Source organism: Rhododendron vialii, chromosome 5a (assembly GCF_030253575.1).
Source record: "Rhododendron vialii isolate Sample 1 chromosome 5a, ASM3025357v1".
Taxonomy (NCBI): Eukaryota; Viridiplantae; Streptophyta; class Magnoliopsida; order Ericales; family Ericaceae; genus Rhododendron; species Rhododendron vialii.
In genome coordinates, this window is record NC_080561.1 from 21,068,251 (window position 1) to 21,140,339 (window position 72,089).

Sequence of the window (72,089 nt, forward strand, 5' to 3'; positions counted from 1 at the left end):
AATATGGTAGCTTGCAAGGCTAGTTTAGTCCTTGGATTGAACTATGGGAGATTTGTTGGAAGGATAGGAGACAAGGGGTACAAGATTTGTTTTGAACAAATCCTAGAAGTACAAATGGGAGTTATATTTGGTTAGGAAAAAGATTCTCCATGGACTTGAAAGATGAAGAAAGATCATGGAAGATCAAGGTAGGTACAAGTCTACTTCCTTCTTCCTTCCTCCTCTCTCTCTCTCTCTCTCTCTCTCTCTCTCTCTCTCTCTCTCGGGTCCTCTCTCTCTCTCTCTCTCGGCATTCTCTCTCCCTCTCTCTCTCTCTCTCTCTCAAGTACACACACACACACACACACACACACACACATATATATATATATATATATATATATATATATATATTAGAAAGAATAAGAAAGTACAAGATTCACAAAATCTAAAATCCCAATAAAGAAATACAATTAGGCACATGCCCCTTTAAATAAATAAACTAGGGTACTTTGTAATCTAGGAAGATCAACTCCCCAATAAATTAATCCAATTGGGTACAAAACCCCAATATAAAATAATATAGGAGTACTTAGGAAAAGATTTGGGCTTTTACCCAATGGATAATAAATCCCCTAACTTTTATTGTCCAATGGACAATAGCTACAAGGAAAACTTTTATATTAAAATAATCGAGGAGTACTTTTTAAAGTATGTGACAAAAGCCCTATATTAAATATGGGTGTGGTACCAAGTACCCCAATTAAATAAAAATGCTAGTATTCTCCCCATTAAAATAATAATAAAGTACAAGTCAAATCAACTTTATTGGAAAGTTTCCTTGTCACATCGGTACTTTATTTGGTCAAAAGTCTCTATTATCCAATGGTCACTAACTTTCCTAACGGTTATTACCCAATGGATAATAGTTTCCCTTGCGGTTAATAACCATTGGTTAAAAGAGTACAAGTACCTTTAAAATAAAATTTTGAAAAGACTACATGTACTTTTTATAAAAAGTTTATTATCCAATGGACAAAAATTACCCTTGTGGTTATTATCCAATGGATAATGGAGGGGTGGGAGAATCCCCAATAAAAAAAATGCATATAAGTACTAGCACAAGTATTTATAAACCCATTAAAATATTATATCCTTGTACTTACCAAAATATAATAAAGGAAAGACTATTGTCCAATGGGTAAAAATTACCCTAACCATTATGGACCAATGGATAAAGCAAAAGGTTCAAAAGGTCCGAAGGGTTCAAAAGGTTCATCGAGTAACTAGGTAAGTCGGTTGGAAACTAACTAAATTGGTCACGTAGGGTTTCTAGTCGAGACCAAAATCTAACTACAACGAAATTTACAAGAAAACATATAGCCACCCAAAAGAAAATAAGTAAATTAAATAAAATTCAAATTTTTAACGAAATTTTTATAGACCAAAATTCAGGGTCGTTACAGTTTTGGTGTGGTTTGGTACCGTAACGAAGTACTCGTACGGTATTGCACCGTTTTGGTGTGGTTTGGTACCGTAACGAAGTACTCGTACGGTATTGCACCGTTTTGGTGTGGTTTGGTACCGTAACGAAGTACTCGTACGGTATTGCACCATTTTGGTGTGGTTTGGTGCCGTATGGATGTACTCGTACGGTATTGAACCGTTTTGGTGTGGTTTGGTACCGTATGGATGTACTCGTACAGTATTGCACCGTTTTGGTGTGGTTTGGTACCGTAACGAAGTACTCGTATGGTATTGCACCGTTTTGGTGTGGTTTGGTACCGTATGGATGTCCTCGTACGGTATTGCACCGTTTTGGTGTGGTTTGGTATCGTATGCACGTACTCGTACGGTATTGCACCATTTTAGTGTGGTTTGGTGCCGTATGGATGTTCTCGTACGGTATTGCACCGTTTTGGTGTGGTTTGGTCCCGTATGGATGTACTCGTACGGTATTGTACCGTTTTGGGGTGGTTTGGTACCGTAACGAAGTACTCGTACGGTATTGCACCGTTTTGGTGTGGTTTGGTACCGTAACGAAGTACTCGTACGGTATTGCACCATTTTGGTGTGGTTTGCTGCCGTATGGATGTACTCGTACGGTATTGAACCGTTTTGGTGTGGTTTGGTACCGTATGGATGTACTCGTATGGTATTGCACCGTTTTGGTGTGGTTTGGTACCGTAACGAAGTACTCGTACGGTATTGCACCGTTTTGGTGTGGTTTGGTACCGTATGGATGTACTCGTACGGTATTGTACCGTTTTGGTGTGGTTTGGTACCGTAACGAAGTACTCGTACGGTATTGCACTGTTTTGGTGTGGTTTGGTACCGTATGGATGTACTCGTACGGTATTGTACCGTTTTGGTGTGGTTTGGTACCGTAACGAAGTACTCGTACGGTATTGCACCGTTTTGGGGTGGTTTGGTACCGTATGGATGTACTCGTACGGTATTGCACCGTTTTCGTGTGGTTTGGTACCGTAACGAAGTGCTCGTACGGTATTGTACCATTTTGGTGTGGTTTGGTACCGTAACGAAGTACTCGTACGGTATTGCACCGTTTTGGTGTGGTTTGGTACCGTATGGATGTACTCGTACGGTATTGCACCGTTTTGGTGTGGTTTGGTACCGTAACGAAGTACTCGTACGGTATTGCACCATTTTGGTGTGGTTTGGTGCCGTATGGATGTACTCGCACGGTATTGAACCGTTTTGGTGTGGTTTGGTACCGTATGGATGTACTCGTACAGTATTGCACCGTTTTGGTGTGGTTTGGTACCGTAACGAAGTACTCGTACGGTATTGCACCATTTTGGTGTGGTTTGGTACCGTAACGAAGTACTCGTACGGTATTGCACCGTTTTGGTGTGGTTTAGTACCGTTTGGATGTACTAGTACGGTATTGTACCGTTTTGGTGTTGTTTGGTACCGTAACGAAGTACTCGTACGGTATTGCACCGTTTTGGGGTGGTTTGGTACCGTATGGATGTACTCGTACGGTATTGCACCGTTTTCGTGTGGTTTGGTACCGTAACGAAGTGCTCGTATGGTATTGTACCGTAACGAAGTGCTCGTACGGTATTGTACCGTTTTGGTGTGGTTTGGTACCGTAACGAAGTGCTCGTACGGTATTGCACCGTTTTGGTGTGGTTTGGTACCGTATGGATGTACTCGTACGGTATTGCACCGTTTTGGTGTGGTTTGGTACCGTAACGAAGTACTCGTACGGTATTGCACCGTTTTGGTGTGGTTTGGTGCCGTATGGATGTACTCGTACGGTATTGAACCGTTTTGGTGTGGTTTGGTCCCGTATGGATGTACTCGTACGGTATTGCACCGTTTTGGTGTGGTTTGGTACCGTAACGAAGTACTCGTACGGTATTGCACCGTTTTGGTGTGGTTTGGTACCGTATGGATGTACTAGTACGGTATTGTACCGTTTTGGTGTGGTTTGGTACCGTAACGAAGTACTCGAACGGTATTGCACCGTTTTTGTGTGGTTTGGTACCGTACGGATGTCCTCGTACGGTATTGTACTGTTTTGGTGTGGTTTGGTACCGTATGGATGTCCTCGTACGGTATTGCACCGTTTTGGTGGGGTTTGGTATCGTATGCACGTACTCGTACGGTATTGCACCGTTTTGGTGTGGTTTGGTGCCGTATGGATGTACTCGTACGGTATTGTACCGTTTTGGTGTGGCTTTGTACCGTAACGAAGTACTCGTACGGTATTGCACCGTTTTGGTGTGGTTTGGTACCGTATGGATGTCCTCGTACGGTATTGCACCGTTTTGGTGTGGTTTGGTACCGTATGGATGTCCTCGTACGGTATTGCACCGTTTTGGTGTGGTTTGGTATCGTATGCACGTACTCGTACGGTATTGCACCGTTTTAGTGTCGTTTGGTGCCGTATGGATGTTCTCGTACGGTATTGCACCGTTTTTGTGTGGTTTGGTACCGTATGGATGTACTCGTACGGTATTGTGCCGTTTTGGGGTGGTTTGGTACCGTAACGAAGTACTCGTACGGTATTGCACCGTTTTGGTGTGGTTTGGTACCGTAACGATGTACTCGTACGGTATTGCACCGTTTTGGTGTGGTTTGGTGCCGTATGGATGTACTCGTACGGTATTGGACCGTTTTGGTGTGGTTTGGTACCGTATGGATGTACTCATACGGTATTGCACCGTTTTGGTGTGGTTTGGTACCGTAACGAAGTACTCGTACGGTATTGCTCCGTTTTGGTGTGGTTTGGTACCGTATGGATGTACTCGTACGGTATTGCACCGTTTTCGTGTGGTTTGGTACCGTAACGAAGTGCTCGTACGGTATTGTACCGTTTTGGTGTGGTTTGGTACCGTAACGAAGTACTCGTACGGTATTGCACCGTTTTGGGGTGGTTTGGTACCGTATGGATGTACTCGTACGGTATTGCACCGTTTTCGTGTGGTTTGGTACCGTAACGAAGTGCTCGTACGGTATTGTACCATTTTGGTGTGGTTTGGTACCGTAACGAAGTACTCGTACGGTATTGCACTGTTTTGGTGTGGTTTGGTACCGTATGGATGTACTCGTACGGTATTGCACCGTTTTGGTGTGGTTTGGTACCGTAACGAAGTACTCGTACGGTATTGCACCATTTTGGTGTGGTTTGGTGCCGTATGGATGTACTCGTACGGTATTGAACCGTTTTGGTGTGGTTTGGTACCGTATGGATGTACTCGTACAGTATTGCACCGTTTTGGTGTGGTTTGGTACCGTAACGAAGTACTCGTACGGTATTGCACCGTTTTGGTGTGGTTTGGTACCGTAACGAAGTACTCGTACGGTATTGCACCGTTTTGGTGTGGTTTAGTACCGTTTGGATGTACTCGTACGGTATTGTACCGTTTTGGTGTGGTTTGGTACCGTAACGAAGTACTCGTACGGTATTGCACCGTTTTGGGGTGGTTTGGTACCGTATGGATGTACTCGTACGGTATTGCACCGTTTTCGTGTGGTTTGGTACCGTAACGAAGTGCTCGTACGGTATTGTACCGTTTTGGTGTGGTTTGGTACCGTAACGAAGTGCTCGTACGGTATTGCACCGTTTTGGTATGGTTTGGTACCGTATGGATGTACTCGTACGGTATTGCACCGTTTTGGTGTGGTTTGGTACCGTAACGAAGTACTCGTACGGTATTGCACCGTTTTGGTGTGGTTTGGTGCCGTATGGATGTACTCGTACGGTATTGAACCATTTTGGTGTGGTTTGGTCCCGTATGGATGTACTCGTACGGTATTGCACCGTTTTGGTGTGGTTTGGTACCGTAACGAAGTACTCGTACGGTATTGCACCGTTTTGGTGTGGTTTGGTACCGTATGGATGTACTAGTACGGTATTGTACCGTTTTTGTGTGGTTTGGTACCGTAACGAAGTAGTCGTACGGTATTGCACCGTTTTGGGGTGGTTTGGTACCGTATGGATGTACTCGTACGGTATTGCACCGTTTTCGTGTGGTTTGGTACCGTAACGAAGTGCTCGTACGGTATTGTACCGTTTTGGTGTGGTTTGGTACCGTAACGAAGTACTCGTACGGTATTGCACCGTTTTGGTGTGGTTTGGTACCGTATGGATGTACTCGTACGGTATTGCACCGTTTTGGTGTGGTTTGGTACCGTAACGAAGTACTCGTACTGTATTGCACCATTTTGGTGTGGTTTGGTGCCGTATGGATGTACTCGTACGGTATTGAACCGTTTTGGTGTGGTTTGGTACCGTATGGATGTACTCGTACAGTATTGCACCGTTTTGGTGTGGTTTGGTACCGTAACGAAGTACTCGTATGGTATTGCACCGTTTTGGTGTGGTTTGGTACCGTATGGATGTCCTCGTACGGTATTGCACCGTTTTGGTGTGGTTTGGTATCGTATGCACGTACTCGTACGGTATTGCACCATTTTAGTGTGGTTTGGTGCCGTATGGATGTTCTCGTACGGTATTGCACCGTTTTGGTGTGGTTTGGTCCCGTATGGATGTACTCGTACGGTATTGTATCGTTTTGGGGTGGTTTGGTACCGTAACGAAGTACTCGTACGGTATTGCACCGTTTTGGTGTGGTTTGGTACCGTAACGAAGTACTCGTACGGTATTGCACCATTTTGGTGTGGTTTGCTGCCGTATGGATGTACTCGTACGGTATTGAACCGTTTTGGTGTGGTTTGGTACCGTATGGATGTACTCGTACGGTATTGCACCGTTTTGGTGTGGTTTGGTACCGTAACGAAGTACTCGTACGGTATTGCACCGTTTTGGTGTGGTTTGGTACCGTATGGATGTACTCGTACGGTATTGTACCGTTTTGGTGTGGTTTGGTACCGTAACGAAGTACTCGTACGGTATTGCACTGTTTTGGTGTGGTTTGGTACCGTATGGATGTACTCGTACGGTATTGTACCGTTTTCGTGTGGTTTGGTACCGTAACGAAGTACTCGTACGGTATTGCACCGTTTTGGGGTGGTTTGGTACCGTATGGATGTACTCGTACGTTATTGCACCGTTTTCGTGTGGTTTGGTACCGTAACGAAGTACTCGTACGGTATTGCACCATTTTGGTGTGGTTTGGTGCCGTATGGATGTACTCGTACGGTATTGAACCGTTTTGGTGTGGTTTGGTACCGTATGGATGTACTCGTACGGTATTGCACCGTTTTGGTGTGGTTTGGTACCGTAACGAAGTAGTCGTACGGTATTGCACCGTTTTGGGGTGGTTTGGTACCGTATGGATGTACTCGTACGGTATTGCACCGTTTTCGTGTGGTTTGGTACCGTAACGAAGTGCTCGTACGGTATTGTACCGTTTTGGTGTGGTTTGGTACCGTAACGAAGTACTCGTACTGTATTGCACCGTTTTGGTGTGGTTTGGTACCGTATGGATGTACTCGTACGGTATTGCACCGTTTTGGTGTGGTTTGGTACCGTAACGAAGTACTCGTACGGTATTGCACCATTTTGGTGTGGTTTGGTGCCGTATGGATGTACTCGTACGGTATTGAACCGTTTTGGTGTGGTTTGGTACCGTATGGATGTACTCGTACAGTATTGCACCGTTTTGGTGTGGTTTGGTACTGTAACGAAGTACTCGTATGGTATTGCACCGTTTTGGTGTGGTTTGGTACCGTATGGATGTCCTCGTACGGTATTGCACCGTTTTGGTGTGGTTTGGTATCGTATGCACGTACTCGTACGGTATTGCACCATTTTAGTGTGGTTTGGTGCCGTATGGATGTTCTCGTACGGTATTGCACCGTTTTGGTGTGGTTTGGTCCCGTATGGATGTACTCGTACGGTATTGTACCGTTTTGGGGTGGTTTGGTACCGTAACGAAGTACTCGTACGGTATTGCACCGTTTTGGTGTGGTTTGGTACCGTAACGAAGTACTCGTACGGTATTGCACCATTTTGGTGTGGTTTGCTGCCGTATGGATGTACTCGTACGGTATTGAACCGTTTTGGTGTGGTTTGGTACCGTATGGATGTACTCGTACGGTATTGCACCGTTTTGGTGTGGTTTGGTACCGTAACGAAGTACTCGTACGGTATTGCACCGTTTTGGTGTGGTTTGGTACCGTATGGATGTACTCGTTTGGTATTGTACCGTTTTGTTGTGGTTTGGTACCGTAACGAAGTACTCGTACGGTATTGCACTGTTTTGGTGTGGTTTGGTACCGTATGGATGTACTCGTACGGTATTGTACCGTTTTGGTGTGGTTTGGTACCGTAACGAAGTACTCGTACGGTATTGCACCGTTTTGGGGTGGTTTGGTACCGTATGGATGTACTCGTACGGTATTGCACCGTTTTCGTGTGGTTTGGTACCGTAACGAAGTGCTCGTACGGTATTGTACCATTTTGGTGTGGTTTGGTACCGTAACGAAGTACTCGTACGGTATTGCACCGTTTTGGTGTGGTTTGGTACCGTATGGATGTACTCGTACGGTATTGCACCGTTTTGGTGTGGTTTGGTACCGTAACGAAGTACTCGTACGGTATTGCACCATTTTGGTGTGGTTTGGTGCCGTATGGATGTACTCGTACGGTATTGAACCGTTTTGGTGTGGTTTGGTACCGTATGGATGTACTCGTACAGTATTGCACCGTTTTGGTGTGGTTTGGTACCGTAACGAAGTACTCGTACGGTATTGCACCGTTTTGGTGTGGTTTGGTACCGTAACGAAGTACTCGTACGGTATTGCACCGTTTTGGTGTGGTTTAGTACCGTTTGGATGTACTCGTACGGTATTGTACCGTTTTGGTGTGGTTTGGTACCGTAACGAAGTACTCGTACGGTATTGCACCGTTTTGGGGTGGTTTGGTACCGTATGGATGTACTCGTACGGTATTGCACCGTTTTCGTGTGGTTTGGTACCGTAACGAAGTGCTCGTACGGTATTGTACCGTAACGAAGTGCTCGTACGGTATTGTACCGTTTTGGTGTGGTTTGGTACCGTAACGAAGTGCTCGTACGGTATTGCACCGTTTTGGTGTGGTTTGGTACCGTATGGATGTACTCGTACGGTATTGCACCGTTTTGGTGTGGTTTGGTACCGTAACGAAGTACTCGTACGGTATTGCACCGTTTTGGTGTGGTTTGGTGCCGTATGGATGTACTCGTACGGTATTGAACCGTTTTGGTGTGGTTTGGTCCCGTATGGATGTACTCGTACGGTATTGCACCATTTTGGTGTGGTTTGGTACCGTAACGAAGTACTCGTACGGTATTGCACCGTTTTGGTGTGGTTTGGTACCGTATGGATGTACTAGTACGGTATTGTACCGTTTTGGTGTGGTTTGGTACCGTAACGAAGTACTCGAACGGTATTGCACCGTTTTTGTGTGGTTTGGTACCGTACGGATGTCCTCGTACGGTATTGTACTGTTTTGGTGTGGTTTGGTACCGTATGGATGTCCTCGTACGGCATTGCACCCTTTTGGTGGGGTTTGGTATCGTATGCACATACTCGTACGGTATTGCACCGTTTTGGTGTGGTTTGGTGCCGTATGGATGTACTCGTACGGTATTGTACCGTTTTGGTGTGGCTTTGTACCGTAACGAAGTACTCGTACGGTATTGCACCGTTTTGGTGTGGTTTGGTACCGTATGGATGTCCTCGTACGGTATTGCACCGTTTTGGTGTGGTTTGGTACCGTATGGATGTCCTCGTACGGTATTGCACCGTTTTGGTGTGGTTTGGTATCGTATGCACGTACTCGTACGGTATTGCACCGTTTTAGTGTCGTTTGGTGCCGTATGGATGTTCTCGTACGGTATTGCACCGTTTTGGTGTGGTTTGGTACCGTATGGATGTACTCGTACGGTATTGTGCCGTTTTGGGGTGGTTTGGTACCGTAACGAAGTACTCGTACGGTATTGCACCGTTTTGGTGTGGTTTGGTACCGTAACGATGTACTCGTACGGTATTGCACCGTTTTGGTGTGGTTTGGTGCCGTATGGATGTACTCGTACGGTATTGGACCGTTTTGGTGTGGTTTGGTACCGTATGGATGTACTCATACGGTATTGCACCGTTTTGGTGTGGTTTGGTACCGTAACGAAGTACTCGTACGGTATTGCTCCGTTTTGGTGTGGTTTGGTACCGTATGGATGTACTCGTACGGTATTGCACCGTTTTCGTGTGGTTTGGTACCGTAACGAAGTGCTCGTACGGTATTGTACCGTTTTGGTGTGGTTTGGTACCGTAACGAAGTACTCGTACGGTATTGCACCGTTTTGGGGTGGTTTGGTACCGTATGGATGTACTCGTACGGTATTGCACCGTTTTCGTGTGGTTTGGTACCGTAACGAAGTGCTCGTACGGTATTGTACCATTTTGGTGTGGTTTGGTACCGTAACGAAGTACTCGTACGGTATTGCACTGTTTTGGTGTGGTTTGGTACCGTATGGATGTACTCGTACGGTATTGCACCGTTTGGGTGTGGTTTGGTACCGTAACGAAGTACTCGTACGGTATTGCACCATTTTGGTGTGGTTTGGTGCCGTATGGATGTACTCGTACGGTATTGAACCGTTTTGGTGTGGTTTGGTACCGTATGGATGTACTCGTACAGTATTGCACCGTTTTGGTGTGGTTTGGTACCGTAACGAAGTACTCGTATGGTATTGCACCGTTTTGGTGTGGTTTGGTACCGTAACGAAGTACTCGTACGGTATTGCACCGTTTTGGTGTGGTTTAGTACCGTTTGGATGTACTCGTACGGTATTGTACCGTTTTGGTGTGGTTTTGTACCGTAACGAAGTACTCGTACGGTATTGCACCGTTTTGGGGTGGTTTGGTACCGTATGGATGTACTCGTACGGTATTGCACCGTTTTCGTGTGGTTTGGTACCGTAACGAAGTGCTCGTACGGTATTGTACCGTTTTGGTGTGGTTTGGTACCGTAACGAAGTGCTCGTACGGTATTGCACCGTTTTGGTATGGTTTGGTACCGTATGGATGTACTCGTACGGTATTGCACCGTTTTGGTGTGGTTTGGTACCGTAACGAAGTACTCGTACGGTATTGCACCGTTTTGGTGTGGTTTGGTGCCGTATGGATGTACTCGTACGGTATTGAACCATTTTGGTGTGGTTTGGTCCCGTATGGATGTACTCGTACGGTATTGCACCGTTTTGGTGTGGTTTGGTACCGTAACGAAGTACTCGTACGGTATTGCACCGTTTTGGTGTGGTTTGGTACCGTATGGATGTACTAGTACGGTATTGTACCGTTTTGGTGTGGTTTGGTACCGTAACGAAGTAGTCGTACGGTATTGCACCGTTTTGGGGTGGTTTGGTACCGTATGGATGTACTCGTACGGTATTGCACCGTTTTCGTGTGGTTTGGTACCGTAACGAAGTGCTCGTACGGTATTGTACCGTTTTCGTGTGGTTTGGTACCGTAACGAAGTACTCGTACGGTATTGCACCGTTTTGGTGTGGTTTGGTACCGTATGGATGTACTCGTACGGTATTGCACCGTTTTGGTGTGGTTTGGTACCGTAACGAAGTACTCGTACGGTATTGCACCATTTTGGTGTGGTTTGGTGCCGTATGGATGTACTCGTACGGTATTGAACCGTTTTGGTGTGGTTTGGTACCGTATGGATGTACTCGTACAGTATTGCACCGTTTTGGTGTGGTTTGGTACCGTAACGAAGTACTCGTATGGTATTGCACCGTTTTGGTGTGGTTTGGTACCGTATGGATGTCCTCGTACGGTATTGCACCGTTTTGGTGTGGTTTGGTATCGTATGCACGTACTCGTACGGTATTGCACCATTTTAGTGTGGTTTGGTGCCGTATGGATGTTCTCGTACGGTATTGCACCGTTTTGGTGTGGTTTGGTCCCGTATGGATGTACTCGTACGGTATTGTACCGTTTTGGGGTGGTTTGGTACCGTAACGAAGTACTCGTACGGTATTGCACCGTTTTGGTGTGGTTTGGTACCGTAACGAAGTACTCGTACGGTATTGCACCATTTTGGTGTGGTTTGCTGCCGTATGGATGTACTCGTACGGTATTGAACCGTTTTGGTGTGGTTTGGTACCGTATGGATGTACTCGTACGGTATTGCACCGTTTTGGTGTGGTTTGGTACCGTAACGAAGTACTCGTACGGTATTGCACCGTTTTGGTGTGGTTTGGTACCGTATGGATGTACTCGTACGGTATTGTACCGTTTTGGTGTGGTTTGGTACCGTAACGAAGTACTCGTACGGTATTGCACTGTTTTGGTGTGGTTTGGTACCGTATGGATGTACTCGTACGGTATTGTACCGTTTTGGTGTGGTTTGGTACCGTAACGAAGTACTCGTACGGTATTGCACCGTTTTGGGGTGGTTTGGTACCGTATGGATGTACTCGTACGTTATTGCACCGTTTTCGTGTGGTTTGGTACCGTAACGAAGTACTCGTACGGTATTGCACCATTTTGGTGTGGTTTGGTGCCGTATGGATGTACTCGTACGGTATTGAACCGTTTTGGTGTGGTTTGGTACCGTATGGATGTACTCGTACGGTATTGCACCGTTTTGGTGTGGTTTGGTACCGTAACGAAGTAGTCGTACGGTATTGCACCGTTTTGGGGTGGTTTGGTACCGTATGGATGTACTCGTACGGTATTGCACCGTTTTCGTGTGGTTTGGTACCGTAACGAAGTGCTCGTACGGTATTGTACCGTTTTGGTGTGGTTTGGTACCGTAACGAAGTACTCGTACGGTATTGCACCGTTTTGGTGTGGTTTGGTACCGTATGGATGTACTCGTACGGTATTGCACCGTTTTGGTGTGGTTTGGTACCGTAACGAAGTACTCGTACGGTATTGCACCGTTTTGGTGTGGTTTGGTACCGTATGGATGTACTCGTTTGGTATTGTACCGTTTTGTTGTGGTTTGGTACCGTAACGAAGTACTCGTACGGTATTGCACTGTTTTGGTGTGGTTTGGTACCGTATGGATGTACTCGTACGGTATTGTACCGTTTTGGTGTGGTTTGGTACCGTAACGAAGTACTCGTACGGTATTGCACCGTTTTGGGGTGGTTTGGTACCGTATGGATGTACTCGTACGGTATTGCACCGTTTTCGTGTGGTTTGGTACCGTAACGAAGTGCTCGTACGGTATTGTACCATTTTGGTGTGGTTTGGTACCGTAACGAAGTACTCGTACGGTATTGCACCGTTTTGGTGTGGTTTGGTACCGTATGGATGTACTCGTACGGTATTGCACCGTTTTGGTGTGGTTTGGTACCGTAACGAAGTACTCGTACGGTATTGCACCATTTTGGTGTGGTTTGGTGCCGTATGGATGTACTCGTACGGTATTGAACCGTTTTGGTGTGGTTTGGTACCGTATGGATGTACTCGTACAGTATTGCACCGTTTTGGTGTGGTTTGGTACCGTAACGAAGTACTCGTACGGTATTGCACCGTTTTGGTGTGGTTTGGTACCGTAACGAAGTACTCGTACGGTATTGCACCGTTTTGGTGTGGTTTAGTACCGTTTGGATGTACTCGTACGGTATTGTACCGTTTTGGTGTGGTTTGGTACCGTAACGAAGTACTCGTACGGTATTGCACCGTTTTGGGGTGGTTTGGTACCGTATGGATGTACTCGTACGGTATTGCACCGTTTTCGTGTGGTTTGGTACCGTAACGAAGTGCTCGTACGGTATTGTACCGTAACGAAGTGCTCGTACGGTATTGTACCGTTTTGGTGTGGTTTGGTACCGTAACGAAGTGCTCGTACGGTATTGCACCGTTTTGGTGTGGTTTGGTACCGTATGGATGTACTCGTACGGTATTGCACCGTTTTGGTGTGGTTTGGTACCGTAACGAAGTACTCGTACGGTATTGCACCGTTTTGGTGTGGTTTGGTGCCGTATGGATGTACTCGTACGGTATTGAACCGTTTTGGTGTGGTTTGGTCCCGTATGGATGTACTCGTACGGTATTGCACCATTTTGGTGTGGTTTGGTACCGTAACGAAGTACTCGTACGGTATTGCACCGTTTTGGTGTGGTTTGGTACCGTATGGATGTACTAGTACGGTATTGTACCGTTTTGGTGTGGTTTGGTACCGTAACGAAGTACTCGAACGGTATTGCACCGTTTTTGTGTGGTTTGGTACCGTACGGATGTCCTCGTACGGTATTGTACTGTTTTGGTGTGGTTTGGTACCGTATGGATGTCCTCGTACGGCATTGCACCCTTTTGGTGGGGTTTGGTATCGTATGCACATACTCGTACGGTATTGCACCGTTTTGGTGTGGTTTGGTGCCGTATGGATGTACTCGTACGGTATTGTACCGTTTTGGTGTGGCTTTGTACCGTAACGAAGTACTCGTACGGTATTGCACCGTTTTGGTGTGGTTTGGTACCGTATGGATGTCCTCGTACGGTATTGCACCGTTTTGGTGTGGTTTGGTACCGTATGGATGTCCTCGTACGGTATTGCACCGTTTTGGTGTGGTTTGGTATCGTATGCACGTACTCGTACGGTATTGCACCGTTTTAGTGTCGTTTGGTGCCGTATGGATGTTCTCGTACGGTATTGCACCGTTTTGGTGTGGTTTGGTACCGTATGGATGTACTCGTACGGTATTGTGCCGTTTTGGGGTGGTTTGGTACCGTAACGAAGTACTCGTACGGTATTGCACCGTTTTGGTGTGGTTTGGTACCGTAACGATGTACTCGTACGGTATTGCACCGTTTTGGTGTGGTTTGGTGCCGTATGGATGTACTCGTACGGTATTGGACCGTTTTGGTGTGGTTTGGTACCGTATGGATGTACTCATACGGTATTGCACCGTTTTGGTGTGGTTTGGTACCGTAACGAAGTACTCGTACGGTATTGCTCCGTTTTGGTGTGGTTTGGTACCGTATGGATGTACTCGTACGGTATTGCACCGTTTTCGTGTGGTTTGGTACCGTAACGAAGTGCTCGTACGGTATTGTACCGTTTTGGTGTGGTTTGGTACCGTAACGAAGTACTCGTACGGTATTGCACCGTTTTGGGGTGGTTTGGTACCGTATGGATGTACTCGTACGGTATTGCACCGTTTTCGTGTGGTTTGGTACCGTAACGAAGTGCTCGTACGGTATTGTACCATTTTGGTGTGGTTTGGTACCGTAACGAAGTACTCGTACGGTATTGCACTGTTTTGGTGTGGTTTGGTACCGTATGGATGTACTCGTACGGTATTGCACCGTTTGGGTGTGGTTTGGTACCGTAACGAAGTACTCGTACGGTATTGCACCATTTTGGTGTGGTTTGGTGCCGTATGGATGTACTCGTACGGTATTGAACCGTTTTGGTGTGGTTTGGTACCGTATGGATGTACTCGTACAGTATTGCACCGTTTTGGTGTGGTTTGGTACCGTAACGAAGTACTCGTATGGTATTGCACCGTTTTGGTGTGGTTTGGTACCGTAACGAAGTACTCGTACGGTATTGCACCGTTTTGGTGTGGTTTAGTACCGTTTGGATGTACTCGTACGGTATTGTACCGTTTTGGTGTGGTTTGGTACCGTAACGAAGTACTCGTACGGTATTGCACCGTTTTGGGGTGGTTTGGTACCGTATGGATGTACTCGTACGGTATTGCACCGTTTTCGTGTGGTTTGGTACCGTAACGAAGTGCTCGTACGGTATTGTACCGGTTTGGTGTGGTTTGGTACCGTAACGAAGTGCTCGTACGGTATTGCACCGTTTTGGTATGGTTTGGTACCGTATGGATGTACTCGTACGGTATTGCACCGTTTTGGTGTGGTTTGGTACCGTAACGAAGTACTCGTACGGTATTGCACCGTTTTGGTGTGGTTTGGTGCCGTATGGATGTACTCGTACGGTATTGAACCATTTTGGTGTGGTTTGGTCCCGTATGGATGTACTCGTACGGTATTGCACCGTTTTGGTGTGGTTTGGTACCGTAACGAAGTACTCGTACGGTATTGCACCGTTTTGGTGTGGTTTGGTACCGTATGGATGTACTAGTACGGTATTGTACCGTTTTGGTGTGGTTTGGTACCGTAACGAAGTAGTCGTACGGTATTGCACCGTTTTGGGGTGGTTTGGTACCGTATGGATGTACTCGTACGGTATTGCACCGTTTTCGTGTGGTTTGGTACCGTAACGAAGTGCTCGTACGGTATTGTACCGTTTTCGTGTGGTTTGGTACCGTAACGAAGTACTCGTACGGTATTGCACCGTTTTGGTGTGGTTTGGTACCGTATGGATGTACTCGTACGGTATTGCACCGTTTTGGTGTGGTTTGGTACCGTAACGAAGTACTCGTACGGTATTGCACCATTTTGGTGTGGTTTGGTGCCGTATGGATGTACTCGTACGGTATTGAACCGTTTTGGTGTGGTTTGGTACCGTATGGATCTACTCGTACAGTATTGCACCGTTTTGGTGTGGTTTGGTACCGTAACGAAGTACTCGTATGGTATTGCACCGTTTTGGTGTGGTTTGGTACCGTATGGATGTCCTCGTACGGTATTGCACCGTTTTGGTGTGGTTTGGTATCGTATGCACGTACTCGTACGGTATTGCACCATTTTAGTGTGGTTTGGTGCCGTATGGATGTTCTCGTACGGTATTGCACCGTTTTGGTGTGGTTTGGTCCCGTATGGATGTACTCGTACGGTATTGTACCGTTTTGGGGTGGTTTGGTACCGTAACGAAGTACTCGTACGGTATTGCACCGTTTTGGTGTGGTTTGGTACCGTAACGAAGTACTCGTACGGTATTGCACCATTTTGGTGTGGTTTGCTGCCGTATGGATGTACTCGTACGGTATTGAACCGTTTTGGTGTGGTTTGGTACCGTATGGATGTACTCGTACGGTATTGCACCGTTTTGGTGTGGTTTGGTACCGTAACGAAGTACTCGTACGGTATTGCACCGTTTTGGTGTGGTTTGGTACCGTATGGATGTACTCGTACGGTATTGTACCGTTTTGGTGTGGTTTGGTACCGTAACGAAGTACTCGTACGGTATTGCACTGTTTTGGTGTGGTTTGGTACCGTATGGATGTACTCGTACGGTATTGTACCGTTTTGGTGTGGTTTGGTACCGTAACGAAGTACTCGTACGGTATTGCACCGTTTTGGGGTGGTTTGGTACCGTATGGATGTACTCGTACGTTATTGCACCGTTTTCGTGTGGTTTGGTACCGTAACGAAGTACTCGTACGGTATTGCACCATTTTGGTGTGGTTTGGTGCCGTATGGATGTACTCGTACGGTATTGAACCGTTTTGGTGTGGTTTGGTACCGTATGGATGTACTCGTACGGTATTGCACCGTTTTGGTGTGGTTTGGTACCGTAACGAAGTAGTCGTACGGTATTGCACCGTTTTGGGGTGGTTTGGTACCGTATGGATGTACTCGTACGGTATTGCACCGTTTTCGTGTGGTTTGGTACCGTAACGAAGTGCTCGTACGGTATTGTACCATTTTGGTGTGGTTTGGTACCGTAACGAAGTACTCGTACGGTATTGCACCGTTTTGGTGTGGTTTGGTACCGTATGGATGTACTAGTACGGTATTGTACCGTTTTGGTGTGGTTTGGTACCGTAACGAAGTAGTCGTACGGTATTGCACCGTTTTGGGGTGGTTTGGTACCGTATGGATGTACTCGTACGGTATTGCACCGTTTTCGTGTGGTTTGGTACCGTAACGAAGTGCTCGTACGGTATTGTACCGTTTTCGTGTGGTTTGGTACCGTAACGAAGTACTCGTACGGTATTGCACCGTTTTGGTGTGGTTTGGTACCGTATGGATGTACTCGTACGGTATTGCACCGTTTTGGTGTGGTTTGGTACCGTAACGAAGTACTCGTACGGTATTGCACCATTTTGGTGTGGTTTGGTGCCGTATGGATGTACTCGTACGGTATTGAACCGTTTTGGTGTGGTTTGGTACCGTATGGATCTACTCGTACAGTATTGCACCGTTTTGGTGTGGTTTGGTACCGTAACGAAGTACTCGTATGGTATTGCACCGTTTTGGTGTGGTTTGGTACCGTATGGATGTCCTCGTACGGTATTGCACCGTTTTGGTGTGGTTTGGTATCGTATGCACGTACTCGTACGGTATTGCACCATTTTAGTGTGGTTTGGTGCCGTATGGATGTTCTCGTACGGTATTGCACCGTTTTGGTGTGGTTTGGTCCCGTATGGATGTACTCGTACGGTATTGTACCGTTTTGGGGTGGTTTGGTACCGTAACGAAGTACTCGTACGGTATTGCACCGTTTTGGTGTGGTTTGGTACCGTAACGAAGTACTCGTACGGTATTGCACCATTTTGGTGTGGTTTGCTGCCGTATGGATGTACTCGTACGGTATTGAACCGTTTTGGTGTGGTTTGGTACCGTATGGATGTACTCGTACGGTATTGCACCGTTTTGGTGTGGTTTGGTACCGTAACGAAGTACTCGTACGGTATTGCACCGTTTTGGTGTGGTTTGGTACCGTATGGATGTACTCGTACGGTATTGTACCGTTTTGGTGTGGTTTGGTACCGTAACGAAGTACTCGTACGGTATTGCACTGTTTTGGTGTGGTTTGGTACCGTATGGATGTACTCGTACGGTATTGTACCGTTTTGGGGTGGTTTGGTACCGTAACGAAGTACTCGTACGGTATTGCACCGTTTTGGTGTGGTTTGGTACCGTAACGAAGTACTCGTACGGTATTGCACCATTTTGGTGTGGTTTGCTGCCGTATGGATGTACTCGTACGGTATTGAACCGTTTTGGTGTGGTTTGGTACCGTATGGATGTACTCGTACGGTATTGCACCGTTTTGGTGTGGTTTGGTACCGTAACGAAGTACTCGTACGGTATTGCACCGTTTTGGTGTGGTTTGGTACCGTATGGATGTACTCGTACGGTATTGTACCGTTTTGGTGTGGTTTGGTACCGTAACGAAGTACTCGTACGGTATTGCACTGTTTTGGTGTGGTTTGGTACCGTATGGATGTACTCGTACGGTATTGTACCGTTTTGGTGTGGTTTGGTACCGTAACGAAGTACTCGTACGGTATTGCACCGTTTTTGGGTGGTTTGGTACCGTATGGATGTACTCGTACGTTATTGCACCGTTTTCGTGTGGTTTGGTACCGTAACGAAGTACTCGTACGGTATTGCACCATTTTGGTGTGGTTTGGTGCCGTATGGATGTACTCGTACGGTATTGAACCGTTTTGGTGTGGTTTGGTACCGTATGGATGTACTCGTACGGTATTGCACCGTTTTGGTGTGGTTTGGTACCGTAACGAAGTAGTCGTACGGTATTGCACCGTTTTGGGGTGGTTTGGTACCGTATGGATGTACTCGTACGGTATTGCACCGTTTTCGTGTGGTTTGGTACCGTAACGAAGTGCTCGTACGGTATTGTACCGTTTTGGTGTGGTTTGGTACCGTAACGAAGTACTCGTACGGTATTGCACCGTTTTGGTGTGGTTTGGTACCGTATGGATGTACTCGTACGGTATTGCACCGTTTTGGTGTGGTTTGGTACCGTAACGAAGTACTCGTACGGTATTGCACCATTTTGGTGTGGTTTGGTGCCGTATGGATGTACTCGTACGGTATTGAACCGTTTTGGTGTGGTTTGGTACCGTATGGATGTACTCGTACAGTATTGCACCGTTTTGGTGTGGTTTGGTACCGTAACGAAGTACTCGTATGGTATTGCACCGTTTTGGTGTGGTTTGGTACCGTATGGATGTCCTCGTACGGTATTGCACCGTTTTGGTGTGGTTTGGTATCGTATGCACGTACTCGTACGGTATTGCACCATTTTAGTGTGGTTTGGTGCCGTATGGATGTTCTCGTACGGTATTGCACCGTTTTGGTGTGGTTTGGTCCCGTATGGATGTACTCGTACGGTATTGTACCGTTTTGGGGTGGTTTGGTACCGTAACGAAGTACTCGTACGGTATTGCACCGTTTTGGTGTGGTTTGGTACCGTAACGAAGTACTCGTACGGTATTGCACCATTTTGGTGTGGTTTGCTGCCGTATGGATGTACTCGTACGGTATTGAACCGTTTTGGTGTGGTTTGGTACCGTATGGATGTACTCGTACGGTATTGCACCGTTTTGGTGTGGTTTGGTACCGTAACGAAGTACTCGTACGGTATTGCACCGTTTTGGTGTGGTTTGGTACCGTATGGATGTACTCGTACGGTATTGTACCGTTTTGGTGTGGTTTGGTACCGTAACGAAGTACTCGTACGGTATTGCACTGTTTTGGTGTGGTTTGGTACCGTATGGATGTACTCGTACGGTATTGTACCGTTTTGGTGTGGTTTGGTACCGTAACGAAGTACTCGTACGGTATTGCACCGTTTTGGGGTGGTTTGGTACCGTATGGATGTACTCGTACGGTATTGCACCGTTTTCGTGTGGTTTGGTACCGTAACGAAGTGCTCGTACGGTATTGTACCATTTTGGTGTGGTTTGGTACCGTAACGAAGTACTCGTACGGTATTGCACCGTTTTGGTGTGGTTTGGTACCGTATGGATGTACTCGTACGGTATTGCACCGTTTTGGTGTGGTTTGGTACCGTAACGAAGTACTCGTACGGTATTGCACCATTTTGGTGTGGTTTGGTGCCGTATGGATGTACTCGTACGGTATTGAACCGTTTTGGTGTGGTTTGGTACCGTATGGATGTACTCGTACAGTATTGCACCGTTTTGGTGTGGTTTGGTACCGTAACGAAGTACTCGTACGGTATTGCACCGTTTTGGTGTGGTTTGGTACCGTAACGAAGTACTCGTACGGTATTGAACCGTTTTGGTGTGGTTTGGTACCGTATGGATGTACTCGTACGGTATTGCACCGTTTTGGTGTGGTTTGGTACCGTAACGAAGTAGTCGTACGGTATTGCACCGTTTTGGGGTGGTTTGGTACCGTATGGATGTACTCGTACGGTATTGCACCGTTTTCGTGTGGTTTGGTACCGTAACGAAGTGCTCGTACGGTATTGTACCGTTTTGGTGTGGTTTGGTACCGTAACGAAGTACTCGTACGGTATTGCACCGTTTTGGTGTGGTTTGGTACCGTATGGATGTACTCGTACGGTATTGCACCGTTTTGGTGTGGTTTGGTACCGTAACGAAGTACTCGTACGGTATTGCACCATTTTGGTGTGGTTTGGTGCCGTATGGATGTACTCGTACGGTATTGAACCGTTTTGGTGTGGTTTGGTACCGTATGGATGTACTCGTACAGTATTGCACCGTTTTGGTGTGGTTTGGTACCGTAACGAAGTACTCGTATGGTATTGCACCGTTTTGGTGTGGTTTGGTACCGTATGGATGTCCTCGTACGGTATTGCACCGTTTTGGTGTGGTTTGGTATCGTATGCACGTACTCGTACGGTATTGCACCATTTTAGTGTGGTTTGGTGCCGTATGGATGTTCTCGTACGGTATTGCACCGTTTTGGTGTGGTTTGGTCCCGTATGGATGTACTCGTACGGTATTGTACCGTTTTGGGGTGGTTTGGTACCGTAACGAAGTACTCGTACGGTATTGCACCGTTTTGGTGTGGTTTGGTACCGTAACGAAGTACTCGTACGGTATTGCACCATTTTGGTGTGGTTTGCTGCCGTATGGATGTACTCGTACGGTATTGAACCGTTTTGGTGTGGTTTGGTACCGTATGGATGTACTCGTACGGTATTGCACCGTTTTGGTGTGGTTTGGTACCGTAACGAAGTACTCGTACGGTATTGCACCGTTTTGGTGTGGTTTGGTACCGTATGGATGTACTCGTTTGGTATTGTACCGTTTTGGTGTGGTTTGGTACCGTAACGAAGTACTCGTACGGTATTGCACTGTTTTGGTGTGGTTTGGTACCGTATGGATGTACTCGTACGGTATTGTACCGTTTTGGTGTGGTTTGGTACCGTAACGAAGTACTCGTACGGTATTGCACCGTTTTGGGGTGGTTTGGTACCGTATGGATGTACTCGTACGGTATTGCACCGTTTTCGTGTGGTTTGGTACCGTAACGAAGTGCTCGTACGGTATTGTACCATTTTGGTGTGGTTTGGTACCGTAACGAAGTACTCGTACGGTATTGCACCGTTTTGGTGTGGTTTGGTACCGTATGGATGTACTCGTACGGTATTGCACCGTTTTGGTGTGGTTTGGAACCGTAACGAAGTACTCGTACGGTATTGCACCATTTTGGTGTGGTTTGGTGCCGTATGGATGTACTCGTACGGTATTGAACCGTTTTGGTGTGGTTTGGTACCGTATGGATGTACTCGTACAGTATTGCACCGTTTTGGTGTGGTTTGGTACCGTAACGAAGTACTCGTACGGTATTGCACCGTTTTGGTGTGGTTTGGTACCGTAACGAAGTACTCGTACGGTATTGCACCGTTTTGGTGTGGTTTAGTACCGTTTGGATGTACTCGTACGGTATTGTACCGTTTTGGTGTGGTTTGGTACCGTAACGAAGTACTCGTACGGTATTGCACCGTTTTGGGGTGGTTTGGTACCGTATGGATGTACTCGTACGGTATTGCACCGTTTTCGTGTGGTTTGGTACCGTAACGAAGTGCTCGTACGGTATTGTACCGTAACGAAGTGCTCGTACGGTATTGTACCGTTTTGGTGTGGTTTGGTACCGTAACGAAGTGCTCGTACGGTATTGCACCGTTTTGGTGTGGTTTGGTACCGTATGGATGTACTCGTACGGTATTGCACCGTTTTGGTGTGGTTTGGTACCGTAACGAAGTACTCGTACGGTATTGCACCGTTTTGGTGTGGTTTGGTGCCGTATGGATGTACTCGTACGGTATTGAACCGTTTTGGTGTGGTTTGGTCCCGTATGGATGTACTCGTACGGTATTGCACCATTTTGGTGTGGTTTGGTACCGTAACGAAGTACTCGTACGGTATTGCACCGTTTTGGTGTGGTTTGGTACCGTATGGATGTACTAGTACGGTATTGTACCGTTTTGGTGTGGTTTGGTACCGTAACGAAGAACTCGAACGGTATTGCACCGTTTTTGTGTGGGTTGGTACCGTACGGATGTCCTCGTACGGTATTGTACTGTTTTGGTGTGGTTTGGTACCGTATGGATGTCCTCGTACGGCATTGCACCCTTTTGGTGGGGTTTGGTATCGTATGCACATACTCGTACGGTATTGCACCGTTTTGGTGTGGTTTGGTGCCGTATGGATGTACTCGTACGGTATTGTACCGTTTTGGTGTGGCTTTGTACCGTAACGAAGTACTCGTACGGTATTGCACCGTTTTGGTGTGGTTTGGTACCGTATGGATGTCCTCGTACGGTATTGCACCGTTTTGGTGTGGTTTGGTACCGTATGGATGTCCTCGTACGGTATTGCACCGTTTTGGTGTGGTTTGGTATCGTATGCACGTACTCGTACGGTATTGCACCGTTTTAGTGTCGTTTGGTGCCGTATGGATGTTCTCGTACGGTATTGCACCGTTTTGGTGTGGTTTGGTACCGTATGGATGTACTCGTACGGTATTGTGCCGTTTTGGGGTGGTTTGGTACCGTAACGAAGTACTCGTACGGTATTGCACCGTTTTGGTGTGGTTTGGTACCGAAACGATGTACTCGTACGGTATTGCACCGTTTTGGTGTCGTTTGGTGCCGTATGGATGTTCTCGTACGGTATTGCACCGTTTTGGTGTGGTTTGGTGCCGTATGGATGTACTCGTACGGTATTGGACCATTTTGGTGTGGTTTGGTACCGTATGGATGTACTCATACGGTATTGCACCGTTTTGGTGTGGTTTGGTACCGTAACGAAGTACTCGTACGGTATTGCTCCGTTTTGGTGTGGTTTGGTACCGTATGGATGTACTCGTACGGTATTGCACCGTTTTCGTGTGGTTTGGTACCGTAACGAAGTGCTCGTACGGTATTATACCGTTTTGGTGTGGTTTGGTACCGTAACGAAGTACTCGTACGGTATTGCACCGTTTTGGGGTGGTTTGGTACCGTATGGATGTACTCGTACGGTATTGCACCGTTTTCGTGTGTTTTGGTACCGTAACGAAGTGCTCGTACGGTATTGTACCATTTTGGTGTGGTTTGGTACCGTAACGAAGTACTCGTACGGTATTGCACCGTTTTGGTGTGGTTTGGTACCGTATGGATGTACTCGTACGGTATTGCACCGTTTTGGTGTGGTTTGGTACCGTAACGAAGTACTCGTACGGTATTGCACCATTTTGGTGTGGTTTGGTGCCGTATGGATGTACTCGTACGGTATTGAACCGTTTTGGTGTGGTTTGGTACCGTATGGATGTACTCGTACAGTATTGCACCGTTTTGGTGTGGTTTGGTACCGTAACGAAGTACTCGTACGGTATTGCACCGTTTTGGTGTGGTTTGGTACCGTAACGAAGTACTCGTACGGTATTGCACCGTTTTGGTTTTGTTTAGTACCGTTTGGATGTACTCGTACGGTATTGTACCGTTTTGGTGTGGTTTGGTACAGTAACGAAGTACTCGTACGGTATTGCACCGTTTTGGGGTGGTTTGGTACCGTATGGATGTACTCGTACGGTATTGCACCGTTTTCGTGTGGTTTGGTACCGTAACGAAGTGCTCGTACGGTATTGTACCGTTTTGGTGTGGTTTGGTACCGTAACGAAGTGCTCGTACGGTATTGCACCGTTTTGGTGTGGTTTGGTACCGTATGGATGTACTCGTACGGTATTGCACCGTTTTGGTGTGGTTTGGTACCGTACGGATGTCCTCGTACGGTATTGTACTGTTTTGGTGTGGTTTGGTACCGTATGGATGTCCTCGTACGGCATTGCACCCTTTTGGTGGGGTTTGGTATCGTATGCACGTACTCGTACGGTATTGCACCGTTTTGGTGTGGTTTGGTGCCGTATGGATGTACTCGTACGGTATTGTACCGTTTTGGTGTGGCTTTGTACCGTAACGAAGTACTCGTACGGTATTGCACCGTTTTGGTGTGGTTTGGTACCGTATGGATGTCCTCGTACGGTATTGCACCGTTTTGGTGTGGTTTGGTACCGTATGGATGTCCTCGTACGGTATTGCACCGTTTTGGTGTGGTTTGGTATCGTATGCACGTACTCGTACGGTATTGCACCGTTTTAGTGTCGTTTGGTGCCGTATGGATGTTCTCGTACGGTATTGCACCGTTTTGGTGTGGTTTGGTACCGTATGGATGTACTCGTACGGTATTGTGCCGTTTTGGGGTGGTTTGGTACCGTAACGAAGTTCTCGTACGGTATTGCACCGTTTTGGTGTGGTTTGGTACCGTAACGATGTACTCGTACGGTATTGCACCGTTTTGGTGTGGTTTGGTGCCGTATGGATGTACTCGTACGGTATTGGACCGTTTTGGTGTGGTTTGGTACCGTATGGATGTACTCATACGGTATTGCACCGTTTTGGTGTGGTTTGGTACCGTAACGAAGTACTCGTACGGTATTGCTCCGTTTTGGTGTGGTTTGGTACCGTATGGATGTACTCGTACGGTATTGCACCGTTTTCGTGTGGTTTGGTACCGTAACGAAGTGCTCGTACGGTATTATACCGTTTTGGTGTGGTTTGGTACCGTAACGAAGTACTCGTACGGTATTGCACCGTTTTGGGGTGGTTTGGTACCGTATGGATGTACTCGTACGGTATTGCACCGTTTTCGTGTGGTTTGGTACCGTAACGAAGTGCTCGTACGGTATTGTACCATTTTGGTGTGGTTTGGTACCGTAACGAAGTACTCGTACGGTATTGCACCGTTTTGGTGTGGTTTGGTACCGTATGGATGTACTCGTACGGTATTGCACCGTTTTGGTGTGGTTTGGTACCGTAACGAAGTACTCGTACGGTATTGCACCATTTTGGTGTGGTTTGGTGCCGTATGGATGTACTCGTACGGTATTGAACCGTTTTGGTGTGGTTTGGTACCGTATGGATGTACTCGTACAGTATTGCACCGTTTTGGTGTGGTTTGGTACCGTAACGAAGTACTCGTACGGTATTGCACCGTTTTGGTGTGGTTTGGTACCGTAACGAAGTACTCGTACGGTATTGCACCGTTTTGGTTTTGTTTAGTACCGTTTGGATGTACTCGTACGGTATTGTACCGTTTTGGTGTGGTTTGGTACAGTAACGAAGTACTCGTACGGTATTGCACCGTTTTGGGGTGGTTTGGTACCGTATGGATGTACTCGTACGGTATTGCACCGTTTTCGTGTGGTTTGGTACCGTAACGAAGTGCTCGTACGGTATTGTACCGTTTTGGTGTGGTTTGGTACCGTAACGAAGATCTCGTACGGTATTGCACCGTTTTGGTGTGGTTTGGTACCGTATGGATGTACTCGTACGGTATTGCACCGTTTTGGTGTGGTTTGGTACCGTAACGAAGTACTCGTACGGTATTGCACCGTTTTGGTGTGGTTTGGTGCCGTATGGATGTACTCGTACGGTATTGAACCGTTTTGGTGTGGTTTGGTCCCGTATGGATGTACTCGTACGGTATTGCACCGTTTTGGTGTGGTTTGGTACCGTAACGAAGTACTCGTACGGTATTGCACCGTTTTGGTGTGGTTTGGTACCGTATGGATGTACTAGTACGGTATTGTACCGTTTTGGTGTGGTTTGGTACCGTAACGAAGTACTCGAACGGTATTGCACCGTTTTTGTGTGGTTTGGTACCGTACGGATGTCCTCGTACGGTATTGTACTGTTTTGGTGTGGTTTGGTACCGTATGGATGTCCTCGTACGGTATTGCACCGTTTTGGTGGGGTTTACTATCGTATGCACGTACTCGTACGGTATTGCACCGTTTTGGTGTGGTTTGGTGCCGTATGGATGTACTCGTACGGTATTGTACCGTTTTGGTGTGGCTTTGTACCGTAACGAAGTACTCGTACGGTATTGCACCGTTTTGGTGTGGTTTGGTACCGTATGGATGTCCTCGTACGGTATTGCACCGTTTTGGTGTGGTTTGGTACCGTATGGATGTCCTCGTACGGTATTGCACCGTTTTGGTGTGGTTTGGTATCGTATGCACGTACTCGTACGGTATTGCACCGTTTTAGTGTCGTTTGGTGCCGTATGGATGTTCTCGTACGGTATTGCACCGTTTTGGTGTGGTTTGGTACCGTATGGATGTACTCGTACGGTATTGTGCCGTTTTGGGGTGGTTTGGTACCGTAACGAAGTACTCGTACGGTATTGCACCGTTTTGGTGTGGTTTGGTACCGTAACGAAGTACTCGTACGGTATTGCACCATTTTGGTGTGGTTTGCTGCCGTATGGATGTACTCGTACGGTATTGAACCGTTTTGGTGTGGTTTGGTACCGTATGGATGTACTCGTACGGTATTGCACCGTTTTGGTGTGGTTTGGTACCGTAACGAAGTACTCGTACGGTATTGCACCGTTTTGGTGTGGTTTGGTACCGTATGGATGTACTCGTACGGTATTGTACCGTTTTGGTGTGGTTTGGTACCGTAACGAAGTACTCGTACGGTATTGCACTGTTTTGGTGTGGTTTGGTACCGTATGGATGTACTCGTACGGTATTGTACCGTTTTGGTGTGGTTTGGTACCGTATGGATGTACTCGTACAGTATTGCACCGTTTTGGTGTGGTTTGGTACCGTAACGAAGTACTCGTACGGTATTGCACCGTTTTGGTGTGGTTTGGTACCGTAACGAAGTACTCGTACGGTATTGCACCGTTTTGGGGTGGTTTGGTACCGTATGGATGTACTCGTACGGTATTGCACCGTTTTGGTGTGGTTTGGTACCGTATGGATGTACTCGTACAGTATTGCACCGTTTTGGTGTGGTTTGGTACCGTAACGAAGTACTCGTACGGTATTGCACCGTTTTAGTGTGGTTTGGTACCGTATGGATGTACTCGTACGGTATTGTACCGTTTTGATGTGGTTTGGTACCGTAACGAAGTACTCGTACGGTATTGCACCGTTTTGGTGTGGTTTGGTACCGTATGGATGTACTCGTACGGTATTGTACCGTTTTGGTGTGGTTTGGTACCGTAACGAAGTACTCGTACGGTATTGCACCGTTTTGGTGTGGTTTGGTGCCGTATGGATGTACTCGTACGGTATTGAACCGTTTTGGTGTGGTTTGGTACCGTATGGGTGTACTCGTACGGTATTTCACCGTTTTGGTGTGGTTTGGTACCGTAACGAAGTACTCGTACGGTATTGCACCGTTTTGGTGTGGTTTGGTACCGTATGGATGTACTCGTACGGTATTGTACCGTTTTGGTGTGGTTTGGTACCGTAACGAAGTACTCGTACGGTATTGCACCGTTTTGGTGTGGTTTGGTACCGTATGGATGTACTCGTACGGTATTGTACCGTTTTGGTGTGGTTTGGTACCGTAACGAAGTACTCGTACGGTATTGCACCGTTTTGGTGTGGTTTGGTACCGTAACGAAGTACTCGTACGGTATTGTACGGTTTTGGTGTGGTTTGGTACCGTAGGGATGTACTCGTACGGTATTGTACCGTTTTGGTGTGGTTTGGTACCGTAACGAAGTACTCGTACGGTATTGCACCGTTTTGGTGTGGTTTGGTACCGTACGGATGTACTCGTACGGTATTGTACCGTTTTGGTGTGGTTTGGTACCGTCACGAAGTACTCGTACGGTATTGCACCGTTTTGGTGTGGTTTGGTACCGTATGGATGTACTCATATGGTATTGCACCGTTTTGGTGTGGTTTGGTACCGTAACGAAGTACTCGTATGGTATTGCACCGTTTTGGTGTGGTTTGGTGCCGTATGGATGTACTCGTACGGTATTGAACCGTTTTGGTGTGGTTTGGTACCGTATGGATGTACTCGTACGGTATTGCACCGTTTTGGTGTGGTTTGGTGCCGTATGGATGTACTCGTACGGTATTGAACCGTTTTGGTGTGGCTTGGTACCGTATGGGTGTACTCGTACGGTATTGAACCGTTTTGGTGTGGTTTGGTACCGTAACGAAGTACTCGTACGGTATTGCACCGTTTTAGTGTGGTTTGGTACCGTATGGATGTACTCGTACGGTATTGTACCGTTTTGGTGTGGTTTGGTACCGTAACGAAGTACTCGTACGGTATTGCACCGTTTTGGTGTGGTTTGGTACCGTATGGATGTACTCGTACGGTATTGTACCGTTTTGGTGTGGTTTGGTACCGTAACGAAGTACTCGTACGGTATTGCACCGTTTTGGTGTGGTTTGGTACCGTAACGAAGTACTCGTACGGTATTGTACGGTTTTGGTGTGGTTTGGTACCGTAGGGATGCACTCGTACGGTATTGTACCGTTTTGGAGTGGTTTGGTACCGTAACGAAGTACTCGTACGGTATTGCACCGTTTTGGTGTGGTTTGGTACCGTACGGATGTACTCGTACGGTATTGTACCATTTTGGTGTGGTTTGGTACCGTAACGAAGTACTCGTACGGTATTGCACCGTTTTGGTGTGGTTTGGTACCGTATGGATGTACTCGTATCGTATTGTACCATTTTGGTGTGGTTTGGTACCGTAACGAAGTACTCGTACGGTATTGCACCGTTTTGGTGTGGTTTGGTGCCGTATGGATGTACTCGTACAGTATTGAACCGTTTTGGTGTGGTTTGGTACCGTATGGATGTACTCGTACGGTATTGCACCGTTTTGGTGTGGTTTGGTACCGTATGGATGTACTCGTACGGTATTGTACCGTTTTGGTGTGGTTTGGTACCGTAACGAAGTACTCGTACGGTATTGCACCGTTTTGGTGTGGTTTGGTACCGTATGGATGTACTCGTACGGTATTGTACCGTTTTGGTGTGGTTTGGTACCGTAACGAAGTACTCGTACGGTATTGCACCGTTTTGGTGTGGTTTGGTGCCGTATGGATGTACTCGTACGGTATTGAACCGTTTTGGTGTGGTTTGGTACCGTATGGGTGTACTCGTACGGTATTGCACCGTTTTGGTGTGGTTTGGTACCGTAACGAAGTACTCGTACGGTATTGCACCGTTTTGGTGTGGTTTGGTACCGTATGGATGTACTCGTACGGTATTGTACCGTTTTGGTGTGGTTTGGTACCGCAACGAAGTACTCGTACGGTATTGCACCGTTTTGGTGTGGTTTGGTACCGTATGGATGTACTCGTACGGTATTGTACCGTTTTGGTGTGGTTTGGTACCGTAACGAAGTACTCGTACGGTATTGCACCGTTTTGGTGTGGTTTGGTACCGTAACGAAGTACTCGTACGGTATTGTACGGTTTTGGTGTGGTTTGGTACCGTAGGGATGTACTCGTACGGTATTGTACCGTTTTGGTGTGGTTTGGTACCGTAACGAAGTACTCGTACGGTATTGCACCGTTTTGGTGTGGTTTGGTACCGTACGGATGTACTCGTACGGTATTGTACCGTTTTGGTGTGGTTTGGTACCGTAACGAAGTACTCGTACGGTATTGCACCGTTTTGGTGTGGTTTGGTACCGTATGGATGTACTCATATGGTATTGCACCGTTTTGGTGTGGTTCGGTACCGTAACGAAGTACTCGTATGGTATTGCACCGTTTTGGCGTGGTTTGGTGCCATATGGATGTACTCGTACGGTATTGAACCGTTTTGGTGTGGTTTGGTACCGTATGGATGTACTCGTACGGTATTGCACCGTTTTGGTGTGGTTTGGTGCCGTATGGATGTACTCGTACGGTATTGAACCGTTTTGGTGTGGTTTGGTACCGTATGGGTGTACTCGTACGGTATTGCACCGTTTTGGTGTGGTTTGGTACCGTAACGAAGTACTCGTACGGTATTGCACCGTTTTAGTGTGGTTTGGTACCGTATGGATGTACTCGTACGGTATTGTACCGTTTTGGTGTGGTTTGGTACCGTAACGAAGTACTCGTACGGTATTGCACCGTTTTGGTGTGGTTTGGTACCGTATGGATGTACTCGTACGGTATTGTACCGTTTTGGTGTGGTTTGGTACCGTAACGAAGTACTCGTACGGTATTGCACCGTTTTGGTGTGGTTTGGTACCGTAACGAAGTACTCGTACGGTATTGTACGGTTTTGGTGTGGTTTGGTACCGTAGGGATGCACTCGTACGGTATTGTACCGTTTTGGTGTGGTTTGGCACCGTAACGAAGTACTCGTACGGTATTGCACCGTTTTGGTGTGGTTCGGTACCGTACGGATGTACTCGTACGGTATTGTACCATTTTGGTGTGGTTTGGTACCGTAACGAAGTACTCGTACGGTATTGCACTGTTTTGGTGTGGTTTGGTACCGTATGGATGTACTCGTATCGTATTGTACCATTTTGGTGTGGTTTGGTACCGTAACGAAGTACTCGTACGGTATTGCACCGTTTTGGTGTGGTTTGGTGCCGTATGGATGTACTCGTACAGTATTGAACCGTTTTGGTGTGGTTTGGTACCGTATGGATGTACTCGTACGGTATTGCACCGTTTTGGTGTGGTTTGGTACCGTATGGATGTACTCGTACGGTATTGTACCGTTTTGGTGTGGTTTGGTACCGTAACGAAGTACTCGTACGGTATTGCACCGTTTTGGTGTGGTTTGGTACCGTATGGATGTACTCGTACGGTATTGTACCGTTTTGGTGTGGTTTGGTACCGTAACGAAGTACTCGTACGGTATTGCACCGTTTTGGTGTGGTTTGGTGCCGTATGGATGTACTCGTACGGTATTGAACCGTTTTGGTGTGGTTTGGTACCGTATGGGTGTACTCGTACGGTATTGCACCGTTTTGGTGTGGTTTGGTACCGTAACGAAGTACTCGTACGGTATTGCACCGTTTTGGTGTGGTTTGGTACCGTATGGATGTACTCGTACGGTATTGTACCGTTTTGGTGTGGTTTGGTACCGTAACGAAGTACTCGTACGGTATTGCATTGTTTTGGTGTGGTTTGGTACCGTATGGATGTACTCGTACGGTATTGTACCGTTTTGGTGTGGTTTGGTACCGTAACGAAGTACTCGTACGGTATTGCACCGTTTTGGTGTGGTTTGGTACCGTAACGAAGTACTCGTACGGTATTGTACGGTTTTGGTGTGGTTTGGTACCGTAGGGATGTACTCGTACGGTATTGTACCGTTTTGGTGTGGTTTGGTACCGTAACGAAGTACTCGTACGGTATTGCACCGTTTTGGTGTGGTTTGGTACCGTACGGATGTACTCGTACGGTATTGTACCGTTTTGGTGTGGTTTGGTACCGTAACGAAGTACTCGTACGGTATTGCACCGTTTTGGTGTGGTTTGGTACCGTATGGATGTACTCGTACGGTATTGCACCGTTTTGGTGTGGTTTGGTACCGTATGGATGTACTCGTACGGTATTGTACCGTTTTGGTGTGGTTTGGTACCGTAACGAAGTACTCGTACGGTATTGCACCGTTTTGGTGTGGTTTGGTACCGTATGGATGTACTCGTACGGTATTGTACCGTTTTGGTGTGGTTTGGTACCGTAACGAAGTACTCGTACGGTATTGCACCGTTTTGGTGTGGTTTGGTGCCGTATGGATGTACTCGTACGGTATTGAACCGTTTTGGTGTGGTTTGGTACCGTATGGGTGTACTCGTACGGTATTGCACCGTTTTGGTGTGGTTTGGTACCGTAACGAAGTACTCGTACGGTATTGCACCGTTTTGGTGTGGTTTGGTACCGTATGGATGTACTCGTACGGTATTGTACCGTTTTGGTGTGGTTTGGTACCGCAACGAAGTACTCGTACGGTATTGCACCGTTTTGGTGTGGTTTGGTACCGTATGGATGTACTCGTACGGTATTGTACCGTTTTGGTGTGGTTTGGTACCGTAACGAAGTACTCGTACGGTATTGCACCGTTTTGGTGTGGTTTGGTACCGTAACGAAGTACTCGTACGGTATTGTACGGTTTTGGTGTGGTTTGGTACCGTAGGGATGTACTCGTACGGTATTGTACCGTTTTGGTGTGGTTTGGTACCGTAACGAAGTACTCGTACGGTATTGCACCGTTTTGGTGTGGTTTGGTACCGTACGGATGTACTCGTACGGTATTGTACCGTTTTGGTGTGGTTTGGTACCGTAACGAAGTACTCGTACGGTATTGCACCGTTTTGGTGTGGTTTGGTACCGTATGGATGTACTCATATGGTATTGCACCGTTTTGGTGTGGTTCGGTACCGTAACGAAGTACTCGTATGGTATTGCACCGTTTTGGCGTGGTTTGGTGCCATATGGATGTACTCGTACGGTATTGAACCGTTTTGGTGTGGTTTGGTACCGTATGGATGTACTCGTACGGTATTGCACCGTTTTGGTGTGGTTTGGTGCCGTATGGATGTACTCGTACGGTATTGAACCGTTTTGGTGTGGTTTGGTACCGTATGGGTGTACTCGTACGGTATTGCACCGTTTTGGTGTGGTTTGGTACCGTAACGAAGTACTCGTACGGTATTGCACCGTTTTAGTGTGGTTTGGTACCGTATGGATGTACTCGTACGGTATTGTACCGTTTTGGTGTGGTTTGGTACCGTAACGAAGTACTCGTACGGTATTGCACCGTTTTGGTGTGGTTTGGTACCGTATGGATGTACTCGTACGGTATTGTACCGTTTTGGTGTGGTTTGGTACCGTAACGAAGTACTCGTACGGTATTGCACCGTTTTGGTGTGGTTTGGTACCGTAACGAAGTACTCGTACGGTATTGTACGGTTTTGGTGTGGTTTGGTACCGTAGGGATGCACTCGTACGGTATTGTACCGTTTTGGTGTGGTTTGGCACCGTAACGAAGTACTCGTACGGTATTGCACCGTTTTGGTGTGGTTCGGTACCGTACGGATGTACTCGTACGGTATTGTACCATTTTGGTGTGGTTTGGTACCGTAACGAAGTACTCGTACGGTATTGCACCGTTTTGGTGTGGTTTGGTACCGTATGGATGTACTCGTATCGTATTGTACCATTTTGGTGTGGTTTGGTACCGTAACGAAGTACTCGTACGGTATTGCACCGTTTTGGTGTGGTTTGGTGCCGTATGGATGTACTCGTACAGTATTGAACCGTTTTGGTGTGGTTTGGTACCGTATGGATGTACTCGTACGGTATTGCACCGTTTTGGTGTGGTTTGGTACCGTATGGATGTACTCGTACGGTATTGTACCGTTTTGGTGTGGTTTGGTACCGTAACGAAGTACTCGTACGGTATTGCACCGTTTTGGTGTGGTTTGGTACCGTATGGATGTACTCGTACGGTATTGTACCGTTTTGGTGTGGTTTGGTACCGTAACGAAGTACTCGTACGGTATTGCACCGTTTTGGTGTGGTTTGGTGCCGTATGGATGTACTCGTACGGTATTGAACCGTTTTGGTGTGGTTTGGTACCGTATGGGTGTACTCGTACGGTATTGCACCGTTTTGGTGTGGTTTGGTACCGTAACGAAGTACTCGTACGGTATTGCACCGTTTTGGTGTGGTTTGGTACCGTATGGATGTACTCGTACGGTATTGTACCGTTTTGGTGTGGTTTGGTACCGTAACGAAGTACTCGTACGGTATTGCATTGTTTTGGTGTGGTTTGGTACCGTATGGATGTACTCGTACGGTATTGTACCGTTTTGGTGTGGTTTGGTACCGTAACGAAGTACTCGTACGGTATTGCACCGTTTTGGTGTGGTTTGGTACCGTAACGAAGTACTCGTACGGTATTGTACGGTTTTGGTGTGGTTTGGTACCGTAGGGATGTACTCGTACGGTATTGTACCGTTTTGGTGTGGTTTGGTACCGTAACGAAGTACTCGTACGGTATTGCACCGTTTTGGTGTGGTTTGGTACCGTACGGATGTACTCGTACGGTATTGTACCGTTTTGGTGTGGTTTGGTACCGTAACGAAGTACTCGTACGGTATTGCACCGTTTTGGTGTGGTTTGGTACCGTATGGATGTACTCGTACGGTATTGCACCGTTTTGGTGTGGTTTGGTACCGTATGGATGTACTCGTACGGTATTGTACCGTTTTGGTGTGGTTTGGTACCGTAACGAAGTACTCGTACGGTATTGCACCGTTTTGGTGTGGTTTGGTACCGTATGGATGTACTCGTACGGTATTGTACCGTTTTGGTGTGGTTTGGTACCGTAACGAAGTACTCGTACGGTATTGCACCGTTTTGGTGTGGTTTGGTGCCGTATGGATGTACTCGTACGGTATTGAACCGTTTTGGTGTGGTTTGGTACCGTATGGGTGTACTCGTACGGTATTGCACCGTTTTGGTGTGGTTTGGTACCGTAACGAAGTACTCGTACGGTATTGCACCGTTTTGGTGTGGTTTGGTACCGTATGGATGTACTCGTACGGTATTGTACCGTTTTGGTGTGGTTTGGTACCGCAACGAAGTACTCGTACGGTATTGCACCGTTTTGGTGTGGTTTGGTACCGTATGGATGTACTCGTACGGTATTGTACCGTTTTGGTGTGGTTTGGTACCGTAACGAAGTACTCGTACGGTATTGCACCGTTTTGGTGTGGTTTGGTACCGTAACGAAGTACTCGTACGGTATTGTACGGTTTTGGTGTGGTTTGGTACCGTAGGGATGTACTCGTACGGTATTGTACCGTTTTGGTGTGGTTTGGTACCGTAACGAAGTACTCGTACGGTATTGCACCGTTTTGGTGTGGTTTGGTACCGTACGGATGTACTCGTACGGTATTGTACCGTTTTGGTGTGGTTTGGTACCGTAACGAAGTACTCGTACGGTATTGCACCGTTTTGGTGTGGTTTGGTACCGTATGGATGTACTCATATGGTATTGCACCGTTTTGGTGTGGTTCGGTACCGTAACGAAGTACTCGTATGGTATTGCACCGTTTTGGCGTGGTTTGGTGCCATATGGATGTACTCGTACGGTATTGAACCGTTTTGGTGTGGTTTGGTACCGTATGGATGTACTCGTACGGTATTGCACCGTTTTGGTGTGGTTTGGTGCCGTATGGATGTACTCGTACGGTATTGAACCGTTTTGGTGTGGTTTGGTACCGTATGGGTGTACTCGTACGGTATTGCACCGTTTTGGTGTGGTTTGGTACCGTAACGAAGTACTCGTACGGTATTGCACCGTTTTAGTGTGGTTTGGTACCGTATGGATGTACTCGTACGGTATTGTACCGTTTTGGTGTGGTTTGGTACCGTAACGAAGTACTCGTACGGTATTGCACCGTTTTGGTGTGGTTTGGTACCGTATGGATGTACTCGTACGGTATTGTACCGTTTTGGTGTGGTTTGGTACCGTAACGAAGTACTCGTACGGTATTGCACCGTTTTGGTGTGGTTTGGTACCGTAACGAAGTACTCGTACGGTATTGTACGGTTTTGGTGTGGTTTGGTACCGTAGGGATGCACTCGTACGGTATTGTACCGTTTTGGTGTGGTTTGGCACCGTAACGAAGTACTCGTACGGTATTGCACCGTTTTGGTGTGGTTCGGTACCGTACGGATGTACTCGTACGGTATTGTACCATTTTGGTGTGGTTTGGTACCGTAACGAAGTACTCGTACGGTATTGCACCGTTTTGGTGTGGTTTGGTACCGTATGGATGTACTCGTATCGTATTGTACCATTTTGGTGTGGTTTGGTACCGTAACGAAGTACTCGTACGGTATTGCACCGTTTTGGTGTGGTTTGGTGCCGTATGGATGTACTCGTACAGTATTGAACCGTTTTGGTGTGGTTTGGTACCGTATGGATGTACTCGTACGGTATTGCACCGTTTTGGTGTGGTTTGGTACCGTATGGATGTACTCGTACGGTATTGTACCGTTTTGGTGTGGTTTGGTACCGTAACGAAGTACTCGTACGGTATTGCACCGTTTTGGTGTGGTTTGGTACCGTATGGATGTACTCGTACGGTATTGTACCGTTTTGGTGTGGTTTGGTACCGTAACGAAGTACTCGTACGGTATTGCACCGTTTTGGTGTGGTTTGGTGCCGTATGGATGTACTCGTACGGTATTGAACCGTTTTGGTGTGGTTTGGTACCGTATGGGTGTACTCGTACGGTATTGCACCGTTTTGGTGTGGTTTGGTACCGTAACGAAGTACTCGTACGGTATTGCACCGTTTTGGTGTGGTTTGGTACCGTATGGATGTACTCGTACGGTATTGTACCGTTTTGGTGTGGTTTGGTACCGTAACGAAGTACTCGTACGGTATTGCATTGTTTTGGTGTGGTTTGGTACCGTATGGATGTACTCGTACGGTATTGTACCGTTTTGGTGTGGTTTGGTACCGTAACGAAGTACTCGTACGGTATTGCACCGTTTTGGTGTGGTTTGGTACCGTAACGAAGTACTCGTACGGTATTGTACGGTTTTGGTGTGGTTTGGTACCGTAGGGATGTACTCGTACGGTATTGTACCGTTTTGGTGTGGTTTGGTACCGTAACGAAGTACTCGTACGGTATTGCACCGTTTTGGTGTGGTTTGGTACCGTACGGATGTACTCGTACGGTATTGTACCGTTTTGGTGTGGTTTGGTACCGTAACGAAGTACTCGTACGGTATTGCACCGTTTTGGTGTGGTTTGGTACCGTATGGATGTACTCGTACGGTATTGCACCGTTTTGGTGTGGTTTGGTACCGTATGGATGTACTCGTACGGTATTGTACCGTTTTGGTGTGGTTTGGTACCGTAACGAAGTACTCGTACGGTATTGCACCGTTTTGGTGTGGTTTGGTACCGTATGGATGTACTCGTACGGTATTGTACCGTTTTGGTGTGGTTTGGTACCGTAACGAAGTACTCGTACGGTATTGCACCGTTTTGGTGTGGTTTGGTGCCGTATGGATGTACTCGTACGGTATTGAACCGTTTTGGTGTGGTTTGGTACCGTATGGGTGTACTCGTACGGTATTGCACCGTTTTGGTGTGGTTTGGTACCGTAACGAAGTACTCGTACGGTATTGCACCGTTTTGGTGTGGTTTGGTACCGTATGGATGTACTCGTACGGTATTGTACCGTTTTGGTGTGGTTTGGTACCGCAACGAAGTACTCGTACGGTATTGCACCGTTTTGGTGTGGTTTGGTACCGTATGGATGTACTCGTACGGTATTGTACCGTTTTGGTGTGGTTTGGTACCGTAACGAAGTACTCGTACGGTATTGCACCGTTTTGGTGTGGTTTGGTACCGTAACGAAGTACTCGTACGGTATTGTACGGTTTTGGTGTGGTTTGGTACCGTAGGGATGTACTCGTACGGTATTGTACCGTTTTGGTGTGGTTTGGTACCGTAACGAAGTACTCGTACGGTATTGCACCGTTTTGGTGTGGTTTGGTACCGTACGGATGTACTCGTACGGTATTGTACCGTTTTGGTGTGGTTTGGTACCGTAACGAAGTACTCGTACGGTATTGCACCGTTTTGGTGTGGTTTGGTACCGTATGGATGTACTCATATGGTATTGCACCGTTTTGGTGTGGTTCGGTACCGTAACGAAGTACTCGTATGGTATTGCACCGTTTTGGCGTGGTTTGGTGCCATATGGATGTACTCGTACGGTATTGAACCGTTTTGGTGTGGTTTGGTACCGTATGGATGTACTCGTACGGTATTGCACCGTTTTGGTGTGGTTTGGTGCCGTATGGATGTACTCGTACGGTATTGAACCGTTTTGGTGTCGTTTGGTACCGTATGGGTGTACTCGTACGGTATTGCACCGTTTTGGTGTGGTTTGGTACCGTAACGAAGTACTCGTACGGTATTGCACCGTTTTAGTGTGGTTTGGTACCGTATGGATGTACTCGTACGGTATTGTACCGTTTTGGTGTGGTTTGGTACCGTAACGAAGTACTCGTACGGTATTGCACCGTTTTGGTGTGGTTTGGTACCGTATGGATGTACTCGTACGGTATTGTACCGTTTTGGTGTGGTTTGGTACCGTAACGAAGTACTCGTACGGTATTGCACCGTTTTGGTGTGGTTTGGTACCGTAACGAAGTACTCGTACGGTATTGTACGGTTTTGGTGTGGTTTGGTACCGTAGGGATGCACTCGTACGGTATTGTACCGTTTTGGTGTGGTTTGGCACCGTAACGAAGTACTCGTACGGTATTGCACCGTTTTGGTGTGGTTCGGTACCGTACGGATGTACTCGTACGGTATTGTACCATTTTGGTGTGGTTTGGTACCGTAACGAAGTACTCGTACGGTATTGCACCGTTTTGGTGTGGTTTGGTACCGTATGGATGTACTCGTATCGTATTGTACCATTTTGGTGTGGTTTGGTACCGTAACGAAGTACTCGTACGGTATTGCACCGTTTTGGTGTGGTTTGGTGCCGTATGGATGTACTCGTACAGTATTGAACCGTTTTGGTGTGGTTTGGTACCGTATGGATGTACTCGTACGGTATTGCACCGTTTTGGTGTGGTTTGGTACCGTATGGATGTACTCGTACGGTATTGTACCGTTTTGGTGTGGTTTGGTACCGTAACGAAGTACTCGTACGGTATTGCACCGTTTTGGTGTGGTTTGGTACCGTATGGATGTACTCGTACGGTATTGTACCGTTTTGGTGTGGTTTGGTACCGTAACGAAGTACTCGTACGGTATTGCACCGTTTTGGTGTGGTTTGGTGCCGTATGGATGTACTCGTACGGTATTGAACCGTTTTGGTGTGGTTTGGTACCGTATGGGTGTACTCGTACGGTATTGCACCGTTTTGGTGTGGTTTGGTACCGTAACGAAGTACTCGTACGGTATTGCACCGTTTTGGTGTGGTTTGGTACCGTATGGATGTACTCGTACGGTATTGTACCGTTTTGGTGTGGTTTGGTACCGTAACGAAGTACTCGTACGGTATTGCATTGTTTTGGTGTGGTTTGGTACTGTATGGATGTACTCGTACGGTATTGTACCGTTTTGGTGTGGTTTGGTACCGTAACGAAGTACTCGTACGGTATTGCACCGTTTTGGTGTGGTTTGGTACCGTAACGAAGTACTCGTACGGTATTGTACGGTTTTGGTGTGGTTTGGTACCGTAGGGATGTACTCGTACGGTATTGTACCGTTTTGGTGTGGTTTGGTACCGTAACGAAGTACTCGTACGGTATTGCACCGTTTTGGTGTGGTTTGGTACCGTACGGATGTACTCGTACGGTATTGTACCGTTTTGGTGTGGTTTGGTACCGTAACGAAGTACTCGTACGGTATTGCACCGTTTTGGTGTGGTTTGGTACCGTATGGATGTACTCATATGGTATTGCACCGTTTTGGTGTGGTTCGGTACCGTAACGAAGTACTCGTATGGTATTGCACCGTTTTGGTGTGGTTTGGTGCCATATGGATGTACTCTTACGGTATTGAACCGTTTTGGTGTGGTTTGGTACCGTATGGATGTACTCGTACGGTATTGCACCGTTTTGGTGTGGTTTGGTGCCGTATGGATGTACTCGTACGGTATTGAACCGTTTTGGTGTGGTTTGGTACCGTATGGGTGTACTCGTACGGTATTGCACCGTTTTGGTGTGGTTTGGTACCGTAACGAAGTACTCGTACGGTATTGCACCGTTTTAGTGTGGTTTGGTACCGTATGGATGTACTCGTACGGTATTGTACCGTTTTGGTGTGGTTTGGTACCGTAACGAAGTACTCGTACGGTATTGCACCGTTTTGGTGTGGTTTGGTACCGTATGGATGTACTCGTACGGTATTGTACCGTTTTGGTGTGGTTTGGTACCGTAACGAAGTACTCGTACGGTATTGCACCGTTTTGGTGTGGTTTGGTACCGTAACGAAGTACTCGTACGGTATTGTACGGTTTTGGTGTGGTTTGGTACCGTAGGGATGCACTCGTACGGTATTGTACCGTTTTGGTGTGGTTTGGCACCGTAACGAAGTACTCGTACGGTATTGCACCGTTTTGGTGTGGTTCGGTACCGTACGGATGTACTCGTACGGTATTGTACCATTTTGGTGTGGTTTGGTACCGTAACGAAGTACTCGTACGGTATTGCACCGTTTTGGTGTGGTTTGGTACCGTATGGATGTACTCGTATGGTATTGTACCGTTTTGGTGTGGTTTGGTACCGTAACGAAGTACTCGTACGGTATTGCACCGTTTTGGTGTGGTTTGGTGCCGTATGGATGTACTCGTACAGTATTGAACCGTTTTGGTGTGGTTTGGTACCGTATGGATGTACTCGTACGGTATTGCACCGTTTTGGTGTGGTTTGGTACTGTATGGATGTACTCGTACGGTATTGTACCATTTTGGTGTGGTTTGGTACCGTAACGAAGTACTTGTACGGTATTGCACCGTTTTGGTGTGGTTTGGTACCGTATGGATGTCCTCGTACGGTATTGCACCGTTTTGGTGTGGTTTGGTATCGTAACGAAGTACTCGTACGGTATTGCACCGTTTTGGTGTGGTTTGGTACCGTATGGATGTACTCGTACGATATTGTACCGTTTTGGTGTGGTTTGGTACCGTAACGAAGTACTCGTACGGTATTGCACCGTTTTGGTGTGGTTTGGTGCCGTATGGATGTACTCGTACGGTATTGAACCGTTTTGGTGTGGTTTGGTACCATATGGGTGTACTCATACGGTATTGCACCGTTTTGGTGTGGTTTGGTACCGTAACGAAGTACTCGTACGGTATTGCACCGTTTTGGTGTGGTTTGGTACCGTATGGATGTACTCGTACGGTATTGTACCGTTTTGGTGTGGTTTGGTACCGTAACGAAGTACTCGTTCTGTATTGCACCGTTTTGGTGTGGTTTGGTACCGTATGGATGTACTCGTACGGTATTGTACCGTTTTGGTGTGGTTTGGTACCGTAACGAAGTACTAGTACGGTATTGCACCGTTTTGGTGTGGTTTGGTACCGTAACGAAGTACTCGTACGGTATTGTACGGTTTTGGTGTGGTTTGGTACCGTAGGGATGTACTCGTACGGTATTGTACCGTTTTGGTGTGGTTTGGTACCGTAACGAAGTACTCGTACAGTATTGCACCGTTTTGGTGTGGTTTGGTACCGTACGGATGTACTCGTACGGTATTGTACCGTTTTGGTGTGGTTTGGTACCGTAACGAAGTACTCGTACGGTATTGCACCGTTTTGGTGTGGTTTGGTACCGTATGGATGTACTCATATGGTATTGCACCGTTTTGGTGTGGTTCGGTACCGTAACGAAGTACTCGTATGGTATTGCACCGTTTTGGTGTGGTTTGGTGCCGTATGGATGTACTCGTACGGTATTGAACCGTTTTGGTGTGGTTTGGTACCGTATGGATGTACTCGTACGGTATAGCACCGTTTTGGTGTGGTTTGGTGCCGTATGGATGTACTCGTACGGTATTGAACCGTTTTGGTGTGGTTTGGTACCGTATGGGTGTACTCGTACGGTATTGCACCGTTTTGGTGTGGTTTGGTACCGTAACGAAGTACTCGTACGGTATTGCACCGTTTTGGTGTGGTTTGGTACCGTATGGATGTACTCGTACGGTATTGTACCGTTTTGGTGTGGTTTGGTACCGTAACGAAGTACTCGTATGGTATTGCACCGTTTTGGTGTGGTTTGGTACCGTATGGATGTACTCGTACGGTATTGTACCGTTTTGGTGTGGTTTGGTACCGTAACGAAGTACTCGTACGGTATTGCACCGTTTTGGTGTGGTTTGGTACCGTAACGAAGTACTCGTACGGTATTGTACGGTTTTGGTGTGGTTTGGTACCGTAGGGATGTACTCGTACGGTATTGTACCGTTTTGGTGTGGTTTGGTACCGTAACGAAGTACTCGTACGGTATTGCACCGTTTTGGTGTGGTTTGGTACCGTACGGATGTACTCGTACGGTATTGTACCGTTTTGGTGTGGTTTGGTACCGTAACGAAGTACTCGTACGGTATTGCACCGTTTTGGTGTGGTTTGGTACCGTATGGATGTACTCATATGGTATTGCACCGTTTTGGTGTGGTTTGGTACCGTAACGAAGTACTCGTATGGTATTGCACCGTTTTGGTGTGGTTTGGTGCCGTATGGATGTACTCGTACGGTATTGAACCGTTTTGGTGTGGTTTGGTACCGTATGGATGTACTCGTACGGTATTGCACCGTTTTGGTGTGGTTTGGTGCCGTATGGATGTACTCGTACGGTATTGAACCGTTTTGGTGTGGCTTGGTACCGTATGGGTGTACTCGTACGGTATTGCACCGTTTTGGTGTGGTTTGGTACCGTAACGAAGTACTCGTACGGTATTGCACCGTTTTGGTGTGGTTTGGTACCGTAACGAAGTACTCGTATGGTATTGTACGGTTTTGGTGTGGTTTGGTACCGTAGGGATGCACTCGTACGGTATTGTACCGTTTTGGAGTGGTTTGGTACCGTAACGAAGTACTCGTACGGTATTGCACCGTTTTGGTGTGGTTTGGTACCGTACGGATGTACTCGTACGGTATTGTACCATTTTGGTGTGGTTTGGTACCGTAACGAAGTACTCGTACGGTATTGCACCGTTTTGGTGTGGTTTGGTACCGTATGGATGTACTCGTATCGTATTGTACCATTTTGGTGTGGTTTGGTACCGTAACGAAGTACTCGTACGGTATTGCACCGTTTTGGTGTGGTTTGGTACCGTATGAATGTACTCGTACGGTATTGTACCGTTTTGGTGTGGTTTGGTACCGTAACGAAGTACTCGTACGGTATTGCACCGTTTTGGTGTGGTTTGGTACCGTAACGAAGTACTCGTACGGTATTGTACGGTTTTGGTGTGGTTTGGTACCGTAGGGATGCACTCGTACGGTATTGTACCGTTTTGGTGTGGTTTGGCACCGTAACGAAGTACTCGTACGGTATTGCACCGTTTTGGTGTGGTTTGGTACCGTAACGAAGTACTCGTACGGTATTGCACCGTTTTGGTGTGGTTTGGTACCGTATGAATGTACTCGTACGGTATTGTACCGTTTTGGTGTGGTTTGGTACCGTAACGAAGTACTCGTACGGTATTGCACCGTTTTGGTGTGGTTTGGTACCGTAACGAAGTACTCGTACGGTATTGCACCGTTTTAGTGTGGTTTGGTACCGTATGGATGTACTCGTACGGTATTGTACCGTTTTGGTGTGGTTTGGTACCGTAACGAAGTACTCGTACGGTATTGCACCGTTTTGGTGTGGTTTGGTACCGTATGGATGTACTCGTACGGTATTGTACCGTTTTGGGGTGGTTTGGTACCGTAACGAAGTACTCGTACGGTATTGCACCATTTTGGTGTGGTTTGGTACCGTAACGAAGTACTCGTACGGTATTGTACGGTTTTGGTGTGGTTTGGTACCGTAGGGACGCACTCGTACGGTATTGTACCGTTTCGGTGTGCTTTGGTACCGTAACGAAGTACTCGTACGGTATTGCACCGTTTTGGTGTGGTTTGGTACCGTACGGATGTACTCGTACGGTATTGTACCGTTTTGGTGTGGTTTGGTACCGTAACGAAGTACTCGTACGGTATTGCACCGTTTTGGTGTGGTTTGGTACCGTATGGATGTACTCGTATGGTATTGTACCGTTTTGGTGTGGTTTGGTACCGTAACGAAGTACTCGTACGGTATTGCACCGTTTTGGTGTGGTTTGGTGCCGTATGGATGTACTCGTACGGTATTGAACCGTTTTGGTGTGGTTTGGTCTCGTATGCACGTACTCGTACGGTATTGAACAATTTTGGTGTGATTTGGTGCCGTATGGATGTACTCGTACGGTATTGCACCGTTTTGGTGTGGTTTGGTACCGTATGGATGTCCTCGTACGGTATTGCACCGTTTTGGTGTGGTTTGGTATCGTAACGAAGTACTCGTACGGTATTGCACCATTTTGGTGTGGTTTGGTACCGTATGGGTGTACTCGTACGGTATTGCACCGTTTTGGTGTGGTTTGGTACCGTATGGATGTTCTCGTACGGTATTGTACCGTTTTGATGTGGTTTGGTACCGTAACGAAGTACTCGTACGGTATTGCACCGTTTTGGTTTGGTTTGGTACCGTATGGATGTACTCGTACGGTATTGTACCGTTTTGGGGTGGTTTGGTACCGTAACGAAGTACTCGTACGGTATTGCACCATTTTGGTGTGGTTTGGTACCGTAACGAAGTACTCGTACGGTATTGTACGGTTTTGGTGTGGTTTGGTACCGTAGGGACGCACTCGTACGGTATTGTACCGTTTCGGTGTGCTTTGGTACCGTAACGAAGTACTCGTACGGTATTGCACCGTTTTGGTGTGGTTTGGTACCGTACGGATGTACTCGTACGGTATTGTACCGTTTTGGTGTGGTTTGGTACCGTAACGAAGTACTCGTACGGTATTGCACCGTTTTGGTGTGGTTTGGTACCGTATGGATGTACTCGTATGGTATTGTACCGTTTTGGTGTGGTTTGGTACCGTAACGAAGTACTCGTACGGTATTGCACCGTTTTGGTGTGGTTTGGTGCCGTATGGATGTACTCGTACGCTATTGAACCGTTTTGGTGTGGTTTGGTACCGTATGGATGTACTCGTACGGTATTGCACCGTTTTGGTGTGGTTTGGTACCGTATGGATGTACTCGTACGGTATTGCACCGTTTTGGTGTGGTTTGGTACCGTACGGATGTACTCGTACGGTATTGGACCGTTTTGGTGTGGTTTGGTACCGTATGGATGTACTCGGACGGTATTGTACCGTTTTGGTGTGGTTTGGTACCGTAACGAAGTACTCGTACGGTATTGCACCGTTTTGGTGTGGTTTGGTGCCGTAGGGATGTACTCGTACGGTATTGAACCGTTTTGGTGTGGTTTGGTCTCGTATGCACGTACTCGTACGATATTGCACAATTTTGGTGTGATTTGGTGCCGTATGGATGTACTCGTACGGTATTGCACCATTTTGGTGTGGTTTGGTACCGTATGGATGTCCTCGTACGGTATTGCACCGTTTTGGTGTGGTTTGGTATCGTAACGAAGTACTCGTACGGTATTGCACCGTTTTGGTGTGGTTTGGTACCGTATGGATGTACTCGTACGGTATTGTACCGTTTTGGTGTGGTTTGGTACCGTAACGAAGTACTCGTACGGTATCGCACCGTTTTGGTGTGGTTTGGTGCCGTATGGATATACTCGTACGGTATTGCACCGTTTTGGTGTGGTTTGGTACCGTATGGATGTACTCGTACGGTATTGTACCGTTTTGGTGTGGTTTGGTACCGTAACGAAGTACTCGTACGGTATTGCACCGTTTTGGTGTGGTTTGGTACCGTATGGATGTACTCGTACGGTATTGTACCGTTTTGGTGTGGTTTGGTACCGTAACGAAGTACTCGTACGGTATTGCACCGTTTTGGTGTGGTTTGGTATCGTAACAAAGTACTCGTACGGTATTGCACTGTTTTGGTGTGGTTTGGTACCGTATGGATGTACTCGTACGGTATTGTACCGTTTTGGTGTGGTTTGGTATCGTTACGAAGTACTCGTACGGTATTGCACCGTTTTGGTGTGGTTTGGTACCGTATGGATGTACTCGTACGGTATTGTACCGTTTTGGTGTGGTTTGGTACCGTAACGAAGTACTCGTACGGTATTGCACCGTTTTGGTGTGGTTTGGTGCCGTATGGATGTACTCGTACGGTATTGAACCGTTTTGGTGTGGTTTGGTCTCGTATGCACGTACTCGTACGGTATTGCACAATTTTGGTGTGATTTGGTGCCGTATGGATGTACTCGTACGGTATTGCACCATTTTGGTGTGGTTTGGTACCGTATGGATGTCCTCGTACGGTATTGCACCGTTTTGGTGTGGTTTGGTATCGTAACGAAGTACTCGTACGGTATTGCACCGTTTTGGTGTGGTTTGGTACCGTATGGATGTACTCGTACGGTATTGTACCGTTTTGGTGTGGTTTGGTACCGTAACGAAGTACTCGTACGGTATTGCACCGTTTTGGTGTGGTTTGGTGCCGTATGGATATACTCGTACGGTATTGCACCGTTTTGGTGTGGTTTGGTACCGTATGGATGTACTCGTACGGTATTGTACCGTTTTGGTGTGGTTTGGTACCGTAACGAAGTACTCGTACGGTATTGCACCGTTTTGGTGTGGTTTGGTACCGTATGGATGTACTCGTACGGTATTGTACCGTTTTGGTGTGGTTTGGTACCGTAACGAAGTACTCGTACGGTATTGTACGGTTTTGGTGTGGTTTGGTACCGTAGGGATGTACTCGTACAGTATTGTACCGTTTTGGTGTGGTTTGGTACCGTAACGAAGTACTCGTACGGTATTGCACCGTTTTGGTGTGGTTTGGTACCGTATGGATGTACTCGTACGGTATTGTACCGTTTTGGTGTGGTTTGGTACCGTAACGAAGTACTCGTACGGTATTGCACCGTTTTGGTGTGGTTTGGGACCGTATGGATGTACTCGTACGGTATTGTACCGTTTTGGTGTGGTTTGGTACCGTAACGAAGTACTCGTATGGTATTGCACCGTTTTGGTGTGGTTTGGTGCCGTATGGATGTACTCGTACGGTATTGAACCGTTTTCGTGTGGTTTGGTACCGTATGGATGTACTCGTACGGTATTGCACCGTTTTGGTGTGGTTTGGTACCGTAACGAAGTACTCGTACGGTATTGCACCGTTTTGGTGTGGTTTGGTACCGTATGGATGTACTCGTACGGTATTGTACCGTTTTGGTATGGTTTGGTACCGTAACGAAGTACTTGTACGGTATTGCACCGTTTTGGTGTGGTTTGGTACCGTATGGATGTCCTCGTACGGTATTGCACCGTTTTGGTGTGGTTTGGTATCGTAACGAAGTACTCGTACGGTATGGCACCGTTTTGGTGTGGTTTGGTACCGTATGGATGTACTCGTACGGGATTGTACCATTTTGGTGTGGTTTGGTACCGTAACGAAGTACTCGTACGGTATTGCACCGTTTTGGTGTGGTTTGGTGCCGTATGGATGTACGCGTACGGTATTGAACCGTTTTGGTGTGGTTTGGTCTCGTATGCACGTACTCGTACGGTATTGCACAATTTTGGTGTGATTTGGTGCCGTATGGATGTACTCGTACGGTATTGCACCGTTTTGGTGTGGTTTGGTACCGTATGGATGTCCTCGTACGGTATTGCACCGTTTTGGTGTGGTTTGGTATCGTAACAAAGTACTCGTACGGTATTGCACCGTTTTGGTGTGGTTTGGTACCGTATGGATGTACTCGTACGGTATTGTACCGTTTTGGTGTGGTTTGGTACCGTAACGAAGTACTCGTACGGTATTGCTCCGTTTTGGTGTGGTTTAGTGCCGTATGGATATACTCGTACGGTATTGCACCGTTTTGGTGTGGTTTGGTACCGTATGGATGTACTCGTACGATATTGTACCATTTTGGTGTGGTTTGGTACCGTAACGAAGTACTCGTACGGTATTGCACCGTTTTGGTGTGGTTTGGTACCGTATGGATGTACTCGTACGGTATTGTACCGTTTTGGTGTGGTTTGGTACCGTAACGAAGTACTCGTACGGTATTGCACCGTTTTGGTGTGGTTTGGTGCCGTATGGATGTACTCGTACGGTATTGAACCGTTTTGGTGTGGTTTGGTACCGTATGGATGTACTCGTACGGTATTGCACCGTTTTGGTGTGGTTTGGTACCGTAACGAAGTACTGGTACGGTATTGCACCGTTTTGGTGTGGTTTGGTATCGTATCCATGTACTCGTACGGTATTGCACAATTTTGGTGTGATTTGGTGCCGTATGGATGTACTCGTACGGTATTGCACCGTTTTGGTGTAGTTTGGTACCGTATGGATGTCCTCGTACGGTATTGCACCGTTTTGGTGTGGTTTGGTATCGTAACGAAGTACTCGTACGGTATTGCACCGTTTTGGTGTGGTTTGGTACCGTATGGATGTACTCGTACGGTATTGTACCATTTTGGTGTGGTTTGGTACCGTAACGAAGTACTCGTACGGTATTGCACCGTTTTGGTGTGGTTTGGTGCCGTATGGATGTACTCGTACGGTATTGCACCGTTCTGGGGTGGTTTGGTACCGTATGGATGTACTCGTACGGTATTGTACCGTTTTGGTGTGGTTTGGTACCGTAACGAAGTACTCGTACGGTATTGGACCGTTTTGGTGTGGTTTGGTACCGTATGGATGTACTCGGACGGTATTGTACCGTTTTGGTGTGGTTTGGTACCGTAACGAAGTACTCGTACGGTATTGCACCGTTTTGGTGTTGTTTGGTGCCGTATGGATGTACTCGTATGGTATTGAACCGTTTTGGTGTGGTTTGGTACCGTATGGATGTACTCGTACGGTATTGCACCGTTTTGGTGTGGTTTGGTACCGTAACGAAGTACTCGTACGGTATTGCACCGTTTTGGTGTGGTTTGGTACCGTATGGATGTACTCGTACGGTATTGTACCGTTTTGGTGTGGTTTGGTACCGTAACGAAGTACTCGTACGGTATTGCACCGTTTTGGTGTGGTTTGGTACCGTATGGATGTACTCGTACGGTATTGTACCGTTTTGGTGTGGTTTGGTACCGTAACGAAGTACTCGTACGGTATTGCACCGTTTTGGTGTGGTTTGGTACCGTAACGAAGTACTCGTACGGTATTGTACGGTTTTGGTGTGGTTTGGTACCGTACGGATGTACTCGTACGGTATTGCACCGTTTTAGTGTGGTTTGGTACCGTAACGAAGTACTCGTACGGTATTGCACCGTTTTGGTGTAGTTTGGTACCGTATGGATGTACTCGTACGGTATTGCACCGTTTTGGTGTGGTTTGGCACCGTAACGAAGTACTCGTACGGTATTGCACCATTTTGGTGTGGTTTGGTGCCGTATGGATGGACTCGTACGGTATTGAACCGTTTTTGTGTGGTTTGGTACCGTATGGATGTACTCGTACGGTATTGCACCGTTTTGGTGTGGTTTGGTACCGTAACGAAGTACTCGTACGGTATTGCACCGTTTTGTTGTGGTTCGGTACCGTATGGGTGTACTCGTACGGTATTGTACCGTTTTGGTGTGGATTGGTACCGCAACGAAGTACTCGTACAGTATTGCACCGTTTTGGTGTGGTTTGGTACGGTATGGATGTACTCGTACGGTATTGTATGGTTTTGGTGTGGTTTGGTACCGTAACGAAGTACTCGTACGGTATTGCACCGTTTTTGTGTGGTTTGGTACCGTATGGATGTACTCGTTCGGTATTGTACCGTTTTGGTGTTGTTTGGTACCGTAACGAAGTACTCGAACGGTAATGCACCGTTTTGGTGTGGTTATGTACCGTATGGATGTACTCGTACGGTATTGTACCGTTTTGGTGTGGTTTGGTACCGTAACGCAGTACTCGTACGGTATCGCACCGTTTTTGTGTGGTTTGGTACCGTATGGATGTCCTCGTACGGTATTGCACCGTTTTGGTGTCGTTTGGTATCGTATGCACGTACTCGTACGGTATTGCACCGTTTTGGTGTGGTTTGGTGCCGTATGGATGTACTCGTACGGTATTGCACCGTTTTGGTGTGGTTTGGTATCGTATGGATTTACTCGTACGGTATTGTACTGTTTTGGTATGGTTTGGTACCGTAACGAAGTACTCGTACGGTATTGCACCGTTTTGGTGTGGTTTGGTACCGTATGGATGTACTCGTACGGTATTGTACCGTTTTGGTGTGGTTTGGTACCGTAACGAAATACTCGTACGGTAATGCACCGTTTTGGTGTGGTTTGGTACCGTATGGATGCACTCGTACGGTATTGTACTGTTTTGGTGTGGTTTGGTACCGTAACGAAGTACTCATACGGTATTGCACCGTTTTGGTGTGGTTTGGTACCGTATGGATGTCCTCGTACGGTATTGCACCGTTTTGGTGTGGTTTGGTATCGTGTGCACGTACTCGTACGATATTGCACCGTTTTGGTGTGGTTTGGTGCCGTATGGATGTACTCGTACGGTATTGCACCGTTTTTGTGTGGTTTGGTACCGTATCGATGTACTCGTACGGTATTGCGCCGTTTTGGTGTGGTTTGGTGCCGTATGGATGTACTCGTACGGTATTGAACCGTTTTGGTGTGGTTTGGTACCGTATGGATGTACTCGTACGGTATTGTACCGTTTTGGTGTGGTTTGGTACCGTATGGATGTACTCGTACGGTATTGTACCGTTTTGGTGTGGTTTGGTACAGTAACGCAGTACTCGTACGGTATTGCACCGTTTTTGTGTGGTTTGGTACCGTATGGATGTCCTCGTACGGTATTGAACCGTTTTGGTGTGGTTTGGTACCGTATTGATGTACTCGTACGGTATTGTACCGTTTTGGTGTGGTTTGGTAGCGTAACGAAGTACTCGTACGGTATTGTACCGTTTTGGTGTGGATTGGTACCGTATGGATGTACTCGTACGGTATTGCACCGTTTTAGTGTGGTTTGGTACCGTTACGAAGTACTCGTACGGTATTGTACCGTTTTGGTGTGGTTTGGTACTGTAACGAAGTACTCGTACGGTATTGCACCGTTTTGGTGTGGTTTGGTACCGTATGGATGTACTCGTACGGTATTGCACCGTTTTGGTGTGGTTTGGTACCGTAACGAAGTACTCGTACGGTATTGCACCGTTTTGGTGTGGTTTGGTACCGTATGGATGTACTCGTACGGTATTGCACCGTTTTGGTGTGGTTTGGTACCGTAACGAAGTACTCGTACGGTATTGCACCGTTTTGGTGTGGTTTGGTATCGTATGGATGTACTCGTACGGTATTGTACCGTTTTGGTGTGGTTTGGTACCGTAACGAAGTACTCGTACGGTATTGCACCGTTTTGGTGTGGTTTGGTACCGTATGGATGTACTCGTACGGTATTGTACCGTTTTGGTGTGCTTTGGTACCGTAACGAAGTACTCGTACGGTATTGCACCGTTTTGGTGTGGTTTGGTACCGTATGGATGTACTCGTACGCTATTGTACCGTTTTGGTGTGGTTTGGTACCGTAACGAAGTACTCGTACGGTATTGCACCGTTTTGGTGTGGTTTGGTACCGTATGGATGTACTCGTACGGTATTGTACCGTTTTGGTGTGGTTTGGTACCGTAACGAAGTACTCGTACGGTATTGCACCGTTTTGGTGTGGTTTGGTACCGTAACGAAGTACTCGTACGGTATTGTACGGTTTTGGTGTGGTTTGGTACCGTACGGATGTACTCGTACGGTATTGCACCGTTTTAGTGTGGTTTGGTACCGTAACGAAGTACTCGTACGGTATTGCACCGTTTTGGTGTAGTTTGGTACCGTATGGATGTACTCGTACGGTATTGCACCGTTTTGGTGTGGTTTGGCACCGTAACGAAGTACTCGTACGGTATTGCACCATTTTGGTGTGGTTTGGTGCCGTATGGATGGACTCGTACGGTATTGAACCGTTTTTGTGTGGTTTGGTACCGTATGGATGTACTCGTACGGTATTGCACCGTTTTGGTGTGGTTTGGTACCGTAACGAAGTACTCGTACGGTATTGCACCGTTTTGGTGTGGTTCGGTACCGTATGGGTGTACTCGTACGGTATTGTACCGTTTTGGTGTGGATTGGTACCGCAACGAAGTACTCGTACAGTATTGCACCGTTTTGGTGTGGTTTGGTACGGTATGGATGTACTCGTACGGTATTGTATGGTTTTGGTGTGGTTTGGTACCGTAACGAAGTACTCGTACGGTATTGCACCGTTTTTGTGTGGTTTGGTACCGTATGGATGTACTCGTTCGGTATTGTACCGTTTTGGTGTTGTTTGGTACCGTAACGAAGTACTCGAACGGTAATGCACCGTTTTGGTGTGGTTATGTACCGTATGGATGTACTCGTACGGTATTGTACCGTTTTGGTGTGGTTTGGTACCGTAACGCAGTACTCATACGGTATTGCACCGTTTTTGTGTGGTTTGGTACCGTATGGATGTCCTCGTACGGTATTGCACCGTTTTGGTGTCGTTTGGTATCGTATGCACGTACTCGTACGGTATTGCACCGTTTTGGTGTGGTTTGGTGCCGTATGGATGTACTCGTACGGTATTGCACCGTTTTGGTGTGGTTTGGTATCGTATGGATTTACTCGTACGGTATTGTACTGTTTTGGTATGGTTTGGTACCGTAACGAAGTACTCGTACGGTATTGCACCGTTTTGGTGTGGTTTGGTACCGTATGGATGTACTCGTACGGTATTGTACCGTTTTGGTGTGGTTTGGTACCGTAACGAAATACTCGTACGGTAATGCACCGTTTTGGTGTGGTTTGGTACCGTATGGATGCACTCGTACGGTATTGTACTGTTTTGGTGTGGTTTGGTACCGTAACGAAGTACTCATACGGTATTGCACCGTTTTGGTGTGGTTTGGTACCGTATGGATGTCCTCGTACGGTATTGCACCGTTTTGGTGTGGTTTGGTATCGTGTGCACGTACTCGTACGATATTGCACCGTTTTGGTGTGGTTTGGTGCCGTATGGATGTACTCGTACGGTATTGCACCGTTTTTGTGTGGTTTGGTACCGTATCGATGTACTCGTACGGTATTGCGCCGTTTTGGTGTGGTTTGGTACCGTAACGAAGTACTCGTACGGTATTGCACCGTTTTAGTGTGGTTTGGTGCCGTATGGATGTACTCGTACGGTATTGAACCGTTTTGGTGTGGTTTGGTACCGTATGGATGTACTCGTACGGTATTGTACCGTTTTGGTGTGGTTTGGTACCGTATGGATGTACTCGTACGGTATTGTACCGTTTTGGTGTGGTTTGGTACAGTAACGCAGTACTCGTACGGTATTGCACCGTTTTTGTGTGGTTTGGTACCGTATGGATGTCCTCGTACGGTATTGAACCGTTTTGGTGTGGTTTGGTACCGTATTGATGTACTCGTACGGTATTGTACCGTTTTGGTGTGGTTTGGTAGCGTAACGAAGTACTCGTACGGTATTGTACCGTTTTGGTGTGGATTGGTACCGTATGGATGTACTCGTACGGTATTGCACCGTTTTAGTGTGGTTTGGTACCGTTACGAAGTACTCGTACGGTATTGTACCGTTTTGGTGTGGTTTGGTACCGTAACGAAGTACTCGTACGGTATTGCACCGTTTTGGTGTGGTTTGGTACCGTATGGATGTACTCGTACGGTATTGCACCGTTTTGGTGTGGTTTGGTACCGTAACGAAGTACTCGTACGGTATTGCACCGTTTTGGTGTGGTTTGGTACCGTATGGATGTACTCGTACGGTATTGCACCGTTTTGGTGTGGTTTGGTACCGTAACGAAGTACTCGTACAGTATTGCACCGTTTTGGTGTGGTTTGGTATCGTATGGATGTACTCGTACGGTATTGTACCGTTTTGGTGTGGTTTGGTACCGTAACGAAGTACTCGTACGGTATTGCACCGTTTTGGTGTGGTTTGGTACCGTATGGATGTACTCGTACGGTATTGTACCGTTTTGGTGTGCTTTGGTACCGTAACGAAGTACTCGTACGGTATTGCACCGTTTTGGTGTGGTTTGGTACCGTATGGATGTACTCGTACGCTATTGTACCGTTTTGGTGTGGTTTGGTACCGTAACGAAGTACTCGTACGGTATTGCACCGTTTTGGTGTGGTTTGGTACCGTAACGAAGTACTCGTACGGTATTGCACCGTTTTGGTGAGGTTTGGTATCGTATGGATGTACTCGTACGGTATTGTACCATTTTGGTGTGGGTTGGTACCGTAACGAAGTACTCGTACGGTATTGCACCGTTTTGGTGTGGTTTGGTACCGTATGGATGTACTCGTACGGTATTGTACCGTTTTGGTGTGGTTTGGTACAGTAACGAAGTACTCGTACGGTATTGCACCGTTTTTGTATGGTTTGGTACCGTATGGATGTCCTCGTACGGTATTGCACCGTTTTGGTGTGGTTTGGTACCGTAACGAAGTACTCGTACGGTATTGCACCGTTTTGGTGAGGTTTGGTATCGTATGGATGTACTCGTACGGAATTGTACCATTTTGGTGTGGGTTGGTACCGTAACGAAGTACTCGTACGGTATTGCACCGTTTTGGTGAGGTTTGGTATCGTATGGATGTACTCGTACGGTATTGTACCATTTTGGTGTGGGTTGGTACCGTAACGAAGTACTCGTACGGTATTGCACCGTTTTGGTGTGGTTTGGTGTCGTATGGATGTACTCGTACGGTATTGAACAATTTTGGTGTGGTTTGGTACTGTATGGATGTACTCGTACGGTATTGCACCGTTTTGGTGTGGTTTGGTACCGTAACGAAGTACTCGTACGGTATTGTACCGTTTTGGTGTGGATTGGTACCTTATGGATGTACTCGTACGGTATTGCACCGTTTTAGTGTGGTTTGGTACCGTTACGAAGTACTCGTATGGTATTGTACCGTTTTGGTGTGGTTTGGTACCGTAACGAAGTACTCGTACGGTATTGCACCGTTTTGGTGTGGTTTGGTACCGTATGGATGTACTCGTACGGTATTGCACCGTTTTGGTGTGGTTTGGTACCTTAACGAAGTACTCGTACGGTATTGCACCATTTTTGTGTGGTTTGGTACCGTAACGAAGTACTCGTACGGTATTGCACCGTTTTGGTGTGGTTTGGTACCGTATGGTTGCACTCGTACGGTATTGCACCGTTTTGGTGTAGTTTGGTACCGTAACGAAGTACTCGTACGGTATTGCACCGTTTTGGTGTGGTTTGGTGTCGTATGGATGTACTCGTACGGTATTGAACAATTTTGGTGTGGTTTGGTACTGTATGGATGTACTCGTACGGTATTGCACCGTTTTGGTGTGGTTTGGTACCGTAACGAAGTACTCGTACGGTATTGTACCGTTTTGGTGTGGATTGGTACCTTATGGATGTACTCGTACGGTATTGCACCGTTTTAGTGTGGTTTGGTACCGTTACGAAGTACTCGTATGGTATTGTACCGTTTTGGTGTGGTTTGGTACCGTAACGAAGTACTCGTACGGTATTGCACCGTTTTGGTGTGGTTTGGTACCGTATGGATGTACTCGTACGGTATTGCACCGTTTTGGTGTGGTTTGGTACCGTAACAAAGTACTCGTACGGTATTGCACCCTTTTGGTGTGGTTTGGTGCCGTATGGATGTACTCGTATGGTATTGAACCGTTTTGGTGTGGTTTGGTACCGTATGGATGTACTCGTACGGTATTGCACCGTTTTGGTGTGGTTTGGTACCGTAACGAAGTACTCGTACGGTATTGCACCGTTTTGGTGTGGTTTGGTATCGTATGGATGTACTCGTACGGTATTGTACCGTTTTGGTGTGGTTTGGTACCGTAACGAAGTACTCGTACGGTATTCCACCGTTTTGGTGTGGTTTGGTACCGTATGGATGTACTCGTACGGTATTGTACCGTTTTGGTGTGGTTTGGTACCGTAACGAAGTACTCGTACGGTATTGCACCGTTTTGGTGTGGTTTGGTACCGTATGGATGTACTCGTACGGTATTGTACCGTTTTGGTGTGGTTTGGTACAATAACAAAGTACTCGTACGGTATTGAACCGTTTTTGTATGGTTTGGTACCGTATGGATGTCCTCGTACGGTATTGCACCGTTTTGGTGTGGTTATGTACCGTAACGAAGTACTCGTACGGTATTGCACCGTTTTGGTGAGGTTTGGTATCGTATGGATGTACTCGTACGGTATTGTACCATTTTGGTGTGGGTTGGTACCGTAACGAAGTACTCGTACGGTATTGCACCGTTTTGGTGAGGTTTGGTATCGTATGGATGTACTCGTACGGTATTGTACCATTTTGGTGTGGGTTGGTACCGTAACGAAGTACTCGTACGGTATTGAACCGTTTTGGTGTGGTTTGGTACCGTATGGATGTACTCGTACGGTATTGTACCGTTTTGGTGTGCTTTGGTACCGTAACGAAGTACTCGTACGGTATTGCACCGTTTTGGTGAGGTTTGGTATCGTATGGATGTACTCGTACGGTATTGTACCATTTTGGTGTGGGTTGGTACCGTAACGAAGTACTCGTACGGTATTGCACCGTTTTGGTGTGGTTTGGTACCGTATGGATGTACTCGTACGCTATTGTACCGTTTTTGTGTGGTTTGGTACCGTAACGAAGTACTCGTACGGTATTGCACCGTTTTGGTGTGGTTTGGTACCGTATGGATGTACTCGTACGGTATTGCACCGTTTTGGTGTGGTTTGGTACCGTAACGAAGTACTCGTACGGTATTGCACCGTTTTGGTGTGGTTTGGTGCCGTATGGATGTACTCGTATGGTATTGAACCGTTTTGGTGTGGTTTGGTACCGTATGGATGTACTCGTACGGTATTGCACCGTTTTGGTGTGGTTTGGTACCGTAACGAAGTACTCGTACGGTATTGCACCGTTTTGGTGTGGTTTGGTACCGTATGGATGTACTCGTACGGTATTGTACCGTTTTGGTGTGGTTTGGTACCGTAACGAAGTACTCGTACGGTATTGCACCGTTTTGGTGTGGTTTGGTACCGTATGGATGTACTCGTACGGTATTGTACCGTTTTGGTGTGGTTTGGTACCGTATGGATGTACTCGTACGGTATTGCACCGTTTTAGTGTGGTTTGGTACCGTATGGATGTACTCGTACGGTATTGTACCGTTTTGGTGTGGTTTGGTACCGTAACGAAGTACTCGTACGGTATTGCACCGTTTTGGTGTGGTACCGTATGGATGTACTCGTACGGTATTGCACCGTTTTGGTGTGGTTTGGTACCGTAACAAAGTACTCGTACGGTATTGCACCGTTTTGGTGTGGTTTGGTGCCGTATGGATGTACTCGTATGGTATTGAACCGTTTTGGTGTGGTTTGGTACCGTATGGATGTACTCGTACGGTATTGCACCGTTTTGGTGTGGTTTGGTACCGTAACGAAGTACTCGTACGGTATTGCACCGTTTTGGTGTGGTTTGGTACCGTATGGATGTACTCGTACGGTATTGTACCGTTTTGGTGTGGTTTGGTACAATAACGAAGTACTCGTACGGTATTGCACCGTTTTTGTATGGTTTGGTACCGTATGGATGTCCTCGTACGGTATTGCACCGTTTTGGAGTGGTTTGGTACCGTAACGAAGTACTCGTACGGTATTGCACCGTTTTTGTGAGGTTTGGTATCGTATGGATGTACTCGTACGGTATTGTACCATTTTGGTGTGGGTTGGTACCGTAACGAAGTACTCATACGGTATTGCACCGTTTTGGTGAGGTTTGGTATCGTATGGATGTACTCGTACGGTATTGTACCATTTTGGTGTGGGTTGGTACCGTAACGAAGTACTCGTACGGTATTGCACCGTTTTGGTGTGGTTTGGTACCGTATGGATGTACTCATACGGTATTGTACCGTTTTGGTGTGCTTTGGTACCATAACGAAGTACTCGTACGGTATTGCACCGTTTTGGTGAGGTTTGGTATCGTATGGATGTACTCGTACGGTATTGTACCATTTTGGTGTGGGTTGGTACCGTAACGAAGTACTCGTACGGTATTGCACCGTTTTGGTGTGGTTTGGTACCGTATGGATGTACTCGTACGCTATTGTACCGTTTTTGTGTGGTTTGGTACCGTAACGAAGTACTCGTACGGTATTGCACCGTTTTGGTGTGGTTTGGTACCGTATGGATGTACTCGTACGGTATTGCACCGTTTTGGTGTGGTTTGGTACCGTAACGAAGTACTCGTACGGTATTGCACCGTTTTGGTGTGGTTTGGTACCGTTACGAAGTACTCGTATGGTATTGAACCGTTTTGGTGTGGTTTGGTACCGTATGGATGTACTCGTACGGTATTGCACCGTTTTGGTGTGGTTTGGTACCGTAACGAAGTACTCGTACGGTATTGCACCGTTTTGGTGTGGTTTGGTACCGTATGGATGTACTCGTACGGTATTGCACCGTTTTGGTGTGGTTTGGTACCGTAACGAAGTACTCGTACGGTATTGCACCGTTTTGGTGTGGTTTGGTACCGTATGGATTTACTCGTACGGTATTGTACCGTTTTGGTGTGGTTTGGTACCGTAACGAAGTACTCGTACGGTATTGCACCGTTTTTGTATGGTTTGGTACCGTATGGATGTCCTCGTACGGTATTGCACCGTTTTGGTGTGGTTTGGTACCGTAACGAAGTACTCGTACGGTATTGCACCGTTTTTGTATGGTTTGGTACCGTATGGATGTCCTCGTACGGTATTGCACCGTTTTTGTGTGGTTTGGTACCGTAACGAAGTACTCGTACGGTATTGCACCGTTTTGGTGAGGTTTGGTATCGTATGGATGTACTCGTACGGTATTGTACCATTTTGGTGTGGGTTGGTACCGTAACGAAGTACTCATACGGTATTGCACCGTTTTGGTGAGGTTTGGTATCGTATGGATGTACTCGTACGGTATTGTACCATTTTGGTGTGGGTTGGTACCGTAACGAAGTACTCGTACGGTATTGCACCGTTTTGGTGTGCTTTGGTACCGTATGGATGTACTCATACGGTATTGTACCGTTTTGGTGTGCTTTGGTACCGTAACGAAGTACTCGTACGGTATTGCACCGTTTTGGTGAGGTTTGGTATCGTATGGATGTACTAGTACGGTATTGTACCATTTTGGTGTGGGTTCGTACCGTAACGAAGTACTCGTACGGTATTGCACCGTTTTGGTGTGGTTTGGTACCGTATGGATGTACTCGTACGCTATTTTACCGTTTTTGTGTGGTTTGGTACCGTAACGAAGTACTCGTACGGTATTGCACCGTTTTGGTGTGGTTTGGTACCGTATGGATGTACTCGTACGGTATTGCACCGTTTTGGTGTGGTTTGGTACCGTAACGAAGTACTCGTACGGTATTGCACCGTTTTGGTGTGGTTTGGTGCCGTATGGATGTACTCGTATGGTATTGAACCGTTTTGGTGTGGTTTGGTACCGTATGGATGTACTCGTACGATATTGCACCGTTTTGGTGTGGTTTGGTACCGTAACGAAGTACTCGTACGGTATTGCACCGTTTTGGTGTGGTTTGGTACCGTATGGATGTACTCGTACGGTATTGCACCGTTTTGGTGTGGTTTGGTACCGTAACGAAGTACTCGTACGGTATTGCACCGTTTTGGTGAGGTTTGGTACCGTATGGATTTACTCGTACGGTATTGTACCGTTTTGGTGTGGTTTGGTACCTTAACGAAGTACTCGTACGGTATTGCACCGTTTTGGTGTGGTTTGGTACCGTAACGAAGTACTCGTACGGTATTGTACCGTTTTGGTGTGGTTTGGTACCGTATGGATGTACTCGTACGGTATTGCACCGTTTTAGTGTGGTTTGGTACCGTAACGAAGTACTCGTACGGTATTGCACCGTTTTGGTGTGGTTTGGTGTCGTATGGATGTACTCGTACGGTATTGAACAATTTTGGTGTGGTTTGGTACTGTATGGATGTACTCGTACGGTATTGCACCGTTTTGGTGTGGTTTGGTACCGTAACGAAGTACTCGTACGGTATTGTACCATTTTAGTGTGGATTGGTACCTTATGGATGTACTCGTACGGTATTGCACCGTTTTAGTGTGGTTTGGTACCGTTACGAAGTACTCGTATGGTATTGTACCATTTTGGTGTGGTTTGGTACCGTAACGAAGTACTCGTACGGTATTGCACCGTTTTGGTGTGGTTTGGTACCGTATGGATGTACTCGTACGGTATTGCACCGTTTTGGTGTGGTTTGGTACCTTAACGAAGTACTCGTACGGTATTGCACCATTTTTGTGTGGTTTGGTACCGTAACGAAGTACTCGTACGGTATTGCACCGTTTTGGTGTGGTTTGGTACCGTATGGTTGCACTCGTACGGTATTGCACCGTTTTGGTGTAGTTTGGTACCGTAACGAAGTACTCGTACGGTATTGCACCGTTTTGGTGTGGTTTGGTGTCGTATGGATGTACTCGTACGGTATTGAACAATTTTGGTGTGGTTTGGTACTGTATGGATGTACTCGTACGGTATTGCACCGTTTTGGTGTGGTTTGGTACCGTATGGATGTACTCGTACGCTATTGTACCGTTTTGGTGTGGATTGGTACCTTATGGATGTACTCGTACGGTATTGCACCGTTTTAGTGTGGTTTGGTACCGTTACGAAGTACTCGTATGGTATTGTACCGTTTTGGTGTGGTTTGGTACCGTAACGAAGTACTCGTACGGTATTGCACCGTTTTGGTGTGGTTTGGTACCGTATGGATGTACTCGTACGGTATTGCACCGTTTTGGTGTGGTTTGGTACCGTAACAAAGTACTCGTACGGTATTGCACCCTTTTGGTGTGGTTTGGTGCCGTATGGATGTACTCGTATGGTATTGAACCGTTTTGGTGTGGTTTGGTACCGTATGGATGTACTCGTACGGTATTGCACCGTTTTGGTGTGGTTTGGTACCGTAACGAAGTACTCGTACGGTATTGCACCGTTTTGGTGTGGTTTGGTATCGTATGGATGTACTCGTACGGTATTGTACCGTTTTGGTGTGGTTTGGTACCGTAACGAAGTACTCGTACGGTATTCCACCGTTTTGGTGTGGTTTGGTACCGTATGGATGTACTCGTACGGTATTGTACCGTTTTGGTGTGGTTTGGTACCGTAACGAAGTACTCGTACGGTATTGCACCGTTTTGGTGTGGTTTGGTACCGTATGGATGTACTCGTACGATATTGTACCGTTTTGGTGTGGTTTGGTACAATAACGAAGTACTCGTACGGTATTGAACCGTTTTTGTATGGTTTGGTACCGTATGGATGTCCTCGTACGGTATTGCACCGTTTTGGTGTGGTTTGGTACCGTAACGAAGTACTCGTACGGTATTGCACCGTTTTGGTGAGGTTTGGTATCGTATGGATGTACTCGTACGGTATTGTACCATTTTGGTGTGGGTTGGTACCGTAACGAAGTACTCGTACGGTATTGCACCGTTTTGGTGAGGTTTGGTATCGTATGGATGTACTCGTACGGTATTGTACCATTTTGGTGTGGGTTGGTACCGTAACGAAGTACTCGTACGGTATTGAACCGTTTTGGTGTGGTTTGGTACCGTATGGATGTACTCGTACGGTATTGTACCGTTTTGGTGTGCTTTGGTACCGTAACGAAGTACTCGTACGGTATTGCACCGTTTTGGTGAGGTTTGGTATCGTATGGATGTACTCGTACGGTATTGTACCATTTTGGTGTGGGTTGGTACCGTAACGAAGTACTCGTACGGTATTGCACCGTTTTGGTGTGGTTTGGTACCGTATGGATGTACTCGTACGCTATTGTACCGTTTTTGTGTGGTTTGGTACCGTAACGAAGTACTCGTACGGTATTGCACCAGTTTGGTGTGGTTTGGTACCGTATGGATGTACTCGTACGGTATTGCACCGTTTTGGTGTGGTTTGGTACCGTAACGAAGTACTCGTACGGTATTGCACCGTTTTGGTGTGGTTTGGTGCCGTATGGATGTACTCGTATGGTATTGAACCGTTTTGGTGTGGTTTGGTACCGTATGGATGTACTCGTACGGTATTGCACCGTTTTGGTGTGGTTTGGTACCGTAACGAAGTACTCGTACGGTATTGCACCGTTTTGGTGTGGTTTGGTACCGTATGGATGTACTCGTACGGTATTGTACCGTTTTGGTGTGGTTTGGTACCGTAACGAAGTACTCGTACAGTATTGCACCGTTTTGGTGTGGTTTGGTACCGTATGGATGTACTCGTACGGTATTGTACCGTTTTGGTGTGGTTTGGTACCGTATGGATGTACTCGTACGGTATTGCACCGTTTTAGTGTGGTTTGGTACCGTTACGAAGTACTCGTATGGTATTGTACCGTTTTGGTGTGGTTTGGTACCGTAACGAAGTACTCGTACGGTATTGCACCGTTTTGGTGTGGTTTGGTACCGTATGGATGTACTCGTACGGTATTGCACCGTTTTGGTGTGGTTTGGTACCGTAACAAAGTACTCGTACGGTATTGCACCGTTTTGGTGTGGTTTGGTGCCGTATGGATGTACTCGTATGGTATTGAACCGTTTTGGTGTGGTTTGGTACCGTATGGATGTACTCGTACGGTATTGCACCGTTTTGGTGTGGTTTGGTACCGTAACGAAGTACTCGTACGGTATTGCACCGTTTTGGTGTGGTTTGGTACCGTATGGATGTACTCGTACGGTATTGTACCGTTTTGGTGTGGTTTGGTACAATAACGAAGTACTCGTACGGTATTGCACCGTTTTTGTATGGTTTGGTACCGTATGGATGTCCTCGTACGGTATTGCACCGTTTTGGAGTGGTTTGGTACCGTAACGAAGTACTCGTACGGTATTGCACCGTTTTGGTGAGGTTTGGTATCGTATGGATGTACTCGTACGGTATTGTACCATTTTGGTGTGGGTTGGTACCGTAACGAAGTACTCATACGGTATTGCACCGTTTTGGTGAGGTTTGGTATCGTATGGATGTACTCGTACGGTATTGTACCATTTTGGTGTGGGTTGGTACCGTAACGAAGTACTCGTACGGTATTGCACCGTTTTGGTGTGGTTTGGTACCGTATGGATGTACTCATACGGTATTGTACCGTTTTGGTGTGCTTTGGTACCATAACGAAGTACTCCTACGGTATTGCACCGTTTTGGTGAGGTTTGGTATCGTATGGATGTACTCGTACGGTATTGTACCATTTTGGTGTGGGTTGGTACCGTAACGAAGTACTCGTACGGTATTGCACCGTTTTGGTGTGGTTTGGTACCGTATGGATGTACTCGTACGCTATTGTACCGTTTTTGTGTGGTTTGGTACCGTAACGAAGTACTCGTACGGTATTGCACCGTTTTGGTGTGGTTTGGTACCGTATGGATGTACTCGTACGGTATTGCACCGTTTTGGTGTGGTTTGGTACCGTAACGAAGTACTCGTACGGTATTGCACCGTTTTGGTGTGGTTTGGTGCCGTATGGATGTACTCGTATGGTATTGAACCGTTTTGGTGTGGTTTGGTACCGTATGGATGTACTCGTACGGTATTGCACCGTTTTGGTGTGGTTTGGTACCGTAACGAAGTACTCGTACGGTATTGCACCGTTTTGGTGTGGTTTGGTACCGTATGGATGTACTCGTACGGTATTGTACCGTTTTGGTGTGGTTTGGTACCGTAACGAAGTACTCGTACGGTATTGCACCGTTTTGGTGTGGTTTGGTACCGTATGGATGTACTCGTACGGTATTGTACCGTTTTGGTGTGGTTTGGTACCGTATGGATGTACTCGTACGGTATTGCACCGTTTTAGTGTGGTTTGGTACCGTTACGAAGTACTCGTATGGTATTGTACCGTTTTGGTGTGGTTTGGTACCGTAACGAAGTACTCGTACGGTATTGCACCGTTTTGGTGTGGTTTGGTACCGTATGGATGTACTCGTACGGTATTGCACCGTTTTGGTGTGGTTTGGTACCGTAACAAAGTACTCGTACGGTATTGCACCGTTTTGGTGTGGTTTGGTGCCGTATGGATGTACTCGTATGGTATTGAACCGTTTTGGTGTGGTTTGGTACCGTATGGATGTACTCGTACGGTATTGCACCGTTTTGGTGTGGTTTGGTACCGTAACGAAGTACTCGTACGGTATTGCACCGTTTTGGTGTGGTTTGGTACCGTATGGATGTACTCGTACGGTATTGTACCGTTTTGGTGTGGTTTGGTACAATAACGAAGTACTCGTACGGTATTGTACCGTTTTTGTATGGTTTGGTACCGTATGGATGTCCTCGTACGGTATTGCACCGTTTTGGAGTGGTTTGGTACCGTAACGAAGTACTCGTACGGTATTGCACCGTTTTGGTGAGGTTTGGTATCGTATGGATGTACTCGTACGGTATTGTACCATTTTGGTGTGGGTTGGTACCGTAACGAAGTACTCATACGGTATTGCACCGTTTTGGTGAGGTTTGGTATCGTATGGATGTACTCGTACGGTATTGTACCATTTTGGTGTGGGTTGGTACCGTAACGAAGTACTCGTACGGTATTGCACCGTTTTGGTGTGGTTTGGTACCGTATGGATGTACTCATACGGTATTGTACCGTTTTGGTGTGCTTTGGTACCATAACGAAGTACTCGTACGGTATTGCACCGTTTTGGTGAGGTTTGGTATCGTATGGATGTACTCGTACGGTATTGTACCATTTTGGTGTGGGTTGGTACCGTAACGAAGTACTCGTACGGTATTGCACCGTTTTGGTGTGGTTTGGTACCGTATGGATGTACTCGTACGCTATTGTACCGTTTTTGTGTGGTTTGGTACCGTAACGAAGTACTCGTACGGTATTGCACCGTTTTGGTGTGGTTTGGTACCGTATGGATGTACTCGTACGGTATTGCACCGTTTTGGTGTGGTTTGGTACCGTAACGAAGTACTCGTACGGTATTGCACCGTTTTGGTGTGGTTTGGTGCCGTATGGATGTACTCGTATGGTATTGAACCGTTTTGGTGTGGTTTGGTACCGTATGGATGTACTCGTACGGTATTGCACCGTTTTGGTGTGGTTTGGTACCGTAACGAAGTACTCGTACGGTATTGCACCGTTTTGGTGTGGTTTGGTACCGTATGGATGTACTCGTACGGTATTGTACCGTTTTGGTGTGGTTTGGTACCGTAACGAAGTACTCGTACGGTATTGCACCGTTTTGGTGTGGTTTGGTACCGTATGGATGTACTCGTACGGTATTGTACCGTTTTGGTGTGGTTTGGTACCGTATGGATGTACTCGTACGGTATTGCACCGTTTTAGTGTGGTTTGGTACCGTTACGAAGTACTCGTATGGTATTGTACCGTTTTGGTGTGGTTTGGTACCGTAACGAAGTACTCGTACGGTATTGCACCGTTTTGGTGTGGTTTGGTACCGTATGGATGTACTCGTACGGTATTGCACCGTTTTGGTGTGGTTTGGTACCGTAACAAAGTACTCGTACGGTATTGCACCGTTTTGGTGTGGTTTGGTGCCGTATGGATGTACTCGTATGGTATTGAACCGTTTTGGTGTGGTTTGGTACCGTATGGATGTACTCGTACGGTATTGCACCGTTTTGGTGTGGTTTGGTACCGTAACGAAGTACTCGTACGGTATTGCACCGTTTTGGTGTGGTTTGGTACCGTATGGATGTACTCGTACGGTATTGTACCGTTTTGGTGTGGTTTGGTACAATAACGAAGTACTCGTACGGTATTGTACCGTTTTTGTATGGTTTGGTACCGTATGGATGTCCTCGTACGGTATTGCACCGTTTTGGAGTGGTTTGGTACCGTAACGAAGTACTCGTACGGTATTGCACCGTTTTGGTGAGGTTTGGTATCGTATGGATGTACTCGTACGGTATTGTACCATTTTGGTGTGGGTTGGTACCGTAACGAAGTACTCATACGGTATTGCACCGTTTTGGTGAGGTTTGGTATCGTATGGATGTACTCGTACGGTATTGTACCATTTTGGTGTGGGTTGGTACCGTAACGAAGTACTCGTACGGTATTGCACCGTTTTGGTGTGGTTTGGTACCGTATGGATGTACTCATACGGTATTGTACCGTTTTGGTGTGCTTTGGTACCATAACGAAGTACTCGTACGGTATTGCACCGTTTTGGTGAGGTTTGGTATCGTATGGATGTACTCGTACGGTATTGTACCATTTTGGTGTGGGTTGGTACCGTAACGAAGTACTCGTACGGTATTGCACCGTTTTGGTGTGGTTTGGTACCGTATGGATGTACTCGTACGCTATTGTACCGTTTTTGTGTGGTTTGGTACCGTAACGAAGTACTCGTACGGTATTGCACCGTTTTTGTGTGGTTTGGTACCGTATGGATGTACTCGTACGGTATTGCACCGTTTTGGTGTGGTTTGGTACCGTAACGAAGTACTCGTACGGTATTGCACCGTTTTGGTGTGGTTTGGTACCGTTACGAAGTACTCGTATGGTATTGAACCGTTTTGGTGTGGTTTGGTACCGTATGGATGTACTCGTACGGTATTGCACCGTTTTGGTGTGGTTTGGTACCGTAACGAAGTACTCGTACGGTATTGCACCGTTTCGGTGTGGTTTGGTACCGTATGGATGTACTCGTACGGTATTGCACCGTTTTGGTGTGGTTTGGTACCGTAACGAAGTACTCGTACGGTATTGCACCGTTTTGGTGTGGTTTGGTACCGTATGGATTTACTCGTACGGTATTGTACCGTTTTGGTGTGGTTTGGTACCTTAACGAAGTACTCGTACGGTATTGCACCGTTTCGGTGTGGTTTGGTATCGTATGGATGTACTCGTACGGTATTGTACCATTTTGGTGTGGGTTGGTACCGTAACGAAGTACTCGTACGGTATTGCACCGTTTTGGTGTGGTTTGGTACCGTATGGATGTACTCGTACGGTATTGAACCGTTTTGGTGTGCTTTGGTACCGTAACGAAGTACTCGTACGGTATTGCACCGTTTTTGTGTGGTTTGGTACCGTATGGATGTCCTCGTACGGTATTGCACCGTTTTGGTGTGGTTTGGTATCGTATGCACGTACTCGTACGGTATTGCACAATTTTGGTGTGATTTGGTGCCGTATGGATGTACTCGTACGGTATTGCCCCATTTTGGTGTGGTTTGGTACCGTATGGATGTACTCGTACGGTATTGCACCGTTTTGGTGTGGTTTGGTACCGTAACGAAGTACTCGTACGGTATTGAACCGTTTTGGTGTGGTTTGGTACCGTATGGATGTACACATACAGTATTGCACCGTTTTGGTGTGGTTTGGTACCGTAACGAAGTACTCGTACGGTATTGCACCGTTTTGGTGTGGTTTGGTACCGTATGGATGTACTCGTACGGTATTGTACCGTTTTGGTGTGGTTTGGTACCGTAAAGAAGTACTCGTACGGTATTGCACCGTTTTTGTGTGGTTTGGTACCGTATGGATGTCCTCGTACGGTATTGCACCGTTTTGGTGTGGTTTGGTATCGTATGCACGTACTCGTACGGTATTGCACAATTTTGGTGTGATTTGGTGCCGTATGGATGTACTCGTACGGTATTGCACCGTTTTGGTGTGGTTTGGTACCGTAACGAAGTACTCGTACGGTATTGCACCGTTTTTGTGTGGTTTGGTACCGTATGGATGTACTCGTACGGTATTGCACCGTTTTGGTGTGGTTTTGTACCGTAACGAAGTACTCGTACGGTATTGCACCGTTTTGGTGTTGTTTGGTACCGTATGGATGTACTCGTACGGTATTGTACCGTTTTGGTGTGGTTTGGTACCGTAACGAAGTACTCGTACGGTATTGCACCGTTTTGGTGTGGTTTTGTACCGTAACGAAGTACTCGTACGGTATTGCACCGTTTTGGTGTGGTTTGGTACCGTATGGATGTACTCGTACGGTATTGTACCGTTTTTGTGTGGTTTGGTACCGTAACGAAGTACTCGTACGGTATTGCACCGTTTTGGTGTGGTTTGGTACCGTATGGATTTACTCGTACGGTATTGTACCGTTTTGGTGTGGTTTGGTACCTTAACGAAGTACTCGTACGGTATTGCACCGTTTTGGTGTGGTTTGGAACCGTAACGAAGTACTCGTACGGTATTGTACCGTTTTGGTGTGGTTTGGTACCGTATGGATGTACTCGTACGGTATTGTACCGTTTTGGTGTGGTTTGGTACCGTAACGAAGTACTCGTACGGTATTGCACCGTTTTGGTGTGGTTTGGTACCGTAACGAAGTACTCGTACGGTATTGCACCGTTTTTGTGTGGTTTGGTACCGTATGGATGTCCTCGTACGGTATTGCACCGTTTTGGTGTGGTTTGGTACCGTATGGATGTACTCGTACGGTATTGCTCCGTTTTGGTGTGGTTTGGTACCGTAACGAAGTACTCGTACAGTATTGCACCGTTTTGGTGTGGTTTGGTACCGTATGGATTTACTCGTACGGTATTGTACCCTTTTGGTGTGGTTTGGTACCGTAACGAAGTACTCGTACGGTATTGCACCATTTTGGTGTGGTTTGGTACCGTAACGAAGTACTCGTACGGTATTGTACCGTTTTGGTGTGGTTTGGTACCGTATGGATGTACTCGTACGGTATTGCACCGTTTTTGTGGGGTTTGGTACCGTAACGAAGTACTCGTACGGTATTGCACCGTTTTGGTGTGGTTTGGTACCGTATGGATGTACTCGTACGGTATTGCACCGTTTTGGTGTAGTTTGGTACCGTAACGAAGTACTCGTACGGTATTGCACCGTTTTGGTGTGGTTTGGTGTCGTATGGATGTACTCGTACGGTATTGAACCAATTTGGTGTGGTTTGGTACTGTATGGATGTACTCGTACGGTATTGCACCGTTTTGGTGTGGTTTGGTACCGTAACGAAGTACTCGTACGGTATTGCACTGTTTTTGTGTGGTTCGGTACCGTATGGATGTACTCGTACGGTATTGCACCGTTTTGGTGTGGTTCGGAACCGTAACGAAGTACTCGTACGGTATTGCACCGTTTTGGTGTGGTTTGGTACCGTATGGATTTACTTGTACGGTATTGTACCGTTTTGTTGTGGTTTGGTACCGTAACGAAGTACTCGTACGGTATTGCACCGTTTTTGTGTGGTTTGGTACCGTATGGATGTCCTCGTACGGTATTGCACCGTTTTGGTGTGGTTTGGTATCGTATGCACGTAATCGTGTGGTATTGCACAATTTTGGTGTGATTTGGTGCCGTATGGATGTACTCGTACGGTATTGCACCGTTTTGGTGTGGTTTGGTACCGTATGGATGTACTCTTACGGTATTGCACCGTTTTGGTGTGGTTTGGTACCGTAACGAACTACTCGTACGGTATTGCACCGTTTTGGTGTGGTTTGGTACCGTATGGATGTACTCTTACGGTATTGTACCGTTTTGGTGTGGTTTGGTACCGTAACGTAGTACTCGTACGGTATTGTACCGTTTTGGTGTGGTTGGGTACCGTGACGTAGTACTCGTACGGTATTGCACCGTTTTTGTGTGGTTTGGTACCGTAACGAAGTACTCGTACGGTATTGCACCGTTTTGGCGTGGTTCGGTACCGTATGGATGTACTCGTACGGTATTGCACCGTTTTGGTGTGGTTCGGAACCGTAACGAAGTACTCGTACGGTATTGCACCGTTTTGGTGTGGTTTGGTACCGTAACGAAGTACTCGTACGGTATTGTACCGTTTTGGTGTGGTTTGGTACCGTAACGAAGTACTCGTACGGTATTGCACCGTTTTGGTGTGGTTTGGTACCGTAACGAAGTACTCGTACGGTATTGCACTGTTTTGGTGTGGTTTGGTACCGTATGTATGTACTCGCACGGTATTGCACCATTTTGGTGTGGTTTGGTACCGTATGGATGTACTCGCACGGTATTGCACCGTTTTGGTTTGGTTTGGTACCGTATGAATGTACTCGTACCGTATTGCACCGTTTTGATGTGGTTTGGTACCGTATGGATGTACTCGTACGGTATTGCACCGTTTAGGTGTGGTTTGGTACCGTAACGAAGTACTCGTACGGTATTGTACCATTTTGGTGTGGTTTGGTACCGTAACGATGTACTCGTACGGTACTGCACCGTTTTGGTGTGGTTTGGTACCGTATGGATGTACTCGGACGGTATTGCCCCGTTTTCATGTGGTTTGGTACCGTATGGATGTACTTGTACGGTATTGCACCGTTTTCGTGTGGTTTGGTGCCGTGACGAAGTACTCGTACGGTATTGTACCGTTTTGGTGTGGTTTGGTACGGTAACGAAGTACTCGTACGGTATTGCACCGTTTTGGTGTGGTTTGGTACCGTATGGATGTACTCGTACGGTATTGTACCATTTTGCTGTGGTTTGGTACCGTAACGAAGTACTCGTATGGTATTGCACCGTTTTGGTGTGGTGTGGTACCGTATGGATGTACTCGTACGGTATTGTACCGTTTTGGTGTGGTTTGGTACCGTAACAAAGTACTCGTACGGTATTGCACCGTTTTTGTGTGGTTTGGTACCGTATGGATGTACTCGTACAGTATTGTACCGTTTTGGTGTGGTTTGGTACCGTAACGAAGTACTCGTACGGTATTGCACCGTTTTGGTGTGGTTTGGTGCTGTAACGAAGTACTCGTACGGTATTGTACCGTTTTGGTGTGGTTTGGTGCCGTATGGATGTACTCGTACGGTATTGCACCGTTTTAGTGTGGTTTGGTACCCTAACGAAGTACTCGTACGGTATTGTACCGTTTTGGTGTGTTTTGGTACTGTAACGAAGTACTCGTACGGTATTGCACCGTTTTGGTGTGGTTTGGTACCGTATGGATGTACTCGTACGGTATTGCACCGTTTTGGTGTGGTTTGGAAATGTAACGAAGTACTCGTACGGTATTGCACCGTTTTGGTGTGGTTTGGTGCCGTATGGATGTACTCGTACGGTATTGAACCGTTTTGGTGTGGTTTGGTACCGTATGGATGTACTCGTACGGTATTGCACCGTTTTGGTGTGGTTTGGTACCGTAACGAAGTACTTGTACGGTATTGCACCGTTTTGGTGTGGTTTGGTACCGTATGGATGTACTCGTACGGTATTGTACCGTTTTGGTGTGGTTTGGTACCGTAACGAAGTACTCGTACGGTATTGCACCGTTTTGGTGTGGTTTGGTACCGTATGGATGTACTCGAACGGTATTGTACCGTTTTGGTGTGGTTTCGTACCGTAACGAAGTACTCGTACGGTATTGCACCGTTTTTGTGTGGTTTGGTACCGTATGGATGTCCTCGTATGGTATTGCACTGTTTTGGTGTTGTTTGGTATCGTAGGCACGTACTCGTACGGTATTGCACAATTTTGGTGTGATTTGGTGCCGTATGTATGTACTCGTACGATATTGCACCGTTTTGGTGTGGTTTGGTACCGTAATGAAGTACTCGTACGGTATTGCACCGTTTTGGTGTGGTTTGGTACCGTATGGATGTACTCGTACGGTATTGTACCGTTTTGGTGTGGTGTTGTACCGTAACGAAGTACTCGTACGGTATTGAACCGTTTTGGTGTGGTTTGGTACCGTATGGATGTACTCGTACGGTATTGTACCGTTTTGGGGTGGTTTGGTACCGTAACGAAGTACTCGTACGGTATTGCACCCTTTTGGTGTGGTTTGGTACCGTATGGATTTACTCGTACGGTATTGTACCGTTTTGGTGTGGTTTGGTACCGTAACGAAGTAATCGTACGGTATTGCACCGTTTTGGTGTGGTTTGGTACCGTAACGAAGTACTCGTACGGTATTGTACCGTTTTGGTGTGGTTTGGTACCGTATGGATGTACTCGTACGGTATTGCACCGTTTTAGTGTGGTTTGGTACCGTAACGAAGTACT